At 38.4% G+C, this 72,089-nt stretch overlaps 2 pseudogenes; both read right to left on the minus strand.

The window, feature by feature from the left end:
• Positions 1-16,972: 16,972 nt before the first annotated feature.
• LOC111560965 lies at positions 16,973-17,468 on the minus strand (annotated as a pseudogene).
• Positions 17,469-43,421: 25,953 nt separating this feature from the next.
• LOC101084545 lies at positions 43,422-44,507 on the minus strand (annotated as a pseudogene).
• Positions 44,508-72,089: the final 27,582 nt, after the last annotated feature.

Consider the following 72,089-nt stretch of genomic DNA (forward strand, 5'->3'; position numbering starts at 1 on the left):
ACAACTTTTTTGTTACTAGAACATATGTTATTGACTGTAGTCAGTACATTCATATTGGTAGTTCAAACAAAATGGTAATTGGATTCAACTGTTATTCAAAACATGTAGCTGTTTGATAGAATTAAATAGCTTAGATGCTTTTGTGTGTGGAAATTGGCATGCTTAGAAGCATTTAAGTACCATTTGTAAACTAAGTGTGGTATTAGATGCTTTTGAAGAGGTGGAGATGAATTAGATACAAATAATGTAGGTTTAAGATTTTAGTCCTTTTCTAGCATCTTTAACACTTACTCATTAGACTCAGAGCACATTAAGTTTATTACATCTCATGGATTTTTCTTATATTTGCAGAAACAGAAGTTTAGAAAGGCAAAATGAGTTGCCCATAAGGAGTAAATTATAGTAATAGGATCTGAGTTTGTTTATTGTTTTGACTCCCAAGCCAGCATTCTTTTAACACCTAAAGATACAGGTAGGTAAAGTATATATTCATTTACTTAGTGACTGAGGCTAAGCATAACTTCTCAAGTAACAAATCTATAAGCTCTATACAGTAGGGGATATTGAATATAGTACAACTCCCGCTAGATTTTCTAGTTCAAAAATATGCTCAAATATCAGTTCTGCCACTTACTCTCTTTGGGGCCTTGGATGAATCACTTCACCTTGAGATTTCTCTCCTCTTTTGTGACAATAAAACTATAGGGTATAGTGAAGCCACTGATAAAAGTAAAATGCTCTACAAATAAAACATCCCATTAATTACAAGATATTTATTTGAGATTTATAATATTTTAATTTTGGAGAATTATGATTTTCTACATGCGGCATTTGAAATATTTAAGGAATGGTTTGGCCAACTGTGGAATAGGCTAAACATTTTCACGTAGGAAGGTTTTGCTGTGAAATGGTTCTTTAAAAGGAGTCCTCAGCATACTTTAGAATATTTATCCCATTGTTGTTTGAAATTCATATAATGAGAAATCATGTCATAGTTCTGTCATCCCCATGTATTATTCTTTAAGATGTTGAAAAACTATTCTTACTCCCCCTCTATTCTGAATTCTGGAGGCTAATAAGTTCTTTTTTTTTTTTTTTTTAATTTTTTTTTCCAACGTTTATTTATTTTTGAGACAGAGAGAGACAGAGCATGAACGGGGGAGGGTCAGAGAGAGGGAGACACAGAATCGGAAACAGGCTCCAGGCTCCGAGCCATCAGCCCAGAGCCTGACGCGGGGCTCGAACTCACGGAGCGCGAGATCATGACCTGGCTGAAGTCGGACGCTTAACCGACTGCGCCACCCAGGCGCCCCGCTAATAAGTTCTTTAGTATGCTAAGTACTTTTAAAAACTTTTGCTAGGTCTTCCAGTACTTATAATAAAAGTGTTCTTCCTTTCTACCATTTGGGCTCTTCAATTGCCAGAAACCATCAATGTACTTTTAAAAATGCCGATTAGGGAATATCTTACTAATTGCTTTTGATCTGCCTTAAAGAGAGCAACTAGCAACTCAAATTTTATCTTTGGGGATATGAACATTCTCATGACCAAATTTGAGTTTTTGGTCCTAAAAGTTTATCATAGAAAAAATGATGCTTCTAATCACACAAACATGTTCAATGAGTTAGGCTGATGTTTTTCTCCCATCTTTTTTTTCCTTTGAGATACAAAGTTGAGATGTTTCTTCCTTCATGAGGGGTTAGGTTTCACACGTGTTTATATTTAGTACCTGTGGGAGTCTAACCTGATGATTAATGGTTGAGAATCATTTTAAAAAATGTATGGCTGAAGGCAGAAAATAAAGTGCTGATTGGTTCATTAAGCAATTCAATCCCAAACCGTAAAGTTTAAGTTTAATCCTGCCTGAAGCCTGACTGATCCTGTCATAAACACTTTTCATAAACCTTCCACTTAAATCTGGTATTGTGGTTTTATTAATCTACCAATAATTCAAAATGACATCTCATGTAGCAATATAAATCTATAAGATGGATATCATAAAACTTACACCATTACAAAACCATGGGTAATTACGTAAAAATGCCATTTCCTTTGGTTAGGTATGTCTTTCTGAATTGCTGTTTTTCCCTTGGTTGAACAGATGTGTTGACTGTAACACTGTCTCAATGTGTTGGTATGCCTGAAGGAAAAGAAAGAAATTCAGATAGTCACTGATGGTGTTTAAAAAAAAGTTCTGGAGTTCAGAGAGCCTTATTTGCAAAACTCAGGGAGCAATTTAGCAAAGCCCTGTGTTTGTGGAGCTTATATTCTCTGGGAAGGTTCCTTTTCTGTGTTGCTATGTGGAATTTTTAGCTCTTGGATTTAATGGCTATATTGATATTCTGTGGATGTGCCAGGGCTCATGTGCTTTAGGCACACGTTCAGAAACTCGAATGAAGTCCCAGCTGTCAGACTTTTTTTTTTTTTTCTTTTAGGAGCAGGGCTTTTTACTTCTGAGTCTAGGGGTTAGATGAACTCTCAAACTAGATCATAGTAGACTTTACAGGATTGGAGTAATACAGTATTTCTGAGGTTATTCGGAACAGAAGACTGCATTTTTATTTTATATGGGGCAGAGAGGCATTTCCAAGAATAAACTTAGAAGGAGCCCATAAGAGCTAGAGAGTATATTTTCATCGTCTGCTATAGTCGCTCAACAGCAGCAATCTGCTCTCAAATAAAAGTGAGGCTTGAAGGAGTGTTCAAATACCTACGATTGAACCCATGGGACATTTATGCTTTTATAAGACAGGTGTTGGAAAATATCTGAAGCCATAGGATTCCCTCCCTCCTCCCCCAGCTGCAGGTGCTTTATGGGTTTAGACTGACTATATATGAGAAAGATCCACATTGTGACAGGGGATGAAACCAAGCATTACACACTGTGTTTTAGCACTGTCACAACTATATTTCAGTAAGATACATGTGTAATTATTTGAGGATCTTCTTCTCTGCTAGATTTTGAATTCCTCTATAGTGCTTAGTACAGCATGGTAGGTTCTCTGAAGATTAAAATTTGGTGTTCTTACATGGAAGTTTAAGATCTCCACAATAGCTTCTAGGCATTATGTACTTATAAGATTTGTGTCTCAAAAAGCTTGCATTCCTTTAGTCTTCCAAATATAAGAAAACAGAGTAATAATGTGAACTTGAGTATCACAGTTGGCAACTGGCACCAATCCTTTGCCCAGCTCCTGACCTCAGACAAGGCAGATAGAGGGTGTGGGTGGTGGGCTAAAGTTACCTGGTGGTGGAGGGCGGGTGGTTGGGGGAACATGGACAGGAAGGTGAAATCCTGTGGGGAAACCTCAGGCATTCAGCAATCCCCTTCCTCAAAAGTGGTAAAGAAGTTAGGGTCCTAGTAGTCTCTGGACCCATTCTCTGTGGCTCAGGCTGAAATTCACCCCCTACTGCCTGGCCCCTAAACTACCATATTCTTGGAATCCCTGCTTCTTTGAAACCCCTCTGATATTTAAATTGCAACAGAAAATTATCAGAGGTGCCAAACTGCAGCCAGAACAGATGGATTTAGATAAATCTTGCATTTCATTAGCTTTGTGTTATTGGAGGCCTATATTTTACCCAAGGGTTTTTGTTTTTGTTGTTTGACTCCATTGATAGCCACATGTCAGGGTTTTACTGGAGTACAAGTGGCCTCATCTTATATATCCATCATTATCACTGTATATAGATATGGAGAAAGTAAGTTTTAATAAATATTGACCATGTAGCCTATTTTCCGTTGAACTATGTGGTCTATTGCCATTAGGGAGAAATTTTATGGCAAGTCAAAATGTAAGTTCTGCATAGTACAGTATCCTATTGCTGTATGATCAGATAACAAAACAAACAGGTATTTTCTAACTTTCTTCCATCTTTATGTGATAGAGTGCACATTTTGACTTCAACTTTCAGACTGTGCAAATGATGGTCTTATTTACATCCATTCATCACATTTTAAGGCTCTTCAGCTCAATATCGAAATACTGGAGAACTAGGAAACATCAGAGCCAGAATCACAATTTATTCTATTTTTGCCATCCCAATAGAGATACTTTTAAGATACTTTTATCCAAATAAGATAATTATAATACACAATAGGAAACACTAATTGTAGGAAATACTTTGCAAGCTGTTAGTTGAAGGCAAACAGCTGGATACCTTAAATAATTGATGGTGGCTATCTTCCTTTTAACTTTTAAAATAAGACTGCTTGAATTTGTTTTGTACAAGGAGTCTACATATCTGTCCACTTTGTCCTTTTCATGTCAAGGGAACAGGAGGGTGAAAATGGACTCATCTTTTGAGCAAATGAAACTCACCATTCCTCTTTTTGGTGCTTTTGCTAAAACAGTACTAATTAGGAAAAAAGAGAAAGCAGTTGGGAATTCTTTAGAGCTTTGAATGAAAAAGCAGAAAACACTTTCATTCAGAAATAGAGCTGGACTTCTATAAGTTTTTCTTCCAATTCCAGCCTGAAGATAAGGAGGGTTTTCCTCCTCAATACAAAGTAATTCTCAAACACCAGCTGGGAGTCTGTTAGTATCAGAATTGAGTTGAATTATCTACCAGGAGTTAGCATCAGATTCCACAAGCTAAGGACTCAGTCTTACAAGACTTCCCTCTGTCTCCTACCTCAGAAGTTAAAAGCTGCAAGTTGTTATGTGTGCTTTTGACCAACTGGCTGCAAATTGGAGGTTCCAACTTCCTCTTCCTTGGATTCTATTAATTTGCTAGAGCAGCTCACAGAACTTGAAATGCTTACTTACCTTTACCAGTTTATTAAGGGACATAATAAGATATGAATTGACAGCCAGATGAAGGGATACATGGGGCAAGATACGGGGAAAGGGTGTGGAGCTTCCATGCCCTTTCCAGGAATACCACTCTCCCAGCATCTCTGTATGTTCACCAACCTCTGGAAGCTCTTTTGAACCACCTCCTTTTCTGTTTTATGGAGGATTCCTTACATAATCATGATTGACTAAGTCTAATCTCTCTTTGGGGGTAGGGGTAGGGCTAAAAGTTCTACCCCCTAATCACATCGTGGGTCCTCCCGGCAACCAGTTTCTGCCTTTAGGTGAGGTTCGAAAGTCACCTCCGTAACCTAGCAAAAGACAACTTCATGTTCTTATCATAGGAAATTCCAATGGTCATTGGAGCTGTGAACCAGGAACTATGGACAAAGACCAAATATATAGGATAATTATCTTTTTGTCATCTGAGTGATGAAATACATATTTAAGAACTATATCTGTCAAATAAGTGATAAAATATGTATTTTTTACATATCACAATATCTCAGTAGTATTTTTTGTTTTTAACATTATGCTTTTAGATAAGAGCCCAAGAGTTTACAGCTCTAGAATTTGCCAACTGGCTTACCAAATGGAGTTAAGATAGGGAAGAACAGTATTAATCTACAAAAAAAAATTGCTGTCAAAACCTAATAAAGAAAAACCTATTTATGGGTCTTAATATATTTGTCTTTTCATTAGGTCATAAATATTTAGAGAGCCCAATTGTTGGCATCCTAGTAGTTCCATACTTTACCCATCTTCTGAGAGCAATAGAAAACTCCAGAAATCTTAACTTTAAAATGCTTTTAAAAACTTATTGTAAAAACTAATACACAATAGAATTAATTCTTTTTGGTATTCGGTTATAAGAATTATAACAAAGGGACAGTCTTTATTACCATCAAGATACAGAAGAATCTTATTACCCCAAATTATTTCTTCATACCGCCCCTATTGACTAAACATTTCCTCCTGCCTCAACCCCTGGCAATAATGATCTGTTCTGTCTGTGAAGTTTTACGTTGTCCAGAATGTTTTGTAAATGAATAGTCTATAGTGTAAGGCTTTTTGATTCGGGCTTCTCTCAATATAGTTCAGATGTATCTATGCTGTTGTGTCCATTTCTTTTTATTGTTGATGTGTTCATTCATCAACTGAAAGATAACAGGGTTGTTTTCAGTTTTGACTGATTGAAGAAAGTTGCTATAAACTTCTTGTATTGTAAATGGGGCAATAAGGCCCCCTCATGTGGCCTTTAAGGGTCATTCTGACATGGTCACAGAAATTAAACTCCTGGCATATGAAAATCAAGGGCTTACTTTACTCCTAGGTCCTAGAAGAGGGGATAGAGGGGCCATACAGAGGAGCTTCTAGGGAATGGGTTGAGCCAAGCAAGTGAGAAACTGAGAGTGTTGAGGACTCAGGGACAAATGCCTCTACTGGGGCTCAGGGTGGAGTTCCCAGCAAAGGTATGAGGGAATTCATTGGTGCACTTGACTGTCACTAGATCATAGCCAGGGGAGGGCAAGAAGAGGAACTTGTGGCAGCAAGGACAAGTCTTATCCTGGTGTTACCTGGTTGCCTGGGTGGAATGCTCACAACCTTTTTTGGGGGATGTTGAGGCATCAGGGAAACATGAAGTCTTAAAATTTTCTGATACATTTCTGAATACAGGTTTTGATGTGACCACTGTTTTAATTTCTCTTGGGTAAATATGTGGAAGAGTAATCACCATGTCATAAAGTTATATATGTTTAACATTATAGGAAATTGACAAACAATTTTCTAAAGTGAAATTATCACTTCGTTTTCACTGAAACTATGTTCTGGTAGCTCTGTATTACACTAACCTTTTTTTTTTTTTTTCTTAAATCTTTCTAGTAGGTATGTAGTCCAGTCTTGTTTTAATTTGCATTTATTTAATGACTAATGTTGAGCTTCTTTCTATGTAGTTATTTGCCATCTGTATTTCTTCTTAGGTGGAAGTATCTGTGCAAGTTTTTTGCCCATTTTTTTTTCCTTACTGAGTTTGGAAAGTTCTTCAATTCTAGATCCATGGTCAGATGTGACTTGCAAATATTTTCTCCCACTTTCATGGCTTATTCCTATTATTCTCTTGACAGTGTCTTACACAGAGTATAACTTTCAGTTTTGATGAAGTTAAATTTATCCTTTTTTTTTTTTTTAAAGGAATCACGATTTTAATGTATCTAAGAATACTTCACCTAACTCAAGATCACAAAGAATTTCTGGAAGTTTCACAGTTACAGGTTTTAAATTTTGGTTTACCATGAACTTGGAGTTGTGGATTGAAGTTTTTTTCCTGTTTTTGTTTTCCTGTTTTTTTGTTTTTGTTTTTGCCTATATAGATTTATTCTCACCTTATTTATTTTTTGAGAAAGTTATTCCCCCTCCTCCCCCATTGAACTGCTTGTGAGCTTCTCTTCAATTTTTATTTGTGTGGGTGAATTTCTAGACTATTAAACTGAACCATGTATGTTTTTGCCAATATAGCACTATTGATCATTGTAGCTTTTCAGTAAGTTTTTAAATTAGTATGTGTTCTCCACCTTTGTTCTCTGTGGAGTTTTGACTGTTCTAGTGTTTTTGCTTTTCTATATAAATTTTTGAATTTACTTGTCAATATCTAAACGTTGTTGTTGTTGTTGTTGTTGTAGGATTTTATTAAATGTAGAAATCAACTTGGTGAATATGGTCTTCCCAGAAGTATCAAGTGTTCCAGTTCATGAAGATGATGGCACTGTACTTATTTAGACCTATGGTTTCTTTCATCAGTTTCATAGTTTCCAATATACATACTACACAGGTTATCTAGTTGGCTTGAATTTGGGGAGTTGTGTATTTCAAGGAGCTTATGTTTTATTGAGTTGTCAAATTTGGTGTATTTTTGTAGTATTTTCTTAGTCTTTTACTATACTTTGAATGACTGTAGAATCTATAGTTATGATTCCTTTTTAATTCCTGATATTTGTAATTTTTGTTTCCTTTTTTTTTTTGTATTGATTTGGCTGAATGTCAATTTCCTTCCCCATGAATCAGTTTTAGGTTTCATTTGTCCCCCTTTTTTGTGTTTTCAATTTTATTTTTCCCCTATTTCCTTGTACTTTTATTTTTCTGGTTTATTAAGGTTTTTCTTTGGCAGAGTAAGGTAGAACAACTACTTGATACCTTTTTGTTATTTAATACATAAATTTAATGCTATAAATATCCTTCTAAGCACTGATTTGGCTATATCCCCTGAATTTTAGGATGTTGTATTTTCATTTAATTCAAAATGGTTTTTAATTGAGACTTCCTCTTTGATTCAGGTGTTATTTTGAAGATTTTCAGTTTAATTCTGTTAGAGAACACACTTTCCTAGAATATTATTCAAATTTATTAAGATTTGTTTTATGGCTTGATTTTATATGTTGGTGAATGTTTATGTGTCCTTGAAAATGTGCATTTGGCTGTTTGGTGAAATATTCTATAAAATGTCAATAGGGTCAAGTCAGTGAATAACACTGCTAAAATCTCCTATATCCTTGTTGCTTTTTGTTCTTTTTGCTGTATTTTTTATTGAGAGAGCATTGTTGGACTCTGCACATATAGTTGTGAGTTAATTCTACCACTGCTATCCATTTTTTAAAGATGTATCTTGAAGCTTATTTTTTAGGTAATACACATTTAAGCTAATTATGTCTTTGTGAATAGACTTATTTTCTCATTAAGTCCTTTATTTTTTTATTTTGAACTCTATTTTTATTACTATAATCATCCCAGCTTTTATCTAGGGCTGAATTTTCTCTCCTTTTACTTTTAATCTATTTATGTCATATTTGAAGTGGATTTCTTGTGGAATGGATATAATGTTTTTAATCCAACCAGACACGTCTTTAATTGGTATGTTTAGACCTTTTCTATTTAATGTAGTTACTGATATGGCTAGACTTTAGAAGCATTATTTTAGCACGTCTTCTCTTTGATGTTCCTATTGTGCGTTTCCCCCCTTCTTTTGGTTATTCCAGTATTTTTCAGTGTAGCATTTTAACCTCTGGCTCTATTGCTTCACGTATTTAACCAGTTATGCTAGGAAATAAAATATACACAACTAATCTTTTAGAGTCTATATAGAGTTAGTATTTTATTTAAATGAAATAGAGAATCTTATAGTAGCATAGGCCCTTTTATCCTTCTCTATCTTATTTACTTATTTTTTTAAATTTATTTTGAGAGGATGCACAAGTAGGGTAGGGAGAGAGAGAATTCCAAGCAGGCTCCCTGCCCAGCACAGAGCCTGATGAGGGGCTTGATTCCATGACTGCAAGATCATGACCTGAGTTGAAACTAAGAGTCAGGGGCTTAACCAGCTGAGCCAGCTACCCCTATCCTTCTCCCTGTATTTTAGAGTGGTCAGCCATATTACAGCTATATACATTGAAAAACCCCACCAGAAAAAGTGTGGGGTTTGTTTTCATTAAAAAAAATCTTTTATATAACTTAGGATAAAAATATTATGCAAACATGTAACATTTATTTTACTTTTCACTCCTGTATCTGGTAACATTTCACAAGCATAGTTACTAAGGCTGCTTTAAAGAACTCGGTTGATGATTTCAACATCTAGTCATTTTGGGATTGTAATTGCGGGTCTTTTCCACTGAGAGTTGATCAAATTTTTGTAGTTACATGTTGGGTAACTTTTTATTGTAATATTTTGAATGTCACATCATGAGTTTTTTAGTTCTCCAGATCATGTTGATTTCTACCTCCCCAGCCCAACCATCTTAAATTTTTGAGGCAATCAACCTATAGCCAGCATAGGTTTATCGCTTTTTGTGGGCAGGATTTCCAATGTCAGTTCAATTTTCAAAGCCTTCTGTGTTTTGACTAAATTCTGTACATGCCACTCAGGGCTTATTTCAGCAAGTAAATCGTGTTTTGTACTATTCAGCTTTTAACCTTAGCTGTGATCTGGGTTTCTGTTGTGCATGTAACACGTGAATCAGGGGTGAGCTAACTTTTGCTAGATCATAGAATTAGAGAATTCCTATTTCCATCTCTCTACAGGAATTCCTCCCTCCCCTCACCTCCTGCTGCCCCCCTGCTACACTCTTTGGCTTCTAGGATCTGCTTTTCTTGTTCTCTTTCCAGAAAGGAATTCCCTGAGATTTTTGCTCTCTCTGCTCACTGAATTCTTCCATAACTGGAGCTATTCTTTCGTCAACCTGAGAGAGAAAAGATGGTATATTAGTTTGTAGAATTTCCATAACAAATAACCATAAAGTAAGTGATTTAAACAGAAATTTGTGTCACAGCTTTGAAGGTTAGAATGGAGATCAGGGTGTTGGCAGAACCAGATGCCATATTCCCTCCACACTAGGGTAGGATCTATTTTAGGCCTCTCTCCTAGATTCTGGAAGCTCCTTGGTCATGGCAGTATAATTCTGATCTTCACATGGCATTCTTACTGTGTGCATGTCTCCGTGATCAAATTTTCTTCTTTTAGAAGGATATCAGTCCTATTGGATTAAGGTCCACCCTAATGACTTCATTTTAACTTGAGTACCACTGAAAGGACACTATATTCAAATAAAGTCACATTTAAGTACTAGGGGTTAGGACCCTGACATATTTTTTTGGAGGGACACAATTCAATATGTAATAAGTAAAGGAGGGGGGGATTTCCTAGAAACTACTAGTCACTTGACGTTATCTTTTCCAATGTACTTACTACTTACTTCTCAGAATTTTTAGGTAATTGCCTTTTTGTATTTTGTCCAGACATTTTTTACTATAGTTAATTTACTTCCAACTGGAAGTTGTAACTTTTAAAAATAAAGATCTTTTAAGTTTAGGGCTGTGCAAGTACTTACAAGATTCAAGTACTTGCCACATCAAGGAGATGTGGCAGCCAATATGAGAACCACAGTTGAAATGGATGGCAGGTTAAAAGTCTATTTGGAGGAGACTTTGGGGTCTAATAAGCATCAAACTAGTTTGGGGTTGAGGTGAAGTTTATTCTAATCTCTGAAATATTATGATTTAGAGCAACTCAGCTTCATACTCCAGTTCTCATTCAGTGGTGCTACTCATGATTGATTTCTTGGGGTAAGAATTTGGCAGTATGATTAGGACTAGAAAAATAAGTTGCATATTATTTCAGTGGTTGCTATTTATGATAAAGGTCCCTTCAATTTATCATATACTCATTAACTGCTTTCTGGGGTTACAAAGGTATATTAGAAATAATTCCTGAGATTAAAGAGTCACAGTATAGGAAGGGAGTGAAAAATGTGGAGAAATAATTGTTGTATTGATATGCTAACTGCTATGAGGTAAATACAAAGGCACATAGGATAGGGATGTTGTGGGAGAGCGAGAGCTTACTGTGGGGGAAGGGGGCAGAAATGGGGATTGGTGAAGGGCTATTTCAGGCAAAAATCATCTCTTCTAAGAAAACAAAGCTACAATGCAAACAGGCTTTAGGTGTCAAGGGTGCTCAGGTACACATTTTTTTTTGAATATTATCAAAAAGTGTTATGTATCCTAACATGTTAGTCTATTTGGTGGCCAAGATAGAAATGAATAGGGGCCTAAGGAAAAAACATATTTCAGACAAAATAAAACACTTGCTACTATTTTTGAGATTTTCTTTTAAGCATTGATCTGAGAAACATCACACAGGATAGAAATCTAGAAAGACCTCAGGAGAATGAACTTTTATCCCCACAGGCACATTTCTATTTCTTTGGTTCATTACATTCCGTAATTCAGAATGGTTCATTCACGGTTTGATCTGGTCATAATCAGGCACGGAAGGGGAAGTAATTTGTAAATGCCACCCAAAGTTAGGTTGTGCCCTAAAGTCTTTTATTGGAAATCTTATTTTGTTTTAAAGTTAACTGGAGAACAGTTAATTGGACAAGGCAGTGGAGAAAGGATTAATTTAAGTTTCTATGAAAATTGGCACTGAGGACTCCTGTGAAACATACAGGGCAAAAATTGTATAGTTTGCTCTTGCCAGTTATTATCTAGCACAACTACAGTGATATTTATCATAAAGTGAGCCTACTAATAGAACTGTTTGGGCTGTTCTTTTCTAGCAGGTTCTCTTATACTGTTTGAACAGCTACAATTTCAGATAGCACATCTAAAATTGCACTGAATCGATCATGTTGCAATCATCTTAGACGAAAACAGAAAAGTTGTTCTCTATGCTATCAGTGCAACCCACAGCCTCAGAAGGATGGAATAAGTAAATTTCATCTTGGGATTGGGGATCAGAGGCATATTACCCCATCTGTAGTCCACAAAGCTACTAATCTGTAATTTCTTTTTTTAAAAATTAAACTGAAAACAATTTAAGCACAGAACAAACTCCAGAGTCCTAGAATTAGAAGTATCTAAACAGTGCTTGCATTTTCACCTACCACAGCTCCATAGCATGCCCTACAAAGTAAACAATTCAGAACCTCTTACAAGGGGTCCTTGGTGGCCAGCTTGTTGAACGTCCAGTTGAGGTCATGATCTTGCCTGGAGCCTGGTTTGGATTCTGTTGCTCCCTCTTTCTCTGCCCCACCCCTGCTCATGTTCTGTCTCTCAAAACAAAACAAACAAAAAAACATCTCTTACCAATCCTTGCAAAAAATATGCCTGCTTTTTCACACACCCCTGCCTAGTACATGTTGTCCCTTCTGTTAGAAATACATTCCCTGATTTGCCAGCCACCCTGCCTAGAAAATCTTCTATTCATGCTTCATAACTTCATTCAAATATCACTTCCTCTCTAATGCCTTTTGGTTTTCCTAAGCAGAGTTACTCTTCTCCCTTGTAAACTTATAGGAATTGAGTCATACTTCGGTTATAGTCCTAATTAAATTGCACTTCAGTTTACATAGTTACTTTTCTCTCATGACTTGTGGCTGTCCGCTCCTTCAGGATCTTTGTTTTCCTATTGTAGTAGATGCTTAGTAAATATTGATAGACAAATGTTTCAACAAAATAATCTTTGGGGGGGGGAACCTAATATGATACCTGGAAGGAAAACCTATTAGACCTCAGATACAGTATTACTGTGCTGGGTATTTGCCCATCCAGATCTATTATTTACCTTTTTATATCCTCTGTGCACAAGGAGGCTAAACTTTATAGACAGAATTAATGTGGTCCCTTACTCCCCAGCTTTGGTTGTGTTTGGCCAAGGGGACCAAAGATAGGTGATCAGAGTGAGAAAAGCATAGATCTGGGTATTCTGCCCCCCCCCCCCCCCCAGCTGCCTTTTACTATATCTTACTGGGTTGGCTAGGTCCCTCTGTCAAACTCACAAATGGTGAAATCATGACTTAAGCTGAAGTTAGATGCCCAACCGACTGAGCCACCCAGACGCACCTTTGGACAGATTCTTAATGTTTCATGGAATAACTTTCCTTAGGTTATTACTGAATATGTGACAAAACAAGTATCTTCCTATTTGTGAGTTTAGGAAATATGGAGTTCAATAAGTTTTTTTTTTTTTTTTTAATTAGTATTGTAGTACTTTTCAGAGCTCGAACCTAATATTCTGAGTGTGGGATAGCATATAGTGTTCCCTAAATATTTTACTACTGGAAAGTATGCTATGGTGATAGTATTTTGTTTTGTAGCATTGCCATTAGTGTCTCACAAAACTAGGTGTTTTTGTTTTTTGCAAAGTTCCAAAAACTCTGCTGTAGCTTACCAAGGACAGACCATTGTGAAATGTCAACTTAAACTCCTTATTACCATCAGTTTTCCTATTCAGAATATTTGTTTTATTATAGTACCAATTTAGGAGCTTAAATCACTATTTGGATACTGAATTGACTATCTGGTTTTGTCTTTAGCTCTAAAGAGTGTCTTGAACTACTTTCTACTACATAACTCTAAGTGCCAGAGAAAATGATCACAAGTAAGAATTATAGGGATGTAAATATAGTCTCTCATAAGTTACTCTTTTGAAAGCAAAATAAATTGAGAACTATAAACTCCTTGTTAGCAGATGTGAACTGAGAGACTCTGCTAATTTGTTCTACTGCCAAGCTCATAACTATATATATCAAGACTGACAATATTTGTAAGGGCATTTTTTACCTAGATTTTCTCAGCAGGAATTAAAAATTCACCTAGATAGTAAATTACCTCTTCTTGGATTGATAAAGTAATTTATTCTATAATAGATACTTATCAAAAATAGATCATAAATTACAGATCTTGATGAAAGTCAAATTGTTCTGTTTGATAAACTAAACGGCCATTAAGCCATTTAATTTAGACACTTTAACATACTGAGAACAAATAGTAAATCTTCTATTTATCCAAAATTACTAAATGAACGCCTAGTAAACTTGCTTCCAAGTCCAAGATTTTCAATTACTTGATAATTATTTTGACATTGTAATGCTTATATTCTAGCACTTCTAAATTTTTAACATTAGAGCTGGAGCTCTATTTTTTTTTCCTTTTTTTTTTTTAAGGTTGGTTACTTTGAGGATAGCTAGTGGGGTAGGGACAGAGTGAGAATCCCAAGCAGACTGTGCTCAACACAAAGCCCAATGTGCAGCTCGGTCCCACGACCGTTGAGATCGTGACCTGAGCCCATATCAAGCATTGACAGCTCAGAGCCTGGAGCCTGATTCAGATTCTGTGTCTCCCTCTCTCTCTGCCCTTCCCCCACTCATACTCTGTCTCTGTATCTCTCAAAAATAAATAAATGTTAAAAAAATTAAAAAACCATACTGGAAGAAAACTTTTCTCAGCCAAAAAATAGTTGAATAAAACAAATATGTCTTCCATATTGGAAGTGCTCTTTATATCTTAGGCAAAATCTAAGTGATTGATTAGTAATATTCTAGGAAAATATTTGAGTTACAAGTTTGAAGACCTCTCATAACTACTAAGAAATGGACAATGGAGTTTTATACTCATTCAGGGGCTCAGAAAAGAAATTAGTCAAGAAATATTTCTAAGGAAAACACAGTAAAACCTTGGATTGTAAGTAACTTGTTCAGTGTTTGCAAGATGAGCAAACATGTCTAATAAATTCTCACCTGATAAATGAGTGGTGTCTTGCAATATGAATAGTATGTGACCTGAATGGTTCTTGAGATTCTCTTTGATATACAAGTGCTTTGGATTACAAGCATGTTTCTGGAACGAATTATGCTTGCAAACCAAGGTTTTACTTACACTAAATTTTTCATTCAAGTTAGAGATAACTCAAAATTAAGAATCAATGGGGCACCTGCATGGCTCAGTTGTTTAAGCATCTGACTTTGGCTCAGGTCATACGGTTCATGGGTCCAAGCCCTGCTTTGGGCTCTGACTGACAGCTTGGAACCTGGAGTATTGTTCAGATTCTCTCCCCCACTCTCTCTCTCTATGCCCCTCCCCTGCTTGTTCTTTCTTTCTCTCTCTCAAAAATAAACATTAAAAAAAGAATCAAGATGAGAGAGATCTAAAGTTTGTGACCTCAAGTGCCATATTCTGCACATATTTGGTAATAACCATATGGCCCAGTTGAGCATTTCAGAAGATAGGTAGCACAGAATTGAGTGAATGACTCCATTACTTTCGAGTTAACTGTCAGTGTTGACACACTGTATCACAAAGCTTGGACTGTGCCCTTGGAAATTACATGCCTAACTCTACAAGAAAAAGGAAATCCTAAGGAGCTGAAATAGACTGCTGTGTTCTAGTATAGAAATCAAATCAGCAATAGCCTCCAAATTGAGCTGAAATCAGTACCTCAGTTTTATCATGAGATTTATTGGGCATTAGTCTGAATTTGATCTGTTTAGCACCCAAAGTAAGTTAGAGGTTCTAAGTGTGCCATCTCCTTTCAGATGATATGCATTACAAAATAGAATCACTTTCAGACATTTGTATACAGACTCTACCTCTACAATATATGGGCAGTGTAGCAAATATTGAGGTATGAGGTGGGTGTGGGTGACCTCCAGAAGGAACATGTCTTGGACAGAAACATGAACTACTAAATCTCTAAAAGAAATAACTTCTCTCCTGAGAAATTCAGGCATGAGTGAAAAGGCTGGTGAGAAGTCTCAAGATGAAAATAAAATAGGCAGCAGAAGCAACTAGAAAAAATTAAAGCATTTAGGTGGAAGCCAACTAAACTTGAAATTCTTCTGGAAGCTGAGGTGTAAGACATTATAGGAGTGCCTGGATGGCTCAGTTGGTAAGCATCCAACTTGACTGACTCTCTCTCTCTCTCTCTCTCTCTCTCTCTCTCTCAAAATAAATCTAAAAAAAAGCTGTACTAGGAGGAATGCAGTACTGTTTCCCTACCTTGTAAGTACCTCAGGTGGAAACAGTCAACTAATTCATTTTCTCCCCCATGGCCTTCTTTAGAAAATCCCCCTAAGCTAATCCTGCATAAGCCTTGCTCTAATGCCCCTAAGTATGATTCAAAATAAGTGATTGAGAAAATGAAGGATGTAAATAAATCTGTTACTGGTTATAGGTAGATGAGGCAAATTAAGCTATATTACAAAGGGGCAACAAGTGCTCACATTTTTGTAGAGCAGAAAAATCAGTTGGGGTGCTGACTGAATTTATCTTCTGAGATTTTGATTCAGAAGGTTTGGAGTAGATTTCAATAAGCGCCCTAGTTCTACAAAATGTTTTTAAAATGTTAGCAGGATGTCATAGTTTCCCTACTTTTAGAATTAGGGCAGTTACCTTAATTTATAAAATTATGATTACCTTAAAATGTGGCTGTGATGATCAAATTAACCACTTATGTGACTCTTAGCACAGAACCTAGAACACTGTAAATGTTATAATAAAGTTATACTCAAAATGGGGTGATACTTATGCTGTAATTTTTAGTAAAAGGTTCTAGACCTGGATATATAGCACAGTGAATTGTATGAAAGTATTTATTGAAAAAAGACTAGTAAACTAATGACATGCACTCCTGAATACAGGTTTGAACTGGGCAGGTTCACCTGTATCTGCCCCACCCCTGCCCCCAACCAAAAAGCTTTATTGTTTCCCTTTGGGAAGGGGCTTCAGGATAGTTCTTTTAAAAAAAAAAAAGTTGTTTAGAAGCTGCAGGCAGATACTGAAAGAAGCCCTGGAACCAGGGGGATGCCAGGGAGAGCCCCACAATTGCTTTTGGGCTCCAGAGGCTCCTACCTGTGCTTGAGGGTGTGCTGTTAGAAGAGATACTTGTTCAGCCCCACTTGGGGGACCAACTATCCTGGGGAGGCTAGTCAGGTGCCTTCTTGACAAGTTTCACCTTACCTAGGAAGTGGTTCTCCAGGAAGTCACAGAGGTGGGTGTCTGCAGGGGCAGAACCTAGAGTATGCAAATCAAAAGAGCCTGGTTCAGGTTCTTCTCCAGGACCATGGCAGCTTCCATGATGTCCAGTGTTTTGCCCCACTGGTTTTGGGATAGCCTCTGCACATCTTGGAAGAGGGTGTGACCACAGCATTGATTTTTGCATCTTAGATATGCTTGATACCCTGCAGGTCCTGAAAGAAGTGATCTATACCCTTAAAAGCTGCAGGATTGCAGTTGAAATAAGAGCCCAGAAAGGTAGGTGTAAGAGGCCTATAGATTCATGTTGACCAGGTTGTTGTTGGCCTCTATTTAGGTGGAATAATTCTAACTAATTTGGGAGCTCATCATTGATTAGCAATAAGAAGCTAAGCTCAAAAAGTGGTGCTGGATTGTTCCAGAGGTGGAGGATGGCTGGAAGATGGTTCTTAGGGTTGCGACTAGGAAGGAAGTAGAAGAGTAGCTGGAGGCTAGAAGGAGGGGTGTCCCTGGGTCTGTTGCATCCACAGGCTGTTGAAGTAAGAAATAGAAATAGAAGGTATATTGCCTACACATGGATTTTTTTTTTTAACAATACTGTTAATGTATTTTCTCCTATAATGTCCTTCACATCGTTTCTCTAGCTTGCTTTAAGAATAATGTATATAATAAAACAATATAACATAAAAATGTGGGTTAATTGACTATTACTGGTAACAGTAGGCTATGAATATTTAAGTTTTGGGGGAGTCAGAAGTTATTAAATGTAGATTTTCAACTGCACAGGGGTTGACACCCCTGGACCCTGGAAGTTCAAGGGTCAACCATAGTAATGTTAGTAGTTGTCATTAGCCTTTCTAATTTTTTTAATGTTTGTTTATTTTTGAGAGAGAAAGACCGAGCATGAACGGGGGAGGAGCAGAGAGAGAGGGAGACACAGAATCTAAACAGGCTCCAGGCTCTGAGCTGTCAGCACAAGCCAGACCTGGGGCTCAAACTCACAAACTGCAAGATCATGACCTGAGCTGAAGCCGTATGCTCAACCGACTGAGCCACCCAGGTGCCCCGCTTCTTTAAGTTTTTTATTTTAATTCCAGTATAATGAATATATAGTGTTACTAGTTTCAGGTGTACAAGTGATTGAACAATCCTACATCATTACTCATGAGAGTACTCTCAATTCCCTTCACCTATTTCACCTGTCTCCCCACTAACTTCCTCTCTGATATGCTTTATTTTAAATGATCACTGTCAAAGTTATTGAATATTTGTTTTTAATCTTTATTTTTGAGAGAGAGAGTGCAAGCAGGGGAGGAACAGAGAGAGGGAAGCACAGAATCTGAAGCAGGCTCCAGGCTCTGAGCTGTCAGCACAGAGCCTGATGTGGGGCTCAAGCCCACAAACTGTGAGATCATGACCTGAGCTGAAGTCGACCACTTAACCAACTGAGCCACCCAGGCGCCCCTCGAAGTCATTTTCTTTTAACAAGAACATTTTTTTACTTGAAGCATGCTTCAGAATACATGGTTCTAAAAGACATATATACATACGTGTGTGTGTGTGTGTGTGTATCCCATCTAAGAAAAATAGAATACACACATTTTCTTCAGGTACACAGACAAATCGCCTGGTTAAATCACATAAAAGGAGACATAACAAATATTACAAATTTAGGAAGACTAAAATCATACCACTTACGTTTTCCAGCTACAATGGTACATAACTAAAGATGAACAATAGAAGTTGGAAAATCTACAATATAAATATTAAATACTTAATATGTAAATATTAAACACACTACTGCAATGGCAATGGGCCAAATAAGAAATAGCAAATCAAAAGATGTATCAAAACAGAAGAAAAACAAAACAGTATTCCAAAACCTGTGGGATAGAACAAAAGCACATGTTAGAGTGAAATTTATGCTACAAATGCTTGTATTTGCAAAATAAACATTATACCACAAGGAACTAGAAAAAGAAGAAAGCTAAAATTTAGCAGAGGAAGGAAATAACAAAGGAAAATCAGACATAAGTATAATAGAGACCAGAACAAACAGTAACAAAACATCGAAAGTAAGGGCGTTTTTTTTTTTCAAAAAAAAAATTACGGTAAACAATTATATAACAGATCAGATAATTTAGGGGGAAAAATCAGATAATCACTAAAAATGTTACCAAGATTGAATCATGGATCTTGAATTCAAGAAGTAGGAAATCTTAGACCAATAACGGTAACAGAAAGTTGAATTAGGAATCAAAAATCTCCCAGCACAGAAAAGCCCAAGACCACATGGTTTCATTGGCAAATTTTATCATTTAAAAAAAAAAAATCACAATCTTTATCAAAATCTGACAAATAGCATACTGGAGGGAACACATTCAAGATCATTCCATGAGACCCGTACTACCCTGATACCAATGCAGGATAAAAACAACAAAAGTCGGGGCGCCTGGGTGGCTCAGTCAGTTGAGCTGCCGACTTCAGCTCAGGTCATGATCTCGCAGTCCGTGAGTTCAAGCCCCGCGTCGGGCTCTGTGCTGACAGCTCAGAGCCTGGAGCCTGTTTCAGATTCTGTGTCTCCCTCTCTCTGACCCTCCCTGTTCATGCTTTGTCTGTCTCTGTCTCAAAAATAAATAAACGTTAAAAAAAATTAAAAAAAACCCAAACAACAGAAGTCTAGTTTGTCCAATATAAGTATTCCTACTTATACTTCTTTTGACATTCATTTGCATGATAAATGTTTCTCCACCCCTTTACTTTCAATCTACAGGTGTCTTTAGGTCTAAAATGAATCTCTTATAGATGAGTTACGTTTTTTGTTCCATTCTGCTACCGTAAGTCTTTGGTGTTTAGGCCAATTGCATTCAGAGTAGTTATATGTATTTTAGTGCCATTTTACTATTTGTTTTGTCATTGTTTCTAGAGACTTGCTCTGATCTTTTGTTGTCTTTGTCACTTTTGGTCTCACCTTTGCACTCAGAGTCCTCTTTAGTATTTCTTGCAGGGCTGGTTTAGTGGTAATGAACTCCTTTAGTTTTTGTTTGGAAAACTGTACTTCTCCTATTCTGAATGATAGCTTTGCTGGATAGAGCGTTCTTGACTGCAGATTTTTCCCATTCAGCATTTTGAATATATCATGCCACTTCCTTCTGGCTTGCCAAGTTTCTGTTGATAAATCTCCAGCTAGCCTTATGAGCTTTTCTTTGTTAAGGACTTCTTTTGTCTTTCTGTTTTTAAGATTATTTCTTTATCGCTTAGATCTTTTTTGCTTAGATCTCTTACCTTGTTCTTTTATTTGAGATGAATTCTTCCATCTTGACATTTTGTTTAAGTCTCTGCCTTCTTCTGTGTGTTACAAAAGCCAGTTTTGTCTCCTCCTGAATGTAATGGCCTTATGAAAAAAAGGTCATGTAGTGTCCAGGGCCTGGCACTTCAGGGAGTGTGTCTGGTACGTGCTGCATGTGCTCTGCTGTTGTGTCCTGGATACTCTATCCTTGGCTGCTATGGGCAGTGTTTAGTCCCTCCCCGGAATGTGGTGTGCTCTGGTCTGCTTGTGAAATGAGACCTGACACCAACTCCACCAGAACTGAAGTCCTTCAGAGCTCCCTGGTTGGGAGACATGGTGTGGGCAGGGATTTGTGCTGGTATTCTGAGGGAGGTGCCCACCATGCGGGGACTGAGGCAAGCTTGACCAAGAAGGGCAGTCCTGTAAGAGCACAGTGGTGTGCAGCTTGGCGTATGCAAGCCAGGCAGCCAGCATCTGCCCTGAGCTGCCTCCTGTTGGTGGCTCTGTGTTTATGCTGAGGGGTGGGGGTAGGAAATGGCACTGTCAGCTTCCTTGTTCTCTGAACACTGCCTCCTAAGGATACTCTCTGAGATGAGCTAATAATTTCCCCTTTCTGCCCCAGGCATTCTCTGAGTACTGTCTCCATACTGTCTACCTCAGGGCTGTTTGCCTGCTTTCTCTTTAGGAGCAAAGCAGTGGCCTCCAGGCTCCATCCCAGCAAGCCCACTGACCTTTAAAACATCAGGCATTAAACTTTGCTGGTTGCAAGAACTCAGCAAGTTCAGCCCCTCTTGTTTTCCAAGCCAGTGGCTTTGAGGAATCACTCTCCTTGTGCATCCCCCTATGTGTTCCTCTTTTCCCCTGCCCCCCCCCAAAACGCCCCCCCTGTCGCCTACGCGGCCCCCCCCCCCCCGTCGCCTACGCGGCCCCCCCCCCCGTCGCCTACGAGGGCCCCCCCCCGTCGCCTACGAGGGCCCCCCCCCGTCGCCTACGAGGGCCCCCCCCCGTCGCCTACCCGCGCCCGCCCCCCTCCCCGTCGCCTACCCGCGCCCGCCCCCCTCCCCGTCGCCTACCCGCGCCCGCCCCCCTCCCCGTCGCCTACCCGCGCCCGCCCCCCTCCCCGTCGCCTACCCGCGCCCGCCCCCCTCCCCGTCGCCTACCCGCGCCCGCCCCCCTCCCCGTCGCCTACCCGCGCCCGCCCCCCCCGTCGCCTACCCGCGCCCGCCCCCCCCGTCGCCTACCCGCGCCCACCCCCCTCCCCGTCGCCTACCCGCGCCCGCCCCCCCCGTCGCCTACCCGCGCCCGCCCCCCCCCCCCCGTCGCCTACCCGCGCCCGCCCCCCCCCCGTCGCCTACCCGCGCCCGCCCCCCCTCTCCTCCCTCGCACACAACCCCCCCCCGCCTCTCCTCCCTCGCACACAACCCCCCCCGCCTCTCCTCCCTCGCACACAACCCCCCCCGCCTCTCCTCCCTCGCACACAACCCCCCCCCGCCTCTCCTCCCTCGCACACAACCCCCCCCCGCCTCTCCTCCCTCGCACACAACCCCCCCCCCCCCGCCTCTCCTCCCTCGCACACAACCCCCCCCCTCCTCCCTCGCACACAACCCCCCCCCCGCCTCTCCTCCCTCGCACACCCCCCCCCCGCCTCTCCTCCCTCGCACACCCCCCCCTGCCTCTCCTCCCTCGCACACCCCCCCGCCTCTCCTCCCTCGCACACCCCCCCCCCGCCTCTCCTCCCTCGCACACCTCTCCCCCCCCCCCCCCCCCCCCCGCCTCTCCTCCCTCGCACACACCCCCCCGCCTCTCCTCCCTCGCACACACCCCCCCCCCGCCTCTCCTCCCTCGCACACACCCCCCCGCCTCTCCTCCCTCGCACACACCCCCCCCCCGCCTCTCCTCCCTCGCACACACCCCCCCGCCTCTCCTCCCTCGCACACACCCCCCCCCCGCCTCTCCTCCCTCGCACACCCCCCCCCGCCTCTCCTCCCTCGCACACCCCCCCGCCTCTCCTCCCTCGCACCCCCCCCCCGCCTCTCCTCCCTCGCACACCCCCCCGCCTCTCCTCCCTCGCACACCCCCCCCCCGCCTCTCCTCCCTCGCACACACCACCCCCCCCCGCCTCTCCTCCCTCGCACCCCCCCCCCGCGTCTCCTCCCTCGCACCCCCCCCCCCCGCGTCTCCTCCCTCACACCCCACCCCCGTCTCCTCCCTCCCCCCTCCCCCTTCTCCATGATCACAGATCCCTCTCCTCCATAGCATCCATGATCCATTTCTTCCCTAAAACATGTCTAAACAATTCCTACCGTCCTGGACGTGGCCTTTTCTCTTCCTTTATCTGTGGAGTTCTGTCAGTCTTCAGGTCTATTTCTAGGGTATTTAGGACGATTTGATAGCTATCTATTTGTGTTCATGGGAGGAGACAAACGTAGGGTTCTCCTACTCTGCCATCTTGTTATTCTTTCATTAGCCTTTTTGATCTTCTCCCCCTCCCAACTTTTTCTGTATTGTGAATATAGAAGAAAATATATTACTTTCATAACAAAAACTAAAACAAAAAAATAAAGGCGGGCAATAACTATGCTATATTTTTCATATTATTGATTCTTATCTCTGTTTCATGATCTTAATTGTGAATAAGGTTGATTACTATATTTTTCACTTGTAAAGAATGTTTCTGGGTCTTGCAAACTTTAATTTTTTTTACTACTTTGTAGGCTCCAATATAGAGCAAAAATTCACTTTGAAGACAATGAAGTCTGAATTTAAAAGTTTTTATCCCTTTTTAAGAAGGAAATTAAAAAAAAACCCTTTAAAAAAAAGCTTAATCCATGAGAAGGTACATAAAGGGAGCCCATTCCTCATGGGAGAAATGTGTGCTGTATTGCTTGTGTCGTTTGTATCGCTTGCTACCATGAGAGATGCAGGTACTTTGAAAGGGATGGGTGGTAAATTATCCAAGACTTAGAAAGTAATAAAAGAAACTATAGTCTGGAAAAAAAATATGTTCTATACATGATTCACAGATTTATTGTAGTCATTTTGGAAGCATTGAAACAGACCAAATGTGTGGAGAAATTATTTCTGATTGCATACTGAAATTTTAAAGGCACTCAGATGGCTAAGGTTTGTGTTCCATGTAGAAACTGACTTTGAATGCTAGGTTTGGGAATTGGATAGGAAAAGGAGGAGATTCACATTTTGAGCAAACTTGATTGGCAGACAGGCAGGAGAAACTTATAAACAGACAAGGAAAAAATCTAATATTAAAGTGAGCATTGGCCTGGGTAGCAGAGTGAAATAGAGATGAAATTGAAAAAGATCTGCCTGAGAATAGAAAGGGCTCACAAAACGTTCGTTATGATTTAGGTGAAGGCTAAGTGGTTATTTTCTAAAATTAAAGAATCTCATGGCTAAGTGTAGAGCATTGAAGCAAGAGGCAGGCATGGGTATATAATGGCGGGGGAGGGGGGGAGTGTGTGGAAATCACTGAAGACCTTAGTTCTGTTTTCGATTTTGATTTGTTCACTAAGAACCTTGGAAGTCACATAGTCTGACTTTCCTGTAAATCTATAAATCTTAGGGTGTTCTATATCGGTATACATAGGGCTTTACATTGGTTTCAGTCATTCATGTCCTGCTTGTCCAGAGACCAAAGGTTGTCTTCTAAATTTGCTGGCAGCAGTGATGGCAGGCTACTGTAAACAAAAAGTGCCCTGCAGTTCCGAATACTTTACTTCTCCTTCCCAATAGAACCCTAGGAAAGGAGATTTGAAATGGAACTTAGAAGTTGTCATCCCCATTCACTGAAGTGTCTCCATACCATCTCCAAAATAGCCCTCTGACTTCTGCTTGAATTAGGGTCTACTATGTCTATGTTATCAACTCTTTTAACATATAAAAAATAAAAGCAAGGCTAATTGGACATCAAATAGTCTTAGAGAACTTAATAGCTTTCCAGAATTTTTGGGGGGAGGATACTAATATAATATTTAATAAATCATAGTTTTTAAAATCTACATTTTCCATTAAACATTTTTCATAGCTTGGGACGCCTGGGTGGCTCAGTTGGTTGAGCTTCCAACTTCAGCTCAGGTCATGGTCTCGCAGTTCGTGAGTTTGAGCCCCACATTGGGCTCTGTGCTAACAAACAGCTCAGAGCCCAGAGCTTGCTTCGGATTCTGTGTGTGTCTCTCTCTCCCCCTCCCCTGCTTATGCTCTGTCTCTCTCTGTCTCTCAAAAATAAATAAGTGTTAAAAAAAATTTAAAAATTTTTTTCATAGCTCTTAATTCTCTTATTTAGCAGTGATTCAGCAGTGGGAACTCTGACGTCAAATTCTTTTCATCTCCAGTTGCCACTCTAGGCATGCCCCACTCTGATCCCTCTGTCACTTGCTGCCAGAATAGTTTTTCTTAAAACTCTTCCTAAATGTCTTTTGCTAACAGTTATTCAGTGATTCTTCATTAGGTTCAAAATAAAAGTTCAAACTCCTAGTCATCGTTTATAATGATATCCCATAATCTGGGTATTTCTGTGTCTGGATACTGCAGTTATCTATTGCTGCAAGAATGCTGCAAGAACAAGCCAAAATTCAGTGACTTAAAACAACAAATATTTATTTTCTACTAGGTCAGCAGGGGGTTGTTTGTTGATCTTGCTCAGGCCTAGCTCACCTCACCTAGATCTTGTGCATCTGTGGTTAGCTGGCAGGTGCCCAGTGGCTGGCTCTTGGCTGGTGTGACAAAGTGATCAGGTCACTAGTCTCCTTATCCAAAAGGTCAGTCAGAGCTTGTTTTCTGGCTGTTGAGCAAAATTCCAGAAGAGGAAGTAGAAACTGACAGGCTTTCTGATACTTAGGCTTAGTCCTGGCAAACTGCTACTTCTGTTGGCTTACACTAGCCAAAGTGTCACAATGTTAGCCCAGTTACAAGGAATAGACTTTCAGTGTAAGGAATTACAAATACACCTAGCAAAATATGTGGATACAACGGGGAGGGGCAAAAACTGGAGAGTTTTTGCCTCTAGTCCACTACTCTTACCTATCTCTCCATCTTTGATATTTGCTAAACCCCAATTTATTATGCCCAGCAATAGTGAACTTTGGGTAGTTCTTTAAAATTGGTATGTCATTGCTTCCTTTGATTGTTGCACCCAATATTCCCTTTGCCTGGAATTACCTTCTGTATTTGACTGACGTCTATACTTCCACAAAAAAACCACAATGATAAAGTTTTCAGGACCCACTATGTACTGGCCATCTATCTAATGTTTTTACTTGTAACTAATTCAATTTCCATTTTGAGATAAATGATATTTTTTATTTTATAGATAAGAAAACTGAGGATAGCAGGGTTCTGTAACTTACCCAAAGATACTGCTAGTTTATATGATGAAGTCAGAATTTGACTGAGTTCTGAGTTCCCAGAACCTAGCACCATCTGGCACAGAGTCAGGTTCTTTGGCTTATATTTCTTGAATGAATGAATTGGGTTTCTTAGCCTTGGCACTATGGACATTTTTGATTTGATAATTCTTTGTGGGAGCTGTCTTGTGCATTATAGGATGTTCACCAACATTTCTGGCCTCTACTCAATGGTTGCAACTAGCACTCTCCCAGTAGTAACAATCAAAAATATCTTCAGACATTGCCAGATGTCCCCTAGGGAGTAGGGAACAAAATCACCCCTGGTTGAGAACACTGGAATAAATGAAGGACCTAGAGTAATTGTTTTTAACATTGTCTAAATAGTAAAATAACCTTGGGAAACGTAAGTCTTCAGTCTCCTAGGTTAATCAGTTAGGATTTCTGGGCATAGGGCCTAGACTGCAGTATTTTTTGAGTTCTCCAGATGATTCCAATGTGCAGCCATTTGAGATCTTGTCTAGAGGCTTATACTCTTAAAAACTAAATGTATTACTAATTCTTGACCTGTGAAACCTTTCCTCAGTGTTGGAGCTGGAAGTCAAATCTTTGTATTGTAAAATTGGGAACTATTTTTGATATTTCATTGAATTTTTCTAGGAGACTAACATAGTGCTTTATATAGTTGGATTTTTTTTTTGTACATTTCAGGTGAGATTGAATTAGATAAAAGGCAAATCAAAGTTAGCCATCCCCAAAGCCAAGGTAAAGAGGGGGCATAATAGATTGAAGGGCATTTTTGTCTGTGGCAATTATTTGACTAATAATGCTTACTCAAATTTCTGAGTTGATATTCACCAAACTAACGAAGTGTGCTGTGCACAACACCTCTGTCCCCACATGCTGTTTGCATGGTACATGGTGTGACAATGTTGCTGTTACCTGATTTTTGCATTTCTCAGCATTCCAAATGTTTCTCTTAGGTTTAAAGGGATCTTTGTTACAGATAACACTTCAAAAGTAGTCTCAAATGCATTCAGACAGAGAAGTGTGTACATAGGCCACATTATATTTCTCTGTGCCTCAGCATAATTTAAGTCTTTTTCATGTTACTAAAAGTCCTTTGTTCCCAAGCATCATTTCAAGTATATTTATTGGTAAATTTGTATTATGAACTGAATAATTACATCCTGGGAGTTGGGGTTCTATAGTTCCTTATGCAATGGAATATTGATTAGTACCATATTATAAAATCGCTTCCAAGGAAGCCATAATGTGTAAAAAATAGAATTCCTGGAAGAAATTTATGATCATCTGAATTTATTACAATGACTCCATGACTATCAGTCTTAAAAGGAACATAAAGTGTAGTAAACTGAAATCCGTCTTTTTTATGGAGTACCAGAAAATCATACAGTTGCAAATGTTGACCATCCACAACATATAAAAAGGCAACAGATTTTTTAAAAAACCACCAAGATATGCTTATTGTTTTAGGCCCAAATGCTACTTTAAACTTGGTTTAATTAAAAATCTCAATGCTTTATTGGATAAAATATCTTTTTAGAAGTACTAAAATACTATGCTACTACCTAGATATAATAAAGCTGGTTTTTAGAATTAATTGTGTCTCAGTGAATGGTTTTAAGGTCTTGCTTATGTTAAAAGGCACCTTGGACTTTTGTTCTTCGATAAATTGTATTTTTGACTTTAACTCTATAAGAGTGCCATTACCCTCACTGTAGACTTTTAAATTTGATGTTTTCATCAGAAAAATACATCAGTAATCCTGGTGTTCAGTAAAGTTGAGGTGAGTTTTTTACTATAAATGACTTTGCCATAATTAGGCCACATAAATACAGATTTCATTCAATAGTAAATGTCTAGATTCCCTGCTTATATTTGATAACTCTATTGATCTAGGATTGTTTTCTTGGGAAATATACTACAGTCCCAATTTTCACTGAAATCTATCAGAAAAGAAAAATTATCTTCATTAATTTTATATCTTTTATATTAATAAAGGTAAACATATTCCAGCAAATCAGATCTTTGTTAGGCTTGTGTGACATTTATGGGCAGTGTGGCTCTGAAGTCTGAAGAACACTTTTAATCTGAAACTGATGAGATTGAGATGATCAGAAATAGAGCTTTTTCAAACAGGGACAATTAGAGTACAATCACCTGATTCAGATATAGGTCTGTAGAATGATTGGAAATTAGTGCCCATAAATCAACCTATGGCAGAAAAGTGATTTAATCAATGGGCAGATGGCTAGTTCTCAAGCTTTGGATGCCCACCGGGTAGTCACTTCTGGAATCCTTTTAGCACTCGGAAAGATCTACCAACTTCAACTATAAGACAAGCTTTTCTTCTGAACAAAATGTTCTGCTTTAGAAATGATACTTATACTTAATTGCAAGGTGGCAAGTCAAGCTCTAAAACAATTGATAACCACCAAAATACAGAAATAAAACTGCTCTACTCTTAATTGTTACCACTTTTCTCATGTCATTTTGGCCATCCTTTGATGACAACCTTTCTATAGAGCACAAATTGGTCCATAATGAGCCACAGAAAACATTCCATCACCACATTTCAAGCACTTTAGCAAATATTTAACTTTTTTTTTTTTTTTACATGGAATGAATTATTTAAACGAATAAGTATGTGTGTGGAAGCGTGCATGCGTGCAGAAATTTTTAGGGCAATTTTATTTTAATGCTTCCAGTAAGAGTTCAGAATTAACCATCTTACAAATCTTATAAACAGGAAAACCACAGTAGATGAGCCATCCTTGGGGTATCACACTACTCATCTTTCTTCATAAGCTTTAACAAAGATGTAAATAATTTATTTCTACTTAACAAAAGGACAGAAAAGGTTAAGATAGAAATATTCATAGAAGGATCCAAATCCGCACTTTATTTCTGCCACAGAGTAGAACATTAAAAATACTCCCACACCTGCACAAATTGTCTGTATCATCAGCCTGCCTTTCCATTTTTGAACAATCACTGAATAATTGGACATGTCCAGACTTGCTCTTTCCATGTAGACTTGCTCTCAAATTGATTTTTAAATTGCTTTAAAAGATCTGGTAATATTTTGAAGATGTCAAGATTTGGATTAAAATGTTAAAATTAAAATAAGTTGGCTTAAAATTCTTTATCCAACAGAACATATGAATAGGGTAATAAACAATTGGAGTACATGAGAATGCTGAGTTCATTAGTCATCTTCATGAATTGCTAAAAGATGACGTTTTCACAGTGCAACTGGCTGCTGCAAGAAGGAAAAGCACCGGGGCGCCTGGGTGGCGCAGTCGGTTAAGCGTCCGACTTCAGCCAGGTCACGATCTCGCGGTCCGTGAGTTCGAGCCCCGCGTGGGGCTCTGGGCTGATGGCTCAGAGCCTGGAGCCTGTTTCCGATTCTGTGTCTCCTTCTCTCTCTGCCCCTCCCCCGCCGTTCATGCTCTGTCTCTCTCTGTCCCAAAAATAAATAAACGTTGAAAAAAAAAATTAAAAAAAAAAAAAGAAGGAAAAGCACCAAGAAACAAGACCTTTTTTAAGCCTTATCCTCTCAGGAAATATGCAGATCACCTGGCTGAAATAATGATTAGTTTAGTTTATTATGTGAATAGAATGCACTCGAGGGGATTCTTCCATTTTGCAGTATCTTTGATAACTCCAAATATCAAATTTCTAAGAAGATACCTTTTTCAAAAGATATTTTCCCCATGAGCAAGGGGCACAGAAAAAAAAAAAAGGTTTATAATTGTCTACTATACCTATTATAGTACAGAAGAATATATCTTCAGACAATTGTTTTTAGCTATATTTATCTTCAAAGATTTAATGAACCTATTGATGGTTACAAAAGTCTGTCTTTTAAAATTTGCCCTCTGGACTGTTGACTCATTGTTTATAGTCTTTTGTTACCATCTCTGAGGGTGGGACAGAGCAGGAATATAATGTGGTGGGCCATTTCTCTGATTATTAGTAGCTCTGCTGTGTCTGGATGAAATTATCCATTCCACCATTGCCAACTATATATTAAATGTTTAATTCTCACAAGGCATCATGCTAGGTGGTATATATCTGTTCTCTATGGTCCTTAAAAGGATCCCTGCAAAATAGGTACTGGTATACTCTTTTTTTTCCTCTCCAGAAAAAATAAATGAACATTATGAAGTTGGTATAATTTTCTCAATGCTCACACTGCTAGTAAGTGACAAATCCAAGTCTATTCTAAAGTCCCTACTTTTCCAGTATGGCACTTAATGTCTTTGAGTATAATTGGAGGTGACTATACCATGGAGTTGACTCTACCATCGAATTTAGTCTTTGGAATTAAATTGGACTATGAAGGGGAACAGATGACAAAAAGCCTTTGGAATCAAATGATGGGTTAAATCTCAAAACCTTACTTGACCTCACTGATCTTCAATTTTCTAGTGGAAATCTAATACCTAGTGGAAACTTTACAGGACTGTTGAAATAAAAGATAATAATTATAGCACTTGACAAATTTGGTTTGCTATGACAAAGAAATTTGGAAATGTTGAGTAGTTTAATAGTTCTTTAGGGATTTCCTTTCACTCCTTTTCTCTTTCCATAAATTGTTTAACCATATATATTAAGCACCTATATAATTTTTAAAAATTTTATTTAAAAAATTTTTAAAAAGTTTTTATTTTTGAGAGAGAGAGAAAGAGACAGAGTGCAAGTGGGGAAGGGGCAGAGAGAGAAGGAGACACAAAATCTGAAGCAGGCTCCAGGCTCTGAGCTTTCTGCACAGAATCCCATGCGGGGCTCAAACTGAGATTGCAAGATCATGACCTGAGCCAAAGTTGGACGCTTAACATACTGAGCCACCTAGGTGCCCCCTATACTGATACTTTTCTAGGTGTAGAGAATATATGGATGAATAATAAACCTTGAAGCTTTTGCTCCAAAGTGAGTAAGTGCCCTGAAGAAACTTGGTGTTTTGGAGGCTCGAGATACAAATATTTATAATGTAAAGTAGAAATTGTATGGGTTTTATGTGAACTTAGAGTATACATATGACCCAGTGTGGTCAGGGAAAGTTTACTAGATTAAATCATGCTTGAGCTGAATCTTAAAGAATGAACATTTTTAGAAATGAGCCAGGAATGGAGAAATGAGAGGAATACTAGCAGAAGGAAAAATTAGAGCATAAGACATGGAGGTGCAAAACAACATTTAATGTCTCTGGATCATGAAGACTGGAGACCATGCTGGAGACAAGGCAGAAGTCCTAGGCTGTGGGGATCTTATGTACCCTGGTAAGATTGTGCGTGAATATTTCTCTGGCAAACCTATGTGTTGGGTGGATTCAGGGGGAATAAAATGAGTAAAGGAGTTAGAATTTGTTGCAGTAGAGAATGAAAATTTGTACAGGATTAATTGGAGTTGGGGATGGAGAAGAGAAGATGGATTTGGGAAATGCTTAAAAAGCAAATTTATGAATTTGGGAGGTAGGAGAGGAATTAAATGGTTAATGGTTCCTAATTAGGGTAAATTGGAAGGATGGCAGGACCACAAGGTAAAAGAAAATAAGAAATGTGAAGACAAGGGAGATGCATCATTCCACGTCCCTTTAAGAGTACCTGTTACAAGGTACATAGTGACTGACGGCTCCAACTATGTAGCACCTTTTGGATTGGCTGTGCAAAGGATAACTAAGCCCCTACTAGCCAATGCCTGGTGACTATGGTTGTGTTGGAGCCGGGCCCTTCCTGCCTGTGTGGGACTTTTCTACCAGTAATTTTTGCTCAAGGAATTGCCTTTTGCCTGGTTAAGACTCTCAGAACTGCACTGCAGTGTGTGGCTTTTTCTGTTTGATTTTTTCTCCATCCTTTCCTTTCACATTTTCAGACCTACACTGTGGTCTAAAGGGTCTTCTGCCTACTCTGGGCCCATCTTTTCTTAACAGGTGTTTCCAGTAAAGCTCTTGCATCTCTAATCCCTATGTAGCATCTGCTTCTTGGAGAACCCAAACTAATATTAAGGAGCATTTAGATATGGGCAGGGTGAAAGTGATGAGATCAGGTACAGAAATACTGTTTGATATGACAGAGAAATGATGAATATATTGAACAGCTGGCTAAACAAGTTAGAAAATGAGACATAAAACAGGCTTGACATGTAGGTTTGGGAGGCTTCAGCATATGGTATGTAGTCAAAACTGTAGATGAAATCACACAGAATAGGAAACATGAAACCATAGAAATTTCTATATTCATGAAATTTCAGATGCATTAGAACATACCGATCAGCCTGTGGCCTTCACTTTGGGAAGACTACTGTATTCCCTTCTATTTGTGCCATTTTTTTCTGGCTGGATGTGTTACCTCATGCCACTCAGCTTTTATGAGCACTTTGCACACTTAAGGCTCTTCACTGTCAGGATTAGTACCCATTCCTATGTTGGTTGTGCCTTACACCTCCATCTTTTCCAGAAGACTGAGGACTCTTAGTAATCCTCTTGAGGTCACAGCTCAAGAGCTCAAGTTCCAGGCCATTTGAGGTTTGATGCTCTTACCCTCACAGACCATTGAAGACTCAATTCAATGCCCTAGGGTAGCAAATTTCTACTGTAAAATTTCTGATTTTGTTTCCTACTTCTTATTCTGTATATTTTTAGAAATTCTTACCACGTCCAGTTAAAAGCAAAGTTAGAAATTCTGTTTTTTTTTTCACTTTTGGTAATTACAGTAGTTCTATAATCAGTCTTTTCTGGAAGGGAAATTCCTCTAGCTTTAGAGTGCTAAGCTCTACTCTGAAGTTCCAGCTTCTCTTACCTGGGGAGGCTTTCATTTTTCCTTCATCCAGGTGACACTGCTTTGTGGCTTTCCATGTTTTCAGAAGGTTCTGGCATGCCTGAGTTTCAGCTCATCAAGCAGCAGTAAAGGTGAAATGAGTCTTGTAGTCTTGTGGTGGCATTATAGGCATTCAGAAAAACATAGGTCTGGATCCACTTGTCTATTGAACTGGCCCCATGGTTTCGGCATATTTTACAGCATGACTGAAGAGTGGATAAGGGTGGCAGTGAAAGGGCGGAATAGAAAGATGCAGTGTCCTTCTCTATGAACTTGTACAACTTCCTTTCAAACGTTCACCTTGAACAAAATAGATTCTGGCATGGAATAAACAAAGTAAAGATAAAATTCCCACAATACTCTTGATGTGGCTGCCTATAAGTGGGTGAGGGTTGGGCACTGCTGAATAATTACTTAGTCCCTCATGAGATATTACACATGTATATTTGGTGCCCAGAGTCAGGCGTAACCTACATACCAGTTCCAGAGGTCTAAGGCTCACCACTCTCTCCAGGTGAACTGATTTAACTGGCAATAGATTCAGTTGTACACATCTGGCCCCAACCTCCATTTCATCTGAGGCCAGTAGAAGCTGTTCTATACATTTCTTAGGTCAAAATCACCATGTGCAGTTGTCCCAGTTTAAGTGCTTCCAAACTTGCAGAATTTTATGAACTCTCCCTCATCTAATTTTCATGGAACATGGATGAGAGCTCTTTATTTCTCACAAAGACATCTATCAGTGTTTTAAATACAAGGGGAGCACCCATACCACAATGTTTTTGAGAATGCTAATTAGTAGAACTACCACATTTCTGTCAAGAATTAGCTTAGGTAGCCAGTGAAAGATTTAAGAAAGAGGTGAGAAGATGAGAGGGAGCAAGATGAAGTGGAGGAAGTAGAAGACCTAGAATTATACTGAATGAGGATCAGCTGAGGTAGTTTGAAGAAACTGAAGTTTTAAACTGTGATAAAGATCTGGAAACCAGTCTGAGGTGAACAACTGACATTCAGTCATCACTAATGGTGTGACACAGGCTGCCTCAGGTCAACACAGTTTTACAAACCAGATATTTTGAAAATTTTGGTGAAAATATAGGACTATAAATTTTTAAAGTATTGATATACATAAGTAAAGGTCGTAATAAATAGTGTTACTTATGGAGCTGATAAATAGTAATTAGAAACCTTCCTAGGCCAAAATCCAACAAAATTTGGGGATAATTTTACCTGTGCTGAGAGTTAGGTTTTAAGCTTAATTGTTTATTTAGCTGATGGTTACCATTCTTAGGTCTCCAGTTAGTACATTAGAATACTCTGTCCAGGGGCGCCTGGGTGGCTCAGTCAGTTAAGCGTCTGACTTCGGCTCAGGGCATGATCTCACAGTCTGTGAGTTCCAGCCCCGCGTCGAGCTCTGTGCTGACAGCTCAGAGCCTGGAGCCTGCTTCGGATTCTGTGTCTCCCTCTCTCTCTGACCCTCCCCCATTCATGCTCTGCCTCTCTCTGTCTCAAAAATAAATAAACATAAAAAAAAACTCTCTCCACATGAGAAATTGCTGTTGTATTTGTTTCCATTTAACTTCTTTCTTCCCCTTTCCTGCTTTCTCTGAAGATAATGGCTAGGTTTCCAAATACCCTATTGGTGAAATAGTATTAATCAATGGAAATAGTTAAATAGAACTTCAGGTTAGGAAAAGAAATGTTAGCATATGCATAATCTAATTTGCTCACTGGTCATTAGATAATCAACTTTACATTATATACTAGAAGTATATAATTATTTTTGAATTATCTAAATATTCACCTACTTTCCGATTTTTTTTTTCTGTGGGAACGAGGCTCTATGACTCATAATTAAATCACCTTCTTTCAACCTGGATTAGTTTAATCATCTCTTTGTCCCAAATCACCTTTCGGTAAATTAAGCTAATAGAAAATAACTTAGAGAATTGAAAGAATGTGAATTTAAGCATGAGAGGCGAAAGGATTAAACACACCTGTTCTGATGGTCCTTTTTAAATACTTTTCTGTAATTGTAATAGCTTTGGTATAAGCAACTGTTGAAGCTATGAACCACAGAGTATGGAAAGTGGGGCAACATTTGAATTCTCTTTAATATAGCTATGACCTTGGGTTTAAACCTTTGAGTATTGTTTTCTCCATGAAATGAAATGAGTATCAGCTTAGGGTTGAGTATGTATCTCTCTTACAACTGTTCGAAATCATCTTTTATATATTCACTTCTGGAGTCATAGCTGGAAGACAAGCTCTTCAGACATAGATAATGAAGCTCTACTTTCCAAGGGGGTAACATGGGGATTTCACATATATGACCCTGGGATTTGCTGAAGTAATCTTGTTGATAAGGTTTTTTTTTTTCATGTCTGCAAGCTAGTTATTTCTCAAGTAGCTAGTAATTTATCTTGTTAAACTCTACAGCCAGGTGTGATTTTTCTGCATGGATAACATAAATCTAGATACTACTACTTCCTATCAATACAAACTCATTGAAAACTTGGGAAAAGGATTCTGATAAACATTCCCTAAAATTATATGAAACACGGTGGTATGTATTCATATGTATGTGTTTGTTTTGTATATTTAAAAAAAAAATTTTTTAACGTTTATTTATTTTTGGGACAGAGAGAGACAGAGCATGAACGGGGGAGGGGCAGAGTGAGAGGGAGACACAGAATGGGAAACAGGCTCCAGGCTCCGAGCCATCAGCCCAGAGCCTGACTCGGGGCTCGAACTCACGGACTGCAGGATCATGACCTGGCTGAAGTTGGACGCTTAACCGACTGCACCACCCAGGTGCCCCTGTTTTGTGTATTTTTAAAGGGAATGTCTATAGCCTTCCTCTGATATTTAGATTTCATCATCATCCCAGATATTTAGAATTGCTACTGTAGAATATAAGAAATACAACTGACCCTTGAATGATGTGGGGGGGGGTGGCTGTGGCACTGACCTCCTGCACAGTTGAAAATCCATGTATAATTTTTGACCCCTCACCTCCCAAATTGAATAACTGAGTATTGATTGGAAGCCTTACTGATAACAGTTTATTAATATGTATTTTGTGGACTTTTATGCATTATTTGCTGTATTCTTAAAATAAGCTAGAGAAAAAGTGTTGAGAAAATACATTCACAGTACTTTTCTATATTTATAAAAAGTGTATGAATGGACACATACAATTCAAACCTGTGTTGAAAGGTCAACTGTATTAAGGGAAAGAATGAAAACTGTGAAAAAATACAGTGAAAATTAGTTCTTTAATCAGTAGTACTATTGATGAATTCCAGTGTTTAAGCTGAGTTTTATTTTATTTTATTCTAAATTTTCCATTCATATGTGTTACATTGAATGGCATTTTACAATTCTGTTACATAACGTTCCAAAACAAATAATGATACTCAAGGTTGCTGTGTAAAGGATATCAATTTTACATATTCAAGTTGAATAAATAGCATTTTGTTGAAATGCTGGAGGAAAAACCAATAGCAGGAAATTGCAGAATTGAACACTGCCTTTCTCCTGCAAATAAAGAATGTAAATCATTTAATCAGACTGGTTCTAAAAACCATGTAAATTCTATAAGTGAGTAAAATACTGACTTACAGTTTTTAATTATACAGGATTAGATACTTGGGTAGAAGTTTTAGAATATTGTCTTAATCTAATAAAATATGGTCTTTGGAATCTATTAGTCTAAAATTCCAGCTTCAGTATTTATTGATAATGTTATCCTTAGCCAAATAACATATATTCTCTTTCCACCATAAATGAGGCAATGAACACAAAGTCTCTGTGTAGTTTGTGGTAAATGAAAATGCCTCAGGGTGCCTAAGTAGCTCAATTGGTTAAGCTGCCAACTCCTGATTTCAGTTGAGAATTGAATCAAGTCATGATCTCCTGTCTGAGTTTGAGTCTGCATTGGGCTCCATGCTGAGAGTGCAAGGTGTGCTTAGGATTCTCTCTCTGCCCCTGCCCTGCTCATGCGCACTCATTCGCTCTGTCTCTCTCAAAATAAATAAATTTAAAAAGGAAAAAAAATAGTTCCTCATAAGAAGCAGTAGAAGCAGTAGTCCTTCTGGGGCCAGGGGGAGATGGGGTACACAGAGAGTCTAAATGTATCCAGTGAGAGGTTTTTGAGGGAAGTTAGAAATAGGCTGAGGAGGGTTAGCCATGCAGAAGTAGGGTTCAGGCTTTATTTAGTCTAGTAAATTAACAGACACTATCCCAAGAATAAGTCCTGTTGAAAGGTAGTTATATCACAGTTTCTGTATTTGATATCATTATAGGCCTGAATAAAGAACGTAGGCTAAAATAGTGAAATGACAGAAATGGTGGCAGTTGATTATTTGAATTTAAGTTAAAGACAAATTACTGGTTAACAGCTATGAAAAGATCCAAGGTATGGCAGAGAATCTCCTAGAAATAAGATTGTGAGATATGCCAAGTATAAAATCTTGAAGATAATACAATTGATAATCCACACAGGCACAGATTTTATGAGACCAGTCAAAGTTGCCAGTGTTGTGTAATGAATGTTATGTTGACTGTACTGTGTCTAAACTGTTGTTTTATGTGTGGGAAAATTTCACCTATAAAATCTTTATGCTTGTGCACCAGGGAATAGTGGTGTTTATGTGCTCTATTTGGTTATGTTTGGTTGTGCATGCTGAAGAAGTAGCTTTATTTTAAAGGTAATTATAAATAGATAATACCTCAAAAGATGGTATCTTTTCATTTTCCCCATTTTTGTGTCCAAGTATAGAGAGACCCCAGTTAAATATTTGGGTCCATCTAATGTAGCTTCTGGGGAGCTATTATTAATTACAGCAAATGTATGTTTAGTGTTTTTTATGTGTAGGCACTAGGAGCTCTGTCTGTATATATTTAGTAGAATTCTTGTTGATAGTCCTAGAAGACAGGAACTACAATTATCTCTATGCCACAAATAAGAAAATTGGCTCTTAAAGGTAATTGTTTTGCTTAAGATCACATAGTGAGTAGTAAAGCCAGAATTCAAACCACCTGTGATTCCAGAACTCATATGCTACAACATATTAACCAGCATTTCAGGAGGGAAGGTGAGGTGAACCATAGACTATAATACCTGTTATCAGTAATTAAATAAAATAAATAAACAAATAATTTTATTTATTTATCACCTCACCTGTGTGCCCTGGAGCCACTTGTAGGATAATTTTTCCGAAAGTTGAGAGAATACTGTCTCATCCTTGTGTTTGTAATATGCCATGTGCTTTACCTCCAAACTCTTGAATATTTATAAGCACATCAGTGTACTTTCACTCACGGAAATAGGATTCATTCACTGGTAGAGCCAGGCAATGCTCTAGGCACTTGGGATTTATTTATCCCTGAACAAAACACACAAAACAAAGATTCTTTAATTTCTTAGAGTAATTTTGTGGGTTTCAACATAAAGGAAACTGAAAGCACATAAGAAAAAGTAAGAACTTCTAACAATTAAACAAAAACTGGGTACATGGTTAGTGGGGCTTAAGTTAGCTCATTAAAAAAAAATTGAGTGTTGTTGACACAGAGTCGATTTCTTAAACATCAAGTTGTCTGAAGTCAAATATGGCTGGAGTAGAATTTTTTTGGTCTTACAGATTAGACTACTATAATTCTCATTCCTTCATTTTCATGTGGGTTTATAAGGGAAACTATTTTCTTCTTTCTTAAAATATGTAGTCTCTATCTTTCCCATATTCTGACATGTTGTCTTTTGGCAGAAATCAGAGAAATAATGTTGGTTTCAAGATGTCAAGTAAAGCTTTCGTCCACCTGGACACTGTTCTTTGTTCATGCATGAGTGCTAGATGCTACAAGATACTGGAAGCAAGAAGGCAAGCAGGTCTTCCAAGGCCTGAATGTCATGGAAGAAGGGTATGGTTTCTTAGTATTCTTTCTCATGGTAATATCCCTCCTATTTGCCATAGTATGAGTTTTGTTGTTGATGAGAATGGAGGATTAAAACATGAAGAGGATTATGAATCTTTTTAATGGGAGGTTTTCTTTCCCCAATGTAGCCAAGATGTACAGCTTTTATAGATGTTTAGAGTCTTCTATAATTTCATAGGAATGTACAGGATACACATTAGTACAGTTGCCTAAATGTAGGCAAAGCAAAATGGTTCTGTCTTTACTAGGGTCTCTAGAACTCCCAAAGGTTTCAGCCTAAAAAGGAAGGTGACTATACAATGACCTGTTGAAGGGCAATAATCTTTCATGAGTTTGCAGAGGACAAAAACAAATAATCAAGCTTGAATAACTTGATATTTCTTTCTGTGGAGCTCCAGTCTGGAGACTTTTCTGGCGATACACCTGAACTTTTGAAGAATTACTATGCATTTATAAAATGCCTCCTTCTGCTTTAAGCTCTTAAATGTTTGGTTATGAGCACAGTTAAAGCCCATGACTATATTTGGTATCATTAGGAACCTGGAATAGTGAGTAATTTCTGTCTTCTTTTTAATGAAATCTTTGCCTTGATGAGGCTGTATGAACTGAGGTTTTAAATTCAAAAGAATTTTAACATGGAAGTCTGGAAGCTAAGGGAAAATACAAGAAAGTAAGCTATTGGGATACTAGAAAAGCTAGAAGAAAAGTTTTAGGATAGAAAACTATCGAGTTTGCAATGAGTAAGATATTAACTGATGTAGGTTTATATTCTATTAAACTTCACTGTGTATTAAAATGCTGTCACAATTTTAGAAACATTACTTAACACACTCAGCACTTACTATTAGGTAGTATAGCGTGCACTCGATACATATCAACTCATTGACTTTAATCCTTATAACTCTGAGTTAGGTACTATTACTGTCTTCAGTTTATAGTTGGGGAAACTGAGGCACAGAAGTGCGGTAGCTTTGTCATTGTCATAGATATAATGAGTAGTTGCTATGTATGGTCTGAAAATTTGTGTCCTCTCCCCTCTTGGTAAAGGTTGTATGTTGAAATCCTAACCACCTAAGATGATGATGGTATTAGTAGGTGGGGACTTTGGGAGATGATTAAGTAATGAGGGTGGAGTCCTCATTCCTGGGATTAGTGCTTTTATAAAGGAGACCCCACAGAACTTCCTTGCCCCAAAAGGGCATGTGGGGTTACAAGGAGAATTCGGTAGCCTGGAAGAGGGCTCTTACCTGACCGTGCTGGCCCACTCATCATGACTTTCAGCCATGAAAATCATTTTTTTCTCAATTGTGAGAAATAAATTTTTGTTGCTTATAAGTCACTGGCTGGCATTTTGTGGTAGTGGTCTATAAATACTTGAACTAAGTTGTGTAGTCAAAACTTGAATCCAGGCAGCCTTGCTCCAGAGTTCATAATCTTAACTACTAAGCTATACCCTCTCTCTCAATAAGTAAACCGTTTCTATTTGTATATTGAATGTTATTAATAGGTTATGTCAATGTCTACCTGTTGTACAGTGTACATGTGTACATTGTCACATTGTAAAATGCTGTTTTATATGTTTTGGTAAAATCCAGGAAAAGTTGGCAGGTTAATTATTTTGTGTTTAGGTTTAGAGCAGTAGGTAAGGATTTGGGAAATAGCTGTGCCTTTTAACTAGAAACCAAACACCCAATTTTGTTTAAGATTACTAGCTACTTTCTGTGCTATAAGTTATTTTGGAAAATAGTTCCTTTAGGAGGAAATACAGTCTAATGGTTTAATGTGGAAACTTCAGGACACATTTTTAATGGGGTAAGGGAGAAACATTTTGAGTAGTTCTTGATCAGAACATGGTATTTAAGAAGGGTATACAAGAAAACTGAAGTTTTGGTCCACTCAGATACACATTGAAGATCTTCCAGTCTAGCGATGAGACTTGGATTCGAGTGTCATCATCATCTACTGGAAACATGATGGTATGCAAAGGAGAGAGGAGAGAACTTGCCTTAACTTTCATTATTGGTCTAAGTATGATCTGGCAGTATTGGCATCACCAAGGAGCTTATTAGAAACATAGCATCTTGTATAAAGAAATGGAAAAACCTTCCGTGCTCATGGATTGGAAGAATAAATATTGTCAAAATGTCAATACTACCCAAAGCTATCTACACATTCAATGCAATCCCAATCAAAATTGTACCAGCATTCTTCTCGAAGCTAGAACAAGCAATCCTAAAATTTGTGTGGAACCACAAAAGACCCCGAATAGCCAAAGTAATTTTGAAGAAGCAGACCAAAGCAGGAGGCATCACAATCCCAGACTTTAGCCTCTACTCCAAAGCTGTAATCATCAAGACAGCATGGTATTGGCACAGAAACAGACACATAGACCAATGGAATAGAATAGAAACCCCAGAACTAGACCCACAAACGTATGGCCAACTCATCTTTGACAAAGCAGGAAAGAACATCCAATGGAAAAAAGACAGTCTCTTTAACAAATGGTGCTGGGAGAACTGGACAGCAACATGCAGAAGATTGAAACTAGACCACTTTCTCACAGCATTCACAAAAATAAACTCAAAATGGATAAAAGACCTGAATATGAGACAGGAAACCATCAAAACACTAGAGGAGAAAACAGGAGAAGACCTCTCTGACCTCAGCCATAGCAATTTCTTACTTGACACAGCCCCAAAGGCAAGGGAATTAAAAGCAAAAATGAACTATTGGGACCTCATGAAGATAAAAACGTTCTGCACAATAAAGGAAACAATCAACAAAACTAAAAGGCAACCAACCAACGGAATGGGAAAAGATATTTGCAAATGACATATCGGACAAAGGGCTAGTATCCAAAATCTATAAAGAGCTCACCAAACTCCACACCCGGAAAACAAATAATCCAGTGAAGAAATGGGAAGAAAACATGAATAGACACTTCTCTAAAGAAGACATCCGGATGGCCAACAGGCACATGAAAAGATGCTCGACGTCGCTCCTCATCAGGGAAATACAAAGCAAAACCACACTCAGATATCACAGCATGCCAGTCAGAGTGGCCAAAATGAACAAATCAGGAGACTATAGATGCTGGAGAGGATGTGGAGAAACAGGAACCTTCTTGCACTGTTGGTGGGAATGCAAAGTGGTGCAGCTGCTCTGGAAAACAGTGTGGAGGTTCCTCAAAAAATTAAAAGTAGACCTACCCTATGACCCAGCAGTAGCACTGCTAGGAATTTACCCAAGGGATACAGGAGTACTGATGCATAGGGGCACTTGTACCCCAATGTTTATAGCAGCACTCTCAACAATAGCCAAATTATGGAAAGAGCCTAAATGTCCATCAACTGATGAATGCATAAAGAAATTGTGGTTTATATATACAATGGAGTACTACGTGGCAATGAGAAAAAATGAAATATGGCCCTTAGTAGCAACGTGGATGGGACTGGAGAGTGTGATGCTAAGTGAAATAAACCATACAGAGAAAGACAGATACCGTATGTTTTCACTCTTATGTGGATCCTGAGAAACTTAACAGAAACCCATGGGGGAGGGGAAGGGGAAAAAAAAAAGAGGTTAGAGTGGGAGAGAGCCAAAGCATAAGAGACTCTTAAAAACAGAACAAACTGAGGGTTGATGGGGGGTGGGAGGGAGGGGATGGTGGGTGATGGGTATTGAAGAGCATATCTTTTGGGATGAGCACTGGGTGTTGTATGGAAACCAATTTGACAATAAATCTCATATTAAAAATATAAAATGAAAAATGAAATAAAAAAATATAGCATCTTGGGGCACCTGGGTGGCTCAGCTGATCATGTGTCCAACTTTGGCTCAAGTCATGATCTCACAGCTTGTGAGCTGGAGCCTCACATCAGGCTCTGTGCTGACAGTGAGGAGCCCTTTTGGATTCTCTGTCTCCCTCTCTCTCTGCCCCTTCCCTGCTTGCTGCGTGTTCGCTCTCTGCCTCCTTTCCTCCCTGCCTCTGAAATAAACATTAAAAAAAAGAAATACAGCATCTTTAGCCCCATTCAAACCTACTGAATCAAAACCTGCATTTTTAACAAGATCATGGGGGTGATTCTATTGCATATTAAAGTTTGATAAACACTGTAATAGAAGGACACAATTTTCAGGTTTGTGCTGTCTTGAAGGACAAGAAATGGCCTCAAGCTTTTTGGCCTATTTTTTATATCTCTTTAAGAACCTTTTGTCTGGTTGGCAGATCTGATTTTCATGAAAAATTTCTTCTCTTTTCCTTTCCCAAGTAACAATACTAACAATGATAACAATAATAGTAGCTAAGATTTATTGAGTGTATTCTATGAGCCAACCACTCTTCTCCTTTGATTATCTCCCTTTTCGGAATTTACAAAAGGAGTTGGTATTTTTGTTTTTAAGTTTATTTTTGAGAGAGAGTGGGGGAAGGGCAGAGAGAGAGAGAGGAGACCCACTCCTTGCACTGACAGCAGCAAGCCTAATATGGGGGTCAAACTCATGAACCATGAGACTGTGACTTGAGCCGAGGTCCAATGCTTAATTGAGCCACCCAGGTGCGCTGGAGTTTGTGTTTTAGATGAGGAACTGAGGCCTGGAAAGGTTAAGTAACTTGTTTGAAGTCCTACAGCTAGCACAATTCAAACCCAAATCCAAAGTGGCATCATTTGCAGCCTGAATGGTCTTTCATATTCTGTTCTTCATATAATAACTTAATTTCTTATATGAGCCTGCTGTTAAAAAGGCAAATGTAGATGATGGGGGGTGGGAGGGAGGGGAGGGTGGGTGATGGGTATTGAGGAGGGCACCTTTTGGGATGAGCACTGGGTATTGTATGGAAACCAATTTGACAATAAATTTCATACATTGAAAAAAAAATAAACACATTTTGCTAAGTGAAAAAAAAAAACCTGCTACTGCCATAGCTACTGCTGCTGCTGGAACTACCATAGCCACCTTGGTTTCATGGTTTGGCGAAATATTGGCCTCCACCACCATAGGGACCAGAGCTTCTCCCTCCAAAATTTCCTCCTTTCAATGGGTCCAAAATTTGAAGTTTGATTGTTGTGATTACCAAAATTATTATGGCTTCTGCCACCTCCAAAGTTGCTTGCATCATTACCAAATTCATTATGGTCATCCCTACTGCCACCAAAGCCACCTTGTCTACCGAAACTGAAGTTTCCTCCATGACCAAAGTTGTCATTCACATCAAAAATACCTCCATGACCCATCATCAAAGTTTCTAGAACCACTTTGACCTCTTCAGCTGGATGAAGCACTGGCTATATCTTGCTTAGATAGAGCTCTCCTTACTTCACTGTTGCAGCCATTCACAGTACGGTATTTTTGAATGACAGCCTTGTCTATGGAGTCACGGTCATCAAATGTTACAAAAGCAAAGCCTCTCTTTTTGACACTGCCTCAGTCAGTCATGATTTCAATTACTTCAATTTTCTCATATTGTTCAAAATCATCTCTTAGATGTTCTTCAGTGTCTTCTCTAATGCCACCAACAAAAGTCTTTTTCACAGTTAAGTGGGCACCAGGTCTTTGAGAATCTTCTCTCGAGACAGCCCTCTTTGGTTCTACAACTCTTCCACCCACCTTCTGTGGCCTTGCATTCATGGCTGCATCCATCTCCTCCACAGTGACATGCATCACAAACCCAAAGTCTCTGAGACGCTTGCTGTTTGGATCTCTCATTTTACCACATCATCCATAAGACTTACCCATTGCTCAAAATGCACCCCCCCCAGACTCTCACTCATTGTTTGAAAGTTCAAACCTCCAATGAAGAACTTCTGCAACTGTTCAGACTCTTTAGGAGACTCTGACTTAGTCATGACAGCAGTGGGAGGAGACACTTTAACAATGCTTACTTTGCAGCGTCCGTGGGCAGAAAGCGAATCATAGAAAGTTTTTAAAGTGAACTTCAAGACTATGATGATGGAACGTCTGATGCCAAGATTCTAATGGGTCAGATATTGGTGTTGATAGTGTTTAAAACTTTGAAAGCCAAATTTGAGCATTTTGAGAAAAGACTTTGAAAGTATGCAACATAGGCTGTACGGCAACATATTCCTAAAAAGTCTGAAAAATCTATATTATTCACTTATTCACTTTCCTCCAAATATCTGCTATATACAAACATTTCCTCTTCAATATTTCAACATGTGCTAAAATCACCTGTGGCTATAAAACTCTTTACTGCATAAGCCTTCCAAGCTTGGACATTATCTAATTTAGAATATCATTCTTTATCTTTGCCTTCCTGAAATTGTGATTCATTGTCTATTTGTCAGCACTCTGCAAATTAAATGGAATAAGCTAAAAAAAAAAAAAAGGCAAATGTAGAGAGAGCTTGTAAGACATCCATCCCCAATAAGCTGGGGGCAGCTTTTAGTCATCCAAACCTTCTGAACAGTACAAGAATTCCTCCAATGAAACTCTTCAAAAAAAAAAAAAAAAAACAACAAAAACAACAACCATGTCTCCGTGGTAAACAACTGGTATTTGTTCAGCATATATGTGGATACACATCTGCATCCTAGAACATAGTTTTTTAAAAATGACTTTTACACCAAACCCCAGACATTGATACTTTGTTTCAGCATTTAGAAGGTATTACTTTTTTTTTTTTTTTTTTTTTTTTTACTTTTTTATTCCTTTAATCTAATTTGGACCATCTGAACTATAGCAGCACTGACCTGGAGTGCCAGTGGAGGCTTCTTAGTGAAGTATGTTAAGAACTCGATGAGAAATAGAAAGATCATTGTGAACGAAACAAAACAGGTCTTACCTGTTAACCTTAGAGCATGAATCTGTTGAACCTTTGAAGGAAGGCATCCTAAAGGACACCACGTGTGATTCATCCCAGGGAGGCTACGATGGAAAATATTTCTCAGATGTCTTTCCATATATGCTTTGACTTGAAGCTTCCATCACAGATAAGTGAATGTTTTCTAAACCATTGCATTGCTTTAGTTCAGTGAGAGACATTTCTGTTATTAGGTAGGGTGATTTTTTTTTTTCCAAAGGCAAGGTAACGATCACAATTTGTTAGCAACTGTTCTCCTTTTCTCATTTTATTAGTTTTCCCTATTCAGTGATGAACCATTTTATGTTTTTTACTTGTAAGTTCCTAACTCAATTAAAACGCTCAAGTGGTTTAGCCTTGTATATTAAAGACTGTCATAAATAAATTCAAATGAGGTTAACCTTGGAGTGACATCCTCATTTCTATGATGATGTGCAGTCTGTGACTCCTTTCTTATCATTGGCCACAACATGATCAGACTCTAATACGTAAAGACCTTGGAACTTTAAGTTACTTCATCTCCAGCCACTTGGATTCATTTATTTATAAATGGTTATTTCAAGTTTTCTTTCATTTGGCTCAAGCTATTGATTGATGTTTCATGTGAGTGTTTTCCTCATCAAAAAGCAGGAAGATAGCTGGGACATAACTTTCCAATAGCCTTTTTAATATGAAAGCCTATTTTGTATATGGCTCTTTCTGTAATCACTTGTGCATGACTGAGCTTAAATAGTTTGCAGACCTTGCTGATGGATTACAGAAGAAGCAATGAACTGGCAATTCTTTTTTAAGGGATTAGGTGACTTTGCACTGTAGTGAATTGTGCATTTTCCCCCTTGTTTCACTTTCTTAGGTCCTGTTTGGTGATCAATTTTATGGTATATAATGAGAAATTCCATAGATGAGTGCACATGGTGGATAGTACCTTCTGGTAAAAATGACATTCTTGTCTAGTAATAATGGGCATGGGATAGGAGCTGATGGTCTGTTCATGTGTATTTCCAAAGGGAGGTTGAGGAACTCAGTTAAGGAAGTAGTAGTCCCAGGCCCTTCTGACCCAAAACTGGCCCATTTGCTGTTCATGGAATTATAGAGACCCCCAGGCTGCCATGATGCTTACCAGCCAAGTTATGTCACGCCCTCAGCAACCTTTTGCTTCACCTACTCATCTTACAGTATTTTTTTGCTTTGTGTCTGGCAGACCTATTAGGGCAAAGATACTGCTAGAAGTTTAACACAAATATTGATTATTATTCAAGTCAGTTATCTCAGAAATATGTGCTATCAGTTACTAAGGGGCAGCAGAAAGCAATTTAAAACCTCTTGTTGTCAGAAAAGCTTTTTAATACATAAGAGAATAAATATAATTAATATATATAACACCTAATTTTGTATATAGAAAATATATTGCTATCTCACTACCCTTTTTTTTCCTTTCTAATATAGTTTAAAAAGCTTGAAGAGTTTTGAATTCAAATATTGGCTCTTTGGAAAAATCCTAACATATATATTTTATTAAAAATATATAAGGTGAAATATATATATTATATAAATATATAAAAATCTGTATTAATACATATATTAGACTTATATTTACATATTATATTTATTATATGTATTAGATTTATATATTAAATATGATTTTTTCAAAAGGGCTAATATTTGACTTTGAAACTCTTTCAGCTTTTTAAAATATATTAGAAAGGAAAAAAGGTAATAGAGATAGCAACTGGCAATATAGTAATAAACAAAATTAGCTTTCATTTATTTGTTGTGGAGGCAGTATATTCAGTCTCCAGAGTCTGGAAACCTTAAAACTGAGGCAAGTTACAAGATCTTTCAAAGCCTTGCAAAATGGAGACAATAATGTACCTGCCTCATAATCTTAAGGAACTTGTGGTGAGGTTTGAATGAAATGATCCATGTGTAATTGCTAAACAATTACATAGTAAGTTTTCTAGAAATGTTGGTTACTATTGTATGTTCCTGACACCATGCCAAAATGAGCTTATTTCCCAATTTTGCAAATAATGAAACATACTTTGAAAAGTTAAGTAAAATTCATAAGGCCACAGCTAATGGACTCCTGCCTCATACTACAATGTGTTAACTATAATTCTATATTTAATGTTTTATGTAGTTTTTAGGTGATTTTTTTTTCCCACAACTTTATCAGAAAACTGAGAATCAGGGTTTTTTTTATATTAAAAAAATTTCTTTTTAACATTTATTCATTTTTTGAGAGATGGAGAGAGACGGAGCACGAGCAGGGAGGGGCAGAGAGAGGAGACACAGAATCCGAAGCAGGCTCCAGGCTCTGAGCTGTCAGCACAGAGCCCCAAGTGGGGCTCAAACCCATAAACCCTTAGAGCATGACTTGAACTGAAGTCGGCCACTTAACTGAGCCATCCAGGCACCCAAGAATCAGTTTTTCGTATGTTAAAGATCTCCAAGTTACCAAGTTATAAAACTGGGATTTGAACATTCTTCTGCCTAGTTCTCTCCTCCCACCCTGTTCCTCTGAATACCGTGTGTAATTATGGTGTTTGGGGAGAGAGCTTATGTGTGTAAGCAGCACTTTTCCATTAGTTTTGCTATTGTTATCTATAGTCACTAAACATTCCAGTGAAAGTTGAAACAGACTTTATGATGAGCAAAAATATTAATAACTTATTGCACAATTACCAGAATGGCTACACAATAAAAGACTTGACAATACTAAATGTTGGTAAGGATGTGGAGAATGAGAACTCACACACTGTTGGTAGGAGAGAGATGGTGTAAACTGCTTTGGGAAAAGGTCTGCCAATTTCTTTTAAACTAAACATACACCTGCTTAACACCTGGCAATTCTACTCCTAGGTATTTACCCAGGAGAAATAAAAACTTCGATTCACAAAAAGACTTAAAGCTACTACGAACATTTTAGTATGTATAATGGCCAGAAACTGGAAAAAGCATAGATGTCCATGAAGAGACTAGATGAACTGAAGCATAATCCTCCAATGGAATACTAATGAGCCATAAAAAAAAACAAGCTACACTTATACATGATAGTATGGATGCATCTCAGAAACATTATGTGAGTGAAAGAAACTTTACACAAAAGATGATTTCACTGTGATGTTCTAGGACAAGTAAAACAAATCTGTGATGGTGTTTTCCGTCCCAAACACTGTCTTTTTCAGGAAGAGTGGTCTCTCTTGAATGAAACTACAGTTGGTTACTCTGGGGAGATATGTAAGCAATATCTGACTTACTGTTTATACATTGTCATGGGAGGTTTCCTCTGCAACTTTAGTTATCCAGTTAAAGCTGTTAAGAAATTTGTTTGATCTCTTCAGCTAATGTCAAAGATACCACCTTGGCCCTGGAAGGCATTCAGACCAACCTGAACTCACAGGTCTGGGTTGTTTGGGATGATAAAATTGCCCTTGACCTCTTCATTATGGGGCTAAGGCAGAGTCTGGGTAAACATTAATACATCCTGCTGTACACGGATTAGTGCCTTGGGGCAAGCATAAAGGTCAATACAGAGACTTTAAAAGGAAACTAAGGTACACTCTGGTGTTTTATTAGACTTGTTTTTTCTTTTTTTTCTTTTCTCTCTTTTTTTTTTTTTTAAGCTGACTGGGTCTGGAACCCTGAGCGGGGCATGGTCAAGATTGGTACTTCTTGAAGTTCTGTTGATAGTAGATTTCATTAAATGCAGAGTTTAACTGAATGGATTTGGTTTCAGCCACTAATTAGTGACTGGCGAAGTGGTGTCCTAATGTGACAGAAGCCACCAGTAGTGTAGAAATAAGTGGAGACTGCTGTAAGACAACTTTCTGTGTATCTCTGGTATTTTTGGCATACATGAAGAGTGAAACACAAAGTTTTTGTTCCATATCATCTTTTCATGGATGTAACCCACCATTCGTACTGGCCATTGTAAGCAATTCAGGATTCCTAAGGAACCAGTATAAATTTTGATACTAGCTGTTACAGTGGGGCAGAACTAAGGCTGATTGTTTGCCAAGGAAGTCCTCCTACCCAAAGGACAGCAACAACAAGGGCACCATTCAGGCAGCTGTCTTTGAACCTTTATAAGCAATGTATTAGAGGACTGTTTGTCCAATAGACTATACAGTTTGGTGAACAAGTTTACTATAAATTCCCATAGACTTTCCTCAGATTTTGTTAAATACCCTTATCCTTCCCCTTCCAAAGATCTGTGTTTGTCAGCATTCTATCCTCACTGTCAAAACTGTCAAGAATGGAAAGGGATTGAGATTCTACCCTCCTTGTAAGCTAGCAAGTTAATGTGATACAGTTTCATGGTTGTTGATAAAAGACATGAAACCATGGAGTCAGAAATAAGGACTGTTTTTACAGTAATAGTAATAGCCAGACTATCAGTATTTCCCCCAATTTCTGTAGTAAAGAGAACCAGATGGTGCCTGGATATGTAGTAAGTTCCATTTTTGGAGAGAAACCCTTAGCTTTAAGGTGCCTGAATTTTTTATAATGGGCTGTTCCCAATCTTGCCCTCTACTCCAGAGGGAAATACTATATCTGTCTTCCAAGATTGTTCATAATGAAGAAGTTCTCAAAAAGATAGTCCAGAATAAAGAGTAGTTAGTACATAAGTCATATATATGCAGAAATGTGAGAATGCTTCCAGCAATAACCATCTTACACATGACATGGCCTCATAGTTCTGTGACCTTTGACATCAGTGACCTTCACTGTCTTTGTCTTACTTTCCCCTTCTCTAGCACTTCACTTGACTTTACCTTCCTCTAGAAGTGTTCTTTCTGTATGATCTTAAGACTCTGAAATGTCAAACTCCGACCAAAATCTCTCCACCTCTCTTACTTACTCACTGACTAAATATTCTGAACTTTTATCAAGCTTTACCTCCCTTCAACCACCCTGCATTTTCTTCACCTCGCTTTCCTTCCTGGCATTTTACTCCCTTTCTCAGGCTAAGCCCAAGCTACTTTATTTAACCAGTGTCCTCCGTGCCAGTGCCCCTATTCCTTCAGTTACACTTGTTTGGATACTTTACAACCCTCGATTATCCACTACATGCTTTCTCTGTTTCTGATGCCAAACTTGCAAACCAATGTGGAGAAAATGGAATGACCTTTTTTTTTGATGAAAGCATTAAAGATGATGATTTCCAATTTCAGCAGCTTCAGCTCATCTCTCTAGTTCAGACTTCTTGTAAAATATTTTGGAGAGATGGTAAGCACCACAGCAATGAAAACTGGAATAGGCCTGAGATAATGGGCACAATAAAATGTTTATTATAATGCTAGCAGTAAATAGAAGAGGCACTTTGCTGTCTTACATCTACCTGGGTAATGGACCAAAAGTATTTTAAGTTTACTAAAGTGAAAACAATTAATCCTTTCTGAAGGTAGATTAAATATAGCCCCACATAACATACTTGATCTATATTGTGGTTATCTTTACTGAATTCCAGTCCAAGTTCAGGGAAGTAACTTTGCAAGGTGACTTGTGAATTTTCCTGTTTTTCATTTTGTTATTTTCCATTAGACAGCTAAACACATTGCTGAGTGTCAAAAGCTTTTGCCATTAAAGGAGGTGAAGAAAATATGATAGTGAATACTCTGATGGTTTTAGTTTATGATGCATTTCAAGCTGTGCCTCTCTAACAGTTAAATCCTTCAGCATTTTTAGTGGGGTGAACCATCATGTAATTTGAGAAGCTTAAGCACTTTTGTTTGAAAGAAAAAAAGAGTCAAATTTTATGTCATTTGGCAAAGTCCTACAGTGTGATGGATTTTAGAAAGTAGACCTGAAATTGTACAGTGCATAGCATATTGATATTCTTCATGTTGTCTCTCCCTCAGGACAATTATTAACATCAAATTTGTGCTGACACTATTTAACAGGCATCTGATGTTTACATTCAGGATAATTATTGAGCAGGAAAGTAAAAGGTAATAAAATAGAGACTGTATCAAACAGGGGCAAAAAAAAGTTACTAGCCAGAGGAACATAAGAAAATCTGTATGATTAACACTCACAAATGAAACTAAAAAATGGGATATGGTAACGAGGTTTTGTTAGTAAGCATTCTTGAAATTTAGAATTTTATTTTATTTTTTTTTAAAGAGAAGCACTGTTAAAAATGGTAGATTCCTAGTCTTGGAAACAAAAAGTTATTTAACTTGTTATGAATACTACATATGGAGCCATGGAAACTACAATACTATCAATACAATGAGAGATCTTAAAATAATTGTGGATCTCTTTCCATAGTGAGAATTTTAGACTTGATTGCTATTCCTGGATCCTCCATTAACTTTGGTGAGCTGCTTCATCTCTGTAGGTATTCTTGAAATAAAAGGGGGTGGTTTGATAATCTTTAAAATTCACTTCTAGTTCTAAAAGTCTTTTGTATTCCTGTCCTTATTCCCTATTTTCCTCCCATTTTAGAAACATGAAGACCTTACAGAATTCTTCAGAGGCAATTCTTTTGTCTTCATGTTGGCATTAGGAAAAAAGTTAGGAAGTCTCTCTTTTATCAGAATAGATTGTAGGCTCTCATTTTGTGGGCTATTATGTATTTGGGTGGCATCCACCTTCTTTATGCTTCTGAAATAATAGTGATGCCATGTTTGTGCTCAAATAGTGTCCTTTGATAAAGATAAAAGCAGACTGCAGGAAGCTGTGATCATCTCAGTGAAGTCTCTTGGGTTTTTCTACAGTAACTTATTTTAGAAAAGCTCAATGATTTAATGTACATTAACTCACTGCTGCTCACATGGGCCTGTCTGAAAAGTGGGAAGGGCTGGTATTTCACCATTATGTGTTCTTACAGACAGGCACAGAGGAACTACTGAAGTGGAATGGAGTGAATTTAATCTAAAAGGCATCACAGGTTTTAACCCCCTCCTCTGTGGAAAGAACACCCAGTGCATATCCCCACATTGCACTTAGTGCATTGCATTGCATGCATTTTTTATGGGTCTTTCTCACACACGAGGCTGTGAGCATTTCAAGGACACTGCCTAGCACGTAACAAGCCCTGCAGTGTTTCCTGAAATGACATGGAACCTATCCTGGGTGACTCAGGTTCATTACTGGACCTGGGCCTTAGCTGCAGACCCAGTTTTTCTGGATCCTTGATATATTTACCAGGGGTAGATCCCTGAGACCCTTCCCCTGACCAAATCCTTAAATTTTAGAACATAGGAATATTTGTACAAATAATAGACTTTATCTAGATTCATATACCTGTGTATCCAGTGTTACTAACCATCTTTTCAAGTTTGATTAGGCACCAAGAGAGAAAGCTTTATTTATGTTTCCCCAAATCACAATTTTTTTATTACATGTAGTCATTCTCGTAAAGTAGGAAAAAATGTTCTGTTGAGATGCAGATTACATACATCAAAATTTTAAATTCCTGGGATGAGGATAATATTGAAAATGCTTGCTGTTTTTTCCTTTGTGCCAGGCACCATTGTGTGCTATTTATACTTATTTACTTCTCAAAATAACCTAGTGAGGTGGATGTCTTCCCCATTGAGAAACAGAGATTTAATTAAACCACACAAAATCAACAACTAGAGATAGCAGGCTTCAAACCTGTATATTCTTCACTAAGTCTATGCTTTTAACTGTATTTAACTGCCTCTTGGATGGGAATTAATTTTGATTTTTTTCACTTTAAATAATTTGGAAGGAAAACAGTAAAAAAACTTAGCCATCAGGGATTTTGGTAGTTGCTGAATCCTTTGGGACCCCCTATTAAGTAGGCCAAAATTTAGTTGTAGATAATTTCTAAACAGATGCCACCAATGACTTACTGTAGATTTTTACCATTTGAAATTTTAATACATACAACTTTTTTTTTTTTTGATTACTTGTACATATACTCCTAGGTCCCTTACAGGTAATTATTTGTCACTTGGTTGAGGCAAGAATTTGAATTCCATGGGCTTTGATGCATTATGTGGGAAGAAGTCAATTGCGTGGTAAATATTTACTGAGTTGGCTGCTGGGCATTTTACTCTGATTTTTGGTAAAGAAGTCTGGGCTTCAGTGGAACCATTCCTGCTTCACTTTCGGCTCCTGTAATTTCAATGAAGCAGCTCAACACCCCCTTATTCCATGGTTGGAACATGTAACCTGAGGTTATTCCGATCAGTCATTCCCACTCCTCTTGTCACAGTTATTGTTTCACAGATGGGCACTGTAATCCCTACTGGGAGTCTTCAGCTAAACACTTTAAGTCACTTGCTTATATCACCTCTAACACTAGACTACTCAGAAGGTTGTAGGAGAGGAAACACAGCTTTCCTGTGGCCTTAGACATTCCTTCTCTGCAAGGGTCCTTGCATCATTCTAATATAGCAGTACGGCTCAGGTGCAAGAAAACAAGAGCCACGCTGCATAAGTGATGAAATAATGCTTCCTGTAAGAGCAACATATTTTGTAACAAATCCGTAGACTTAGCTTCCAGGGCCTCTGCAAGGCAAATGTTGGCTCTAAGAGTCACTGAATTCGGGGAAGCCCAAAGCATGGCAACCTCATCAGCTATTTTGTTGATGTACAGTTCCTCTAAGCCCAGGCAGTTTACTAATCAAGGATCACTTTCATTGTAGGCAATGTTGTCTAGCAATATAGTTGACCCTTGACTATTATCAGATGGTCAGGGTAGTAGAGTTAGACAGTTGACCAATGGTCAGATTTGCATGCATTGGGGGAAATTATTTTGTTAACCTTTTATCCATAGACACCAAGTTATGGGACTTAGACAAACAAACTGTTACAAGGAAGCAGGCTCTATATTGTCTCTAGACTTTGACTTGAAAGGATATGTCACAGGATACTTTGTAGCCATATCCCTGCTATAAGAGAGGAGGCTGTCTGAGAATGGACCTAAGCCAGAAACAGAGCTTGGCAAGTGGGGAGGAATAACCTGGTTCTGGTGGTTTTAATAAATAAGGACTAAAAGCTATATATCAAGGCTTTTTCTGTCATTTAAGTCAATAACCTTGTTTTAAGCCACTGAGTAGTTGTTACTACTCACATTTGGTAGTAAAACTCAAAGTTGAATAAAAGTCAGAAGAGCTAGAAAATCTTCAGTGGTATTAGAACTGGATACCATTTGATTACATGTATTCACTTATTGCTTTATTCAACAACTAGGTACTAAATATTGTGTGCCGAAGGAAAAAAGCCTTTGAATTTTAGAATGCAGAAATGATCAGGATGGGGCACCTGGATGGTTCAGTCTGTTAAGCATCTAACTCTTGATTCCAGCTCAGGTCATGATCTCACAGATGATGAGTTTGAGCCCTATGTTGGGCTCCCTGCTGACAGTGCAGAGCCTGTTTGAGATTGTCTCTCTGTGCCCCTCTCATGCTTGTGGTGTCTCTCTTAAAATAATTAAAATAAAAACTTTAAAAAATCATTAAAATGACCAGGTTAAAGTAACTTGACAAAATACTTCTGTGAGAAGCAGGAGACCCAGTGCTTAGTCTCTGTGAGTTGTTGAATGAGGACATTAGCTTTGTGCTCTTTAACCCATCACAGATTGAGAGATCATGTCTGCAAAGGTCTTGGCATTAAGGCTGTTCCACTGACCAACTCCAGGGGTGGCTTTCACATTTTGTTTCAGTGTGTAGACCTCCTGAAATTCTGTTGCACGGTGACCCTGCCTAGCACAACCTCTGCTTACCACAGGATATACTAATTAGTGTAAGTGTTACTTTGAGCAAGTACAATTCATGCAATAGAATCAGAAAGCAAGTGTCTTACTCTATTTGGGCTCCTATAACACACTATCATAGACGAGGAGGCTTAAAACCACAGAAGTCTATTTCTCATGTTTCTGGAGGCTGGGAATTACAAAATTAAGGTGCTGGCAGGTTTGCAAGTGAGCTGTTGCATCCTGGTTCACAGACCTTTTCACTGTGTTCTCATATGACAGAAGGGGTGAGGGATCCTTGGGGCCTTCTTTCATAAGGGTACTAATCCCATTCATGGGGGATGTACCCTTATGACCTAATTGCATTCCAAAGTCCCCCACTTCCTAATGTCAGCACTTCAGGGATTAGTTATCAATACATGATGGGGGTGGGGGACACAAAAATTCAATCTATTGTAGAAATTTTACTTTTATCTTCCTTTCTCTTTTAAATTTCATTCCCTGGGAATATTTTCCTTCAACTCTTGAGAAAGTCAGGAAGGTGCTCAACTTTTCTGGTTATTAGTATGTGACATAAATTGTACTGGTCGAGAAATTAAATTGCCTAATTCTATACTGTTGTCAAAACTTCACCCTTGACTTAAAAGTCAAAACTGCCCTTGAGCTCAAACTTTGTATTGGCTGGCTGCTTGTAGTTGTTAAGGGACTGTATGGACAGATTCTTTTCTTTCTCCATGAATCATATTTTCTATCTTTCTGCCTGTTAACCATGATTTCTGATTCCTCTGGGATTGGAGTGGAATGGAGGGCTTATGATGATGTAAGAAATGGCAGTAAAGTTTTCCTTTCTCTGGTACTACAGAAACTGCCTTCATGTTCTCTGGACTTGGTGAGTGTTAAAGTATGACTGTGGGACTTGTGAGTTCTTCAGAGACTCTGCATTTTCTGGAGACCTCTTACCTAGAGTTATCTTGACAAGGGAAGGTGCCCCTTTATTGTAGCTTGCTTCTTAACCAATAACTTTTCCAGCCGCTGATAATTCAACCATTCCCATCTGGCTACTTTTCTGCCAAGGATCCTTTATCTTTCCGGTCTCCTCTCTTAGACATGAACTAAAATGTCCTCACTCTAGTGCTCTTTACATAGCTCCCAGAAAACCCTCCAGAGTCATTCATTCCGATGCATTCTAGGTGGTAGGATAAATCCCCTATTTGCTACCTCACCTTTGCTCTGCCATCAAAATTTCTGGCCTTAGATTTCTCGAGTGTGAGTCAGTCATCAAATCCATTTATCTCCCATTCTGAGATAGCAGTTATGAGATTTTCTGAGAAGTTGTTTGGAAGCTTTTTCACTAGATTTAAGACCAGGAAAGACACACTTTCCCTACACGTATTTTTAAGGAAGATTAGGGTCCACAACATTCAAATTGTTAAACTTTTTTTGATAGCATTATCTTCTCTCTTGGCTTTTTATACCCCGAATGGGTAAGGGGTTTAAGAGCTGTCTGGCTGGTTTTCTGATTCCTTTTTTTTTTTTTTAATCAACTTTAATGAGATATAATTTGGATGGTAAAACGCACTTTAAGTATACAGTTCAGTGAATTTTGACAAATGGATCCACTCCTGTAACTTCCTTCATAATACATAGAATATTTAAATCACCCCCAAACGTTCTCTCATGCCCTGGTGAAGTTAATTCATCTTCCTAACTCTGAACTTAGGCAACCAATGATCCACTTTTGACACTATAGTTTAGCCCTTTCTGCATTTCCCTATAATTGGAATTCTACAATATCTTCTCTTGCTGGAGATATTTTTGAGATTCAACCACATGAGTTCATTTTTTTTCTCCTGAATAGTATTGCATTGTAAGGTTATACCAGTTTTTGTTCATCCACTCCTGTTTAATGGCCTTGTGGGTTGCTTCTAGTTTGGGCTATTGCAAAGTTGCTATGGCACAGTCAAAGGTAGACCTCCTCAGTATGGGGTGCATTCTAGTTTATTTAAGTTTTTGTTTAAAATTTTGCAATTTTTACATTGTCACAGAAAATAAAATGTAAGTTAATAAGGCATTTAAATAGTTAATATTTCGTTGATTCATGTGCTGTCATGTTTTATACCCTTTGCAGCCCAGGCAATTATATATTTGTCACCCTTGTGATATTGGGCTATTAGCTATGAAAGGTACCTTTATAACCTTCTGGGAACACCCTGGGATGTGTACCTTTTTAACTTGCGTGCAGATTGTGATGTAGCCCTTCACACAACAACTACTTGATAAAGATGAACCACCAACCCTTGAAAGCATTGAACACTTGAATGCATGGGTATTTCCAGTCTGTTCCTATAGCTGCCTGGCTATGATTCTTCTTAATCCTCCTGCAATTCTGGAGTTGTCATTGGTATTGGTTATCTTGGACTAAGCTTCTTAGTTCTCCTTCAAGGATTTGACTCAGAACTGCCCTACACATAGCCATTTAGGGTAGGTTACTATCCTCTGGCTCAGTCCAGATTCTAAATCTTACTTGGTCTCCAAAGAGGTGGGTGTTCAGATGTAGACACTAGCAATCATATCAGAAAAAAATGGAAGGAAATGGAGAGTTAGCATAATAGTATTAAATATACATAAGATTGCTGTCTTCAACTACTTGAAAGCCTGATGAGAAAGAATAAGTTAAGTTCCCCTACCCTTTAGGGGAGAATTCCCAACTGTAGAAACTAGGGTCACTGGATAGAAGATTTAGGAATTGCATTTTCCCAGCTAAAAATTGGATGGGCTATGATTAAAAAGTCATCATGTATGTCATTGCAAGTGTTTTTAAGTTTGATACCTGGTCAGGGTGATTAAAGGGGATGGGTTACATAAGCTTAAATTTCATTTCATTCCTGACATTTTTGTGAACCTATGAAACATTTTTTTTATGAATGTCTTTTGGGAAACTATTCAGACCTATTACTGGCTATTATCTTTAATTTCTCAACTTCTAGGAAGAGAATGGTAGAACGCTGGCAGAACCAAAAAGGTGAAGAGTTGGGGTACCTGATGGGAATGTTATAAGAAAAGGAAATGCACGAACTTTAAGAGTAAAAGTGGCTATGAGTAGATGGTTTCCTGTCTTAGAGTGATGAGGTGGGCAGGTCAAAAAAACAACCAACCAACTACACAAACTTTAGAATATGTTGCATGATTTCTTACCTTAGATCTGTGGAACAGTTAGCTATCTGGAGTACTACTAATGCAACCTGCTGGCTTTCACCAAAAGACATCAGATTGGTATCTCTCCTAATTTTTATCTTATATTGGTAAACCAAGGACATCCTTTTCATTAAAATGCAGAGTTGAAATCTCTTCTTAGCTATCCTATAAAATTTTGATAGCAAGAGTGAAAAATTTCATGTTCGTACCTAAAGAGCTCCAGGCTAATCAGATCTAGGGAAATGTGTACTAACCTTGACTTGATAATCAAGATACAGTCACTAAATTGCTTTAGTAGAATAAAACAGCTTTCTTTTCTTTCCTATGATATTCCCAGATCAATTTTTTTGAAGCTTCATTAACTGGTTTCACATTGTTACAGTAACTTGACAGAGTTGGTATACAAATGCTTATTTAACAATAGAACACAGTTCAGTATAATTCTTAAAAAATCACTTTTCAGGATCTACATGTTGTACTTGACTTTTCTTAAAAAAAATTAGTGTATTTTCCCGATTACAGTGATATCTATTTTCTAGTTAACCCAATTGTGCTTTCTGTTCTAAGTGCTGCTTTATGGGTACTTATTTTTTTGTTTTAAAGGATAACATTTTCCTAATCAGCTGAGGTTGGAATTTCATAGTTAGTATGCACCTCAGCACAATTTTGTAGGCGTAGCTAATTAATAAAATTAGTGGTTGGTCTTTCTAATTCTGATATTTTACATGAGGGTGAATTTCATTAGCAGGATATCTTCAAGCATGGTACATAAAGAACTCTGCCAAATGATGCATTAGAGAATCAAGTAATAGCTAACAAATCAACCTTTGGACCAGAGCATCATGTAATGATCCCTCCTGGACTTCATCAATGGTGCAAAGACACACTGGGGAGGCGAGCACATGGGGACAGTGAGATGTTTTCAATAGAAAAAAGGTAAACATTCATTCTGTTGAGCACCACAGACAGGTTGGACAATAGGATGAAAGCTGTTCCTGGGCTTTCACCCAAAGTGGTATCGGGTAAAGAATTACAACAGTGGCACTATATGTGTTCATGGTAAACCACACACACACACACACACACACACACACACACACACACACACACATTCATCTCAGATGATTGTAATAAAATTTGGCCAATTTACATGTCAGTTTGAAAAAAAAACATTAAAGAATAAAAGCTGGTCATAAACAGAAGCTTACATTAGCCTAAAGATGTTTTAGTTGCTAACACTACTCATTTTTCCCCAAAGCCCCTTAGTAATTAAATAATAAACTCTACTGAAAGGATGGATATCTCTCCTATAGGATTAGGATTTCATGTGGGTAGGGGCTGTGTCTCATTTGCCTTTCCAGTTTCTTGGGAGGGAGGCAGGGCAGAAGCTTGGATTTCACAGGTTATAAAATGAATCCCAGGTTGTGACTCAAGAGCTACTGCTGTGGTAGTTGTAGATGGGAATACAGGGGAGAGCCCAGATCCTTACCAGAGGTGGAACTCAGGTTTGGGTACTTGGTTCATCTGGTTCTGGAATAGAGCTGAATATAGCCAAGTGTGTTTTAAATTCCTAGATGACAGTTTTAAAAAATAGTTACTTTGAGAAAGAGAGTGAGAACGTGTGAGTGGGTGGGAAAGGGGTGTATAGAGACAGCGGGAGAAAGAATCCCAAGCTGGCTCTGCACTGTCAGCACATAGCCCAGTGTGAGGCTTGATCTCATGAACAGGAAGATCATGACCTGAGCCCATATCAAGAGTGGGACACTTAACTGAGCCACCCAGGCGCCCCACCTCTAGATGATACTTCTATCCAGTATGAAAATAATTTATTGAATCTTTGTTTTAGAGATAAAGAATTAGATTGGGCTTATACTGGGCTTGTTTTAGGGGTATGTGTGTATATGTGTATGGTAGAAACATACAAAACAAAAGGAAAAATAAAAGGATGTATTATGTGTGTTTTAAAAAGCATTTTCTCCTGGGGCACCTGGGTGGATCAGTCAGTTGAGTGTCCAACTTCCTCTCAGGTCATGATCTCATGGTTCATGGGTTTGAGCCCCACGTTGGGCTCTGTGCTGACAGCTCAGAGCCTGGAGCCTGCTTTAGATTCTGTGTCTCCCTCCCTCTCTCTCCCCCTCCCCCACTCATTCTCTGTCTCTGTCTTTCAAAAATAAATAAATGTTAAAAAATAAACCATTTTCTCCTAATTTTCAACTGATAAATGTACCAATATGCATTGTAATCCAAAAGCTAGAATCTGGTGTTCTGTTTGTTGTTTCAACCAAAAGGTTCATATTTCAAAGGGAATTTTCTCCTTCCTTACTCCATAATACCTTCTGAGGCACTCATTCTTTGAACAAAATGTCTTTTTGAATCTTCTCGCTGAATATTAATTCTTCTTAAAAAAAAGTAAATTTCAATTTTAAGAGTCATTTAACTGGAATCCCTAACAAGTTGTAACTCTGATGGGCTTTAAATATAGCAAAAATATTTCTGTGAAGCATATTACATTTCACATGAGACATTATCTCAGAAATAACCCCATGAACCTTAAATTAGATATTTTTAATTATGTGGGATAGGATTTGTGTCTAATTTATCTGAGGATGTCTACAAGATCATTTGGGATAAAGGCCCTTTTCAATTTGATAGCTTGTTTAGGGATTCTATCAATGCAAAGAATGTGAATGTTAAGACCATTTTCCTAGAATTTATTCCTTTATGCATAAAGGACTGTGATTTAATACCAAAAAATGGTAGAAAAAAACCTGATATGTTTAATAGCTTGCTCTTATTCAACAATAGACCACTTTTTAAAAGGTGTTTGGGATAACAAAGGCCTGTTCTTTGGGAAACCTTTGTATCAATGAGGTTAGTGGGAGAACTAATTACCTCTTTCGTTGTGGCCTTACCAATGATCAAAAATGCAGCGTGTACTGAGGGGCACCTGGGTGGTGTAGGTGGTAAGCGACTGACTCTTGATCTCTGCTCAGGTCATGAGTTCAAGTGCTGCATTCAGCTCTGTGCTGATGGTGCAGAGCCTGTTTGGGATTCATTCTGTCTCTCCTTCTCCCTCCCTGTCCCCTGCTTGTGTTCATTCTCTTTCTCTCTTTCCCAAAATAAATAAATAAACTTTAAAAAATACAGTGTGTACCAAGAGAGCCTCAGATAGCTGCACCTTGAAACTGTATTCATGTCAATGGCTGAAGTGATATTTCAACTTGTGTTATTATCAGCTGTGAGGCAATCTTTGCAGCTCCTCCTATCCTCCTCTTTTCAACTTTGTCAGATTTAGAACTAATCTGCATTATGTTAGATAAAGGAGCACAAGAACACAGGGCTAGGAGAATGCTACCAGATACCCTAAGAACTCTTGACCTGTTTTTCCTGTAGTAGACAAAAGACCACATACAGTTGCTAAAGATATTTGCTGTGAAGTAATCCTAACTTCTTCCTGGTTTGAGGTGAGGCTCTCTGGGCATTTTAGCAGGCTTGGCTTGGGGCAATGTACAGGAGGGAAAGAATAGGAGAGTCGGCCTGATTCACAGGGAATGCTAGAAAGTATGCCTTTGGCTCTTGAAGCTAATGGATCTCGAGGGAGAAGATAAAGTTTTGAAGAGAGGCAGCAGTTTCGTTATTTAGTGTTGATGGAGCATGGGAAAGTTCTGATTTACATATTTTGAATACCAAGAACTGAAAGAGTAAAAGAGATACAGCATAGTAAGAAGAGACTTATGTCATTCCAGCATTAGTTTGATCTTTAGCTTTGTAATCTTGGGGAAGTACAAGCTCTAAGCTCTATTTCCTTGTCTGTTAAAAGTGCTGGTCTGTGTCAGTGGTTTTGATGTCCTAGGGGTATTTTAGAAATCTCTGGGGATGTTAGTTAATTGTCAAAATGATTGGGGGAACTCAACTCACATTTATTAGATGGAAATCAGATAGACCTAAAGTTCTGAAATGCATAAAAAGATCCTTGCACAACAAAAAATTGTCCTGTATCCAGTATGACTTCTGAATGTCACAGGGAACATTCATATAGGTAAATAAAACTGGCTTATAATTTTCTGAGTCTATAAATTAACTCATTTTATGTGTATAATGAATTATTTTCTGTTTGGTTTTAAGAAATATAAATACAAAAGTTAACAGATATTTTGCAGGAATCAGTGTGTGTATATTAGGAGAGAATTTTAATTCATTTTCTTTGGGATTTTCAGAGGGTTGTTCACCATCTAGGAAATGATGTTCCTACAGGATGCTCCCTATGGAATTTCAGTTGCTAATAACTGTTATGTCAGTCTGCATTTGTAGCAGTGACAGTCACAGTGATTTATGTAGTTTGTGTCTATGTTTGTTGTGTTTCCTATTGCAGTTGTACTGAAGTATCTACACTTTGGAATACATGCTTAATTTTAAATTTCCTTATCATTCTCCTTTTTATTACATTTCAATTTTAGGATAATAAAGGGGCTATCACTAAATAGTTGATACAATAGGTGTTAGATCAGATGGGATTAAGAAGCACTGGATTAGCTCACCTTCCAAATTGCTTCCGTTGTTACCAACCTGTATCCCTAAATAATCTGACTATAGCATTTGCTTCTGATCAATAGATGTCTAAACTTATTTGTCCTATTCTAGTGGGAAAATTTAGTTTCATGGAAAGTACCAAGAGAATAATGAAGGAAATGACTTTGGAACTTGGGGTGGAACTCGGGGTAGAACTTGTTCTCCTTTCCTTGTATGACATAAATTTTAAAATTACTGTGATATGCCTGCTACCTGTTGCTAGAGTTTAAGATAGAGTAATATGTGGTATTTGAATATGATTATTGAATATACCACTAGGAAAATACCAAAGTTTTTACGTTTCTTAGGCATTTATCTTATTCACACACACATGACAACTTCAGCCTTCTAAATATATTACTTCTAATCTGGTAAGCTGTCACTTAAAGCCTAATACAATTATTGGAATAATTATCTGAAACTTAAAATGTTAATGTCACGTATGAATATAAATTATTTTTTTGGAATTACAGAAGAAATATTCTATTAAAGCTATTTCAGATTAGAGAAGTTAATATTTTCTCATGCTTCCATGTCTGTTTAAGCATCATTTTCTAGGGGAGGTCTTCTCTAACCATTCTATCTAAATTAGGTTTTTCATGCCATTATTTTTTAGAACTTTTTATTTTGAACTAATTCTAGATGTAACAGTTTAACAGATAAAACAGATTTTGCACTTGCCCTTCAACTAGCTTCTCCCAATATTAAGGTTTAATATAACCATGGTGCATTGATTAAAATAATAAATTGATGTGCTAATCAGTAAACTATAGACACATTTGGATTTCCCATTTTTCAACTAATGTCTTTATTCTGTTTCAGATTTCAGTTCAGGATCGCATATTGCATTTAGTTGTCATAACTCTAGTTGCTTTGGACCTGTGACAGTTTGTCTTTCCTTGTTTTTCATAGTCTTGACACTTTATTTTATTTTATTTTTAATATAATTTATTATCAAATTGGCTAACATAGAGTGTAAAGTTTGCTCTTGGTTTTGGGGTAGATTCCTGTGTTTCATTGCTTACATACAATACCCAGTGCTCATTCCAACATGTGCCCTCCTCAATGGCCATCACCCATTTTCCCCTCACCCCAATCCCCCATCAACCCTCAATTTGTTCTCTGCTTTTAAGAGTCTCTTATGGTTTGCCTTCCTCCCTCTCTGTAACTATTTTTTTTCCCCTTCCTTTCTCCCATGGTCTTTGAGCAACATGTTAAGTTGCTCAAGATCCACATATGAGTGAAAACATAGGATATCTTCTTTCTCTGACTGGCCTATTTCACTCAGTATAATACCTTCCAGCTCTATCCGCATTGCTGCAAATGGCCGTATTTCATTCTTTCTCATTGCCAAGTAGTATTCCATTATACACACACACACACACACACACACACACACACACACACACACACATCCCACATCTTCTTTATCCATTCATCAGTTGATGGACATTTAGGCTCTTTCCATAATTTGGCTATTGTTGGAAGTGCTGCCATAAACACTGGGGTACATGTACCCCTGTGAATCAGCACTCCTGTATCCTTTGGATAAATTCCTAGTAGTGCTATTGCTGGGTCGTAGGGTACTTTTTTTTTTTCTTGAGGAACGTCCACTCTGTTTTCCAGAGTGGCTACACCAGTTTTCATTCCCTCCAACAGGGCAAGAGGGTTCCCATTTCTCCACATCCTTGCCAACATCTGTTGTTTCCTGAGTTGTTAATTTAGCCACTCTGCCCGGTGTGAGATGCTATCTCAGTATGGTTTTGATTTGTATTTCCCTGGTGATGAGTGATGTTGAGCATCTTTTCATGTGTCTGTTGGCCATCTGGATGTCTTCTTTGGAAAAATGTCTATTCATGTCTTTTGCCCATTTCTTAACTGGATTATTTTTCAGGTGTTGAGTTTGGTAAATTCTTTGTAGATTTTGGATACTAACCCTTTATCCAATGTCATTTGCAAATATCTTTTCCCTTCCGTTGGTTGCCTTTTAGTTTTGTTGACTGTTTCCTTTGCAGTGCAGAAGCTTTTTATCTTCATGAGGTCCCAATAGTTCATTTTTGCTTTTAATTCCCTTGCCTTTGGAGATGTGTTGAGTAAGAAATTGCTGCAGCTGAGGTCACAGAGGTTGTTGCCTGCTTTCTCCACTAGGGCTGTGATGGTTTCCTGTCTCACATTTAGTTCTTTCATCCATTTTGAGTTTATTTGTGTGAATGGTGTAAAAAAGTGGTCTAGTTTCATTCTTCTGCATGTTGCTGTCCAGTTCTCCCAGCACCATTTGCTAAAGAGACTTTTTTCCATTGGATATTCTTTCCTGCTTTGTCAAAGATTCATTGGCCATACATTTGGGGGGGTCTAATTCTAAGTTTTCTATTCCATTCCAGTGGCCTGTCTTTGTGCCAATACCATACTGTCTTGATGATTACAGCTTTGTAGTAGAGGCTAAAGTCTGGGATTGTGATGCCTCCTGCTTTGGTTTCCTTCTTCAATGTTACTTTGGCTATTTGGGGTCTTTTGTGGTTCCTTACAAATTTTAGGATTGTTTGTTCTAGCTTCGAGAAGAATGCTGGTGCAATTTTGATTGGGATTGCATTGAATGTGTAGATTGTTTTGGGTATTATTGACATTTTAACAATATTTATTCTTCCAATCCATGAGCATAGAAGTTTTTTTCATTTGTGTCTTCTTCAATTTCCTTCATAAGTTTTCTATAGTTTTCAGCATACAGATCTTTTATACCTTTGGTTAGGTTTATTTCTAGGTATTTTATGGTTCTTGGTGCAATTGTAAATGGGATCAGTTTCTTGATTTCTCTTCCTATTGCTTCATTATTGGTGTATAAAAATTCAACCAATTTCTGTACATTGATTTTGTACCCTGAGACTTTGCTTAATTCATGTATCAGTTCTAACAGCCTTTTGGTGGAGTCTTTTGGGGTTTCCATGTAAAGTTTGACTTCTTTGCCAATTTTGATGCCTTTTATCTTGTTTTGTTGTCTGATTGCTGATGCTAGGACTTCCAACACTATGTTAAACAACAGTGGTGAGAGTGGACATCCCTGTCATGTACCTGATCTTAGGGGGAAAGCTCTCAGTTTTTCCCCATTGAGGATGATATTAGCTGTGGCCTTTCATATATGTGGCTTTTATGATATTTAGTTATGTTTCTTCTATCCCAACTTTCTTGAGGTTTTTTTTATTAAGAAAGGATGCTGTATTTTGTCAAATGCTTTTTTTGCATCTATTGACAGGGCTATATGGTTCTTTTAAATTTTTTTTTTCAACGTTTATTTATTTTTGGGACAGAGAGAGACAGAGCATGAACGGGGGAGGGGCAGAAAGAGAGGGAGACACAGAATCGGAAACAGGCTCCAGGCTCTGAGCCATCAGCCCAGAGCCTGACGCGGGGCTCGAACTCACGGACCACGAGATTGTGACCTGGCTGAAGTCGGACGCTTAACCGACTGCGCCACCCAGGCGCCCCAGGGCTATATGGTTCTTAACCTTTCTTCTATTAATGTGATATATCACGTTGATTGATTTATGAGTATTGAAACAGGCCTGTAGCCCAGGAATGAATCCCATTTGATCATGGTGAACAATTCTTTTCATATGCTTTTGAATTTGATTTGCTAATATCTTGTTGAGAATTTTCACATCCATGTTTATCAGGGGTATTGGCCTGTAATTCTCCTTTTTAGTGGGGTGTCTCTGGTTTTGAAATCAAGGTAATGCTGACTTGATAGAATGAGTCTGGAATTTTTCCTTCCATTTCTGTTTTTTGGAACAGCTTGAGAAGAATAGGTATTAAGTCTGCTTTAAATATCTGGTATAATTCCCCTGCGAAGTCATCTGGTCCAGGACTCTTATTTGTTGGAGATTTCTGGTAACTGATTCATTTCTTCACTAGTTATGGGTCTGTTCAAATTTTCTATATCTTACCATTTTAGTTTTGATAGTGGGTGTCTAGGAATTTGTCCATTTGTTCTAGGTTGTCCAGTTTGTTGGCATATCATTTTTCATAGTATTCTCTGATAATTGCTTGTATTTCTGAGGGATTGGTTGTGATAAATCCACTTTCATTTGTGATTTTATATATTTGGATCCTCTTTTTTCTTTTTGAGAAGTCTGGCTAGGGAGTTATCAATTTTGTTTATTTTTTCAAAAAACCAGCTCTTAGTTTCATTGATCTGTTCCACTGTTTTATTTGAATTTTATATTGTTTATTTCTGCCCTGATCTTTATCATTTCTCTTCTTCTGCTGGCTTTGGGGTTTCTTTGTTGTTCTGCTTCTAGTACCTTTAGATGTGCTGTTAGATTTTGTGTTTGGGATTTTTCTTGTCTGGGATAGGCCTGGATTGCAATGTATTTTACTCTTAGGACTGCCTTTGTTGCATCCCAAAGTGTTGGGAGTGTTGTGTTTTCATTTTCATTTGTTTCTGTATTTTTTAAATTTCTTCTTTAATTGCCTGGTTGACCCATTCATTCTTTAGTAGGATGTTCTTTTACCTCCCTGCATCTGGAGGTTTTCCAGACTTTTTCCTGTGGTTGATTTCAAGTTTCATAGCATTGTGGTCTGAAGTTGTGCATGATATGTTCTCAATTCCTTTATATTTATTGAGGGATGTTTTGTGATCCAGTATGTGACCTATCTTGGAGAATGTTCGATGTTCCACATTCTCAAGAAGAATGTGTATTTTGCTGCTTTAGGATGAAAAATTCTAAATCTATCTGTCAAGTCCATCTGGTCCAGTGTATCATTCAGGGTCCTTGCTTCTTTATTTATTTTCTGTCCAGATGATCTGTCCATTGTTGTAAGTGGAGTATTAAAGTCCCCTGCAATTACCACATTTTTACCAGTAAGATTGCTTATGTTTGTGGTTGTTTTATATATTTGGGTGCTCCTGAATTGGGTGAATAGACATTTATAATTGTTAGATCTTCTTGATGGATAGGTCCCATAATTGTGATATAATGTCCTTCTTCATCTCTTGTTACAGCCTTTAGTTGAAAATCTAGTTTGTCTATGGGAACCCTCTTGCACTGTTGGTGGGAATGCAAATTGGTGCAGCCACTCTGGAAAACAGGGTGTAGGTTCCTCAAAAAATTAAAAATAGACCTACCCTATGACCCAGCAGTAGCACTGCTAGGAATTTACCCAAGGGATACAGGAGTGCTGATGCATAGGGGCACTTGTACCCCAATGTTTATAGCAGCACTCTCAACAATAGCCAAATTATTAAAAGAGCCTAAATGTCCATCAGCTGGTGAATTGATAAATTGTGGTTTATACACACAATGGAATACTACGTGGCAATGAGAAAGAATGAAATATGGCTCTTTGTAGCAACATGGATGGAACTGGAGAGTGTTATGCTAAGTGAAATAAGCCATACAGAGAAAGAGAGATGCCATATGTTTTCACTCTTATGTGGATCCTGAGAAACTTAACAGAAACCCATGGGGGAGGGGAAGAAAAAAAAAGAGGTTAGAGTGGGAGAGAGCCAAAGCATAAGAGACTCTTAAAAACAGAACAACTGAGGGTTGATGGGGGGGTGCGAAGGAGGGGAGGGTGGGTGATGGGTATTGAGGAGGGCACCTTTTGGGATGAGCACTGGGTGTTGTGTGGAAACCAATTTGACAATAAACTTCATATATTGAAAAAAAAAGTTGGAGGCTTAACCGACGGGGGCACCCAAGTGCCCCCCTTATTTTTGATTTGTATATTTTGAAAATTTAACTCACTCTTCCATAGAGTTGAGGCAGCAGCACACAGAACAAAAAAATACCAGATCAGCCATTACCCATACATCAATTTTTTTTTGGCTAACATTGGAATATTCTTTAAAATAAGTAGAGTTGGTGAGAGACAGTAAAGGGCAATTTTTTTTGTAGAAAAGATTTATTTTCATTGTATTTGAAATATAGTAGTCCAGAAGCCAAAATGAAGCTTTTATAAGTGAAGACTTCGTGGGGGGAAAAAAAACAGAAGAAAATATATTTAATAACATGTAATAAGTATAGGGGCTCTAACTCATTGATTCTTTCAAAATTATTCATTATTTTATCCATTCAAAAATTATTAATCAACTGCCTATTGTGTCTAGGCACCATTCTAGATTCTGATTCTAGATTGTGATAATGTAGCAATGAATAAACTAGACAAAATCCCTGTCAAAAAAAAATCTAGTTTGTCTGATATAAGTATGGCTACTCCAGCTTTCTTTTGATTTCCAGTAGCATGATCGGTGGTTTTCCATCCCCTCACCATCAATCTAAAAGTGTCTTCCGGTCTAAATTGGGTCTCTTGTAGACAGAAAATAGGTAGGTCTTGGTTTTTTTTTTTTTTTTTTTTTTTTTTTTTTTTTTTTTCAATCCATTCTGATACCCTGTGTCTGTTGATTGGAGCATTTAGTCCATTTACATTCATGTTATTGTTGAAAGATCTCAATTTAGAGTCATTGTGATATCTGTAGGTTTCATGCTTGTAGTGATGTCTCTGGTATTTTGTGGTCTTTGCAACATTATACTCACAGAGTCCCCTTTAGGATCTCTTGTAGGGCTGGTTTAGTGGTGATGAACTCCATCAGTTTTTGTCTGGGAAAACCTTTATCTCTCCTTCTATTCTGAATGACAGGCTTGCTGGATGAAGATTTTTGGCTACATATTTTTCGTATTCAGCACATTGAAAATTTTCTGCAACTCCTTTCTGGTCTGCCATGTTTCAGTAGATAGGTCTGCTACTACCCTTATGTGTCTACTCTTGTAGATTAAGGCCCGTTTATCCCTAGCTGCTTTCAGAATTCTGTCTTTATCATTGCATTTTGGCAGTTTCACTATGATATGTTGTGAAGAAGATCAAGTTACATCTGAAGGGAATTCTCTGTGCTTGCTGGATTTCAATGTCTGTTTCCTTCCCCAGATTGGGGAAGTTCTCAGCTATGATTTCTTCAAGTACACCTTCTGCCCCTTCCTCTCTTCTTCTGGAACTCCTATGTTATGCGTATTATTACTTTTCATTGAATCACTTAGTTCTCTATTTCTCCCCTTGTGGTCTAGAATTTTTTTTATCTCTTTTTCTCACCTTCATCTTTTTTCATATTTTTATCTTGTTTCACTTACTCTCCCCTCTGCCTCTTCAGCCCTCACTGTTACTGCCTCTAGTTTATTTTGCACCTCATTTTTAGCACTTTTTTTTTTCAACATTTATTTATTTTTGGGACAAAGAGAGACAGAGCATGAATGGGGGAGGGGCAGAGAGAGAGGGAGACACGGAATCGGAAATAGGCTCCAGGCTCTGAGCCATCAGCCCAGAGCCCGATGCGGGGCTCGAACTCACGGACCGCGAGATCGTGACCTGGCTGAAGTCAGACGCTTAACCGACTGCGCCACCCAGGCGCCCCAGCACTTTTTAATTCATCATGACTGTGTTTTAGTTCCTTGATCTCTGCAGCAATAGATTCTTTACTGTCATCTATGCTTTTTTCAAGTCCAGCGATTAATCTTATGACTATTATTCTAAATTCTTGTTCAGTTATATTGTTTATATCTGTTTTGATTAATTCTTTAGCTGTCATTTCTTCCTGGAATTTCTTTTGAGGATAATTCTTCCGTTTTTATCATTTTGGCTCGTTTTCTGTCCCTTGTGTTTTAAAAGCTTGTTATGTGCCCTGCACCTTTAAGTACTACTATTGTAAGAGGGGTCAGGGGCACCTGGGTGGCTCAGTCGGTTGAGTGTCCGACTTCGGCTCAGGTCACAATCTCACAGTTCGTGGGTTTGAGCCCTGCATCAGGCTCTGTGCTGACCGCTTGCTCAGAGCCTGGAGCCTGCTTCAGATTCTGTGTCTCCTACTCTCTCTGCTCCTCCCTCGTTCATGCTTTGTCTCACTCTGTCTCAAAAATAAATAAATGTAAAAAAAAAAAATTAAAAAAAAAAAAAAGAGGGCTCATACACTGTCCAGGGCCTGGACTGCAAGAGGTGTTTTTTGGAGTGTGTTACTTGTACTCTGTTGTTGTGACTCTGGTTGCTTTATTTTCCTACTCGTAGTAATGTTTTGGACCCTCCACCAGATGTGCTTTGATTTGTTTGTTGAAGTAGCCCTGGAAAAGAAAACAAACAGAAAAACAAAAAACCCATCAGCTATAGCCAAACAATGGGATGGGGACATTGTTGATGGAAGAGGTCCTATCCCATGCAAAGAGAGAAATGACAGGGTGGGGAAAAAGAAAAGAAAATTGGCTAGGTAGAGGAACTCTATGGCTTAATCCAGAGAGAGAGAGGGAGGGAGGGAAGGAGGGAGGGAGGGAGAAGGAGGGAGATTAAGAAGGAGATACAAGACAGGTATAAAAAGAATAGATTAAATATGTATGCTTAAACAAACCAACAACCATAATAACCACACTAGAGGAGAGAAGAAATAAGAAGGAGAAAAGGAAGAAAAAAAAATATATGTAGTAAGAATTGTCCAAGAATTAAATCAGGAACTGCAAAACTGGTGGGTGACTTGGAACTGGTGGCAGCACTCGTCTGTAGGACCGGCTGTCTGGTTTGTCAGCATCAATCCTGTTCCTGTAGATGTGCAGTTACCAGGTGTGGAGGGGCGTGGTTTGGTGCAGGTGGGTCCCGCCTCCACTGTGGGTCCACTGTCTGTTCCCTCAGGTCCCACCTTGTTGGTGATGGGGAGAAAAATGGCGATACCCCAGTCTCTCCTCCATGGACTGGGTGTCCCAAACCATTCTGTTCAGGCTGACCTCACAGTGCCGTGGGCGCGAATAAGGCAGTTTGTCCCTCTCTGCTGACTCCCACACCTCCCTGGCACTTGGCTGGGATTTAAACCCTGATGTCTTAAAGGGTCCCGATCCGTGTGACTGGGTTCCAGGGAAGAGCTGCTCCGTGCCTCCTCACAGTGCCACGTATATTGTCTGTCCCACTCTGCCAACTCCTGCACCTCCCTGGTGCTTGGCTGGGATTTAAACCCTCATATGTTAAAGGGTCCCACTCCATGTACCCTGGATCCAGGGAAGTGCGTCTCTGTACCACCGATATATGTTCTCTGGCTGGTGGGCACAGGCAGTCTTTGTCCTTTGAATGGTTGTATACCTTTTGCCTTTTTTCTCTAGGGAGGGGATTGCTTTCTGCCACTGCAGACTGCACCTCTGAACTAATTAGTGAGTCTGGGACTGGCTTCCCTCCTCCCCAGGTGTGTGAACTGGACAGCCGGACCCAGTCTGGAGAAAGCCCCACAGTTAGAGATTGGACTTTCTCTATCCCCATCCGTGGTTTTTCTCTTGTACAGATACAGT

The sequence above is a fragment of the Felis catus genome, chromosome B3 (assembly GCF_018350175.1).
Source record: "Felis catus isolate Fca126 chromosome B3, F.catus_Fca126_mat1.0, whole genome shotgun sequence".
Taxonomy (NCBI): Eukaryota; Metazoa; Chordata; class Mammalia; order Carnivora; family Felidae; genus Felis; species Felis catus.